General features: G+C 36.7%; 1 protein-coding gene and 1 long non-coding RNA gene across 2 annotated transcripts; one reads left to right on the top strand and one right to left on the bottom strand.

Annotated features, from left to right (window-relative positions):
* Window positions 1-37,619: 37,619 nt before the first annotated feature.
* Window positions 37,620-42,681, top strand: LOC145806538 (pantothenate kinase 2-like). The gene is made up of 11 exons (XM_082903837.1): window positions 37,620-38,158; window positions 38,585-38,701; window positions 38,868-38,931; window positions 39,245-39,391; window positions 39,506-39,664; window positions 40,328-40,411; window positions 40,900-40,971; window positions 41,080-41,196; window positions 42,210-42,321; window positions 42,481-42,506; window positions 42,634-42,681. Exons 2-11 carry the CDS (start codon window positions 38,589-38,591, stop codon window positions 42,658-42,660), a joined length of 921 nt encoding a protein of 306 aa, XP_082759963.1. The 5' UTR covers window positions 37,620-38,158; window positions 38,585-38,588; the 3' UTR covers window positions 42,661-42,681.
* Window positions 42,682-46,777: 4,096 nt separating this feature from the next.
* LOC114309026 (uncharacterized) lies at window positions 46,778-48,255 on the bottom strand. The gene is made up of 2 exons (XR_014349857.1): window positions 47,860-48,255; window positions 46,778-47,090 (listed from the first exon to the last, which is right to left on the bottom strand). It is a non-coding gene; the product is annotated as an uncharacterized LOC114309026 (long non-coding RNA).
* Between the last annotated feature and the right edge of the window lie 23,834 nt (window positions 48,256-72,089).

Below are 72,089 nucleotides of genomic sequence, written 5' to 3'. Positions count from 1 at the left end.
CATGCATTGCTAGTTTCAAATATTGTCGGTTATTGTTGTTTCTTGATGGAACATTTTTGAAAGGACGATATAAAGGAGTTATGCTTGCTACGACGGGAAAATATGTGAATGAAAGTAATTGTAAATATATCTAATTTTTTCTTAGTATGTGAATTTTCTATACATGTGAAAATTGAGTGAATTTTCTATTTTTGTGGTTATGTTTTTTGATTTTTCTCTGACACTTTGAATTTTCTCTAGAGGTGGCCATTGTGTGAATTTTCTCTAGATGTTGGCACTGTGTGAATTTTCTCTGTAGTTGGTCACTAAGTGAATTTTCTCTAGATGTTGCCACTATGTGAATTTTCTCTGGATGTTGCCACTATGTGAATTTTCTCTAGATTTGGTCACTATGTGAATTTTCTCTGGATGTTGCCACTATGTGAATTTTCTCTAGATTTGGTCACTAAGTGAATTTTCTCTAGATGTTGCCACTGTGTGAATTTTCTCTGAATTTGACCATTGTGTGACGTTTCTTTGGATGTTAGCAGTGTCAAATTTCTCTGGTTGTTTATTATTCTAAATTTCTCTTGATGTGTATATCTAATATGCTTGTTCCTATTTGTTTTGTTGGTTTTTTTCCTATATCTTTTGTCGTTGTTGATGTTAAGAATAAAGACAATTGGTGTTGGTTCCTTGAACATATATGTGAAGTAGTGAGATCGGAGAGGGTGATAAGTTTCATATCAGATCGACATTGTGGTATTGTGGAAGGAATTGCTAGGTTTTTCCCTAATTGCTATCATGGGTTTTGTCTTGAACATCTAAAAAAAATTTTGAGGGATAGGTTATCATGTGGAAACACAAATTTAGTTAGGGAGACGATTGTGTCCAAGTTTTTAGAATGTGCATATGCGCCAACAAAGGCATCATTCCATTTCAAGTTAAATAAATTAAAAAGTGAGGGAGGAGACATTGTGAGTGTTTTCTTGAGAAGTTTACCATATGAAAATTGGAGTGATGCATATTTTGAGGGGAAATGTTATGGTGAAAATGTATTCAAATGTTGCTGAGTCATTTAATTTATGGATACGAGAAGCTTGACACTTGCCAATAACAAATTTGGTGGACATGATATGGTTGCAAATAATGAATATGAGGCTGCTTTCTAGTAAATGGAATAAAGTTCTATGTCCTCGTATAGATAGTGTGTTGGAGAAGGCTTTCATGGATGAAAAGACATGGAATGTGAGTTTATCATTTGATAATGTGTTTGAAGTGCATTGTTTTCCTTCGGTTATGGTTGATCTTGGGTTGAGAACTTGTTCATGTCAAAAATGGGAAATAAATGGGTATCCATGTCAACATGTTGTTGCTGCAATTTTTAGGACTGAAAAAAATTTGAATTCATTTGTTGAACCATTTTTTCATACTGATATGTATCGTCAAGAAAATTCGTTTTTTATTGGCCCAGTTCCAGTTGTTGAAAAACCTATGTGTAGCATTGATGATGCTATGATTTTACCTCTATTGAGTAAGAGACCAACTGGGAGGCTAAAGAAGAACAAAATTACTTCTACTGGAGAGTTTAAAAGGGTGATAAAGTGTAGTCGATGTGAGAGTATTGTTCACCATAATAAGAGGACATGGAAGGAACATTTGTTAAATAGTTGAGAATAATACATTTTATTGATTGAATAATTCATTTGAGGATGTTAGAGGATCTTATTACAAAAATAACGTGTCTGTTGTGCGTTGTGTTTAGTATTTTCTCTGATTTTTTTTTGTAATTTCTGGATCAATGCTCTTGTGTTTTTGAAACATACTTTGGGCAGTGTGTTTATAATACCAGTCAAATTAATCTAGAGAAATTTGCCAGTAGCAGAGAAAATTACTGTGTATTTTATTTTTTGAAATGTACTTTTTGGACAGTGTGTATATAATATCAATCAAATTCATCAAGATAAATTTTCCAATAGAAGAGAAAATTACTTTTTATACTGTGTTTCTAAAAACATACTTTGGGAGTGCCTTTATAATACCAATCAAATTCATCCAGAGAAATTTGTCAATAGCAGAGAAATTTACTATGTGCATTGTGTTTGTTGAAACATACTATAGGCAATATGTTTATACTACCAGTCAAATTCATCCACAGCAATTTGCCACTAGCAGAGAAAATTATTTTGTGCATTGTGTTTTGTGTGGTCAAATTCATCCAGAGAAATTTGTCAATAACAGAGAAATTTACTGTGTGCATTGTGTTTGTTGAAACATACTATAAGAAGTGTGTTTATAATACCAGTCAAATTTATCCAGAGAAATTGTCACTAGCAGAGAAAATTACTTTGTGCATTGTGTTTTGTGAGACCAAATTCATCTAGAAAAATTTGCCAATAGCAGAGAAAATTACAGTATGCATTGTGTTTTTTTGAATTTGATGATTGTTTTTTACCAACACAGTGCATTACAAATTACAGGATGATATAGACACCCTCTTGGCACGATACGAGTTAAATTTCTCTGTTAAATTCTGGTAACTTCATAGCAGAGAAATTTCTTTAGACAATTTTCTCTGTGTGGATTGTGTTGATAATCACTACTTAGCATACATTATAAAAAAAATATATTTAACCATTGATAGCTATGAAATTTACATTAGTCAAAAAAAGATATATACATATATGTCAAACATTATTATTCCTTCAATGTATGAAAAAAAAATTGAAAGGTTATTCCTAATTACATTGTGTGCATTGTCTTCTTTTCACTAGTGTGCTTTCATTATTATACTTTTGGTTCTTCTTCTGGTGGTATTTGAATTGGTTCTGTCCTTGACCGGCCAACTTCGGTCGCAAATCTCCCTATGATTTCTGCCCTCATCAACCTTATGTCTTGCGTCGACAATGTCGAGCTGATAGGTTTATGGTTGATATATTGTTTCATTATGTAGCATACAAAGAGGCCACAATCGACACTGCATACAAATTATAAGTATAGTTAGTGTTAAGAAACATTCAAATTAGATTATCTTATTTATAGATGTTGTATGAAACTTACAAATCGCTGTCTTGTTGTCGAGTATTGTTAACATATTGCAAGTCATAATTTGTGTTTTGTAAGTCTATTAATTTGAAAGAGGGTTGTAATTGTGCCTCTCTTTCAAGGCAAGCTTTCAAAAAATTCTTCACATAATCTTGCTGTAAAAAAAATAATTTTTAAATAATAGAGAAGTTTACACACAAATTAATGGGATTCTATGCAAATTATCATCAGATAAACACTATCATGGATCAGAGAAATTTACATTCGTTACCAATTGTTTTGCATATTTAAGATATTTGTCTTGTACATCATCCCTTCTTGGCCTTAGTGAGTTGTAGTACCTCCATAAATTGTCTTGTTTGTCCAAGACAAGCAAGGTCCAGTGATTTTCATCTGTTGACTTCTCATTGCCCCCGGTATTTATTGGGAAATGAAAGAACCTGTAGTTCCTCCATGCGGTTTCAAGATGCTTGTCAAATAATGAGACTCAGAAAGTTTGATTTTCTATCATCTTGATGAAGTTTTGTGGTCAGAGAAAATCAACAAATGGTTATGAGAAAGTTGAAATAATAGAAATGTACACACAGAGAAATTTTAAATGCACACAACTAGTATAACGACCCCGGTCTTTTCCCATTTGATTATTGTATCCGGACTTAGGTTCCGTAGCTCCTGCCATTGTATTATGATCGTTACCGTCCTTTAATTTCCTATTTCTGAGTTGGGAGTTGCAATGGGCAGGTTTATAGCAGGTTGGTTGAGCTTGGGAGCAAAGGGTTGCTGCCCAGAATTTTGACCCTTCGCTCGAGCGAGCAGTTCTTCGCTCGAGCGAACTCTTTGTTTTGGTCCGTCGCTCGAGCCAGGGTTTCTTCGATCGAGCGAGGATTGCATTTTGTAGTAAGACCTGAGAGCAGAGGTTTTTGGCTCGAGCGAGCTTTTCTTCGCTCGAGCGAGTTAGTTCGTTCTTCGCTCGAGTGGGAGTTCCTTCGCTCGAGCGTGTGTCTGGTTTCAGACCTGAGGGTTTGAGTTGTTGGCTCGAGCAAGGCCTCCTTGGCTCGAGCGTAGATTTTTGTGTCTAGTCGCTCGAACGACCAAGTCTTCGCTCGAGCGAGCCTGTCCAGTTTATATACGCAGCAGCGGGTTTTGATCAGTCTTTTTTTATCTTCTTTTGATTCCAAACCCTAGGTCCGACTTCTCTCTCCCTCTACACACCTTCTCTCTTAGGATTGATCTACTTAGAATGAGTTTCTACCTTAGATCCTTTATTAAAAAGATAGAGTGGGTCGAGGGCTTCCATTTAATCTGAATTGTTGGTAGTTTGGAACATTTTGGAGTTTGGGTCTTCATCTCCATCTTCTCTTTTGGGGCTATTTCTTCGAGGTAGGGATTTCCTACTCCATTCTATAAGTTTTGTTCTAAGTTTTGGCATTTTGATAAGTTGGGGTTACTTTGATAATTTTGGGAAAAACCCTAGTTGTTTAAATTAATTAATTTGTATAATTAATTTAAGGGAATTGGGGAATTTGGTTAAATTCATGAAATTGGGAAATTTATTGCTTAAATGGTGTAGTTGGATAATGTAAATCACTCGCCCATTGAATTGTTGATATATTTATTTCCAGTCTAGAAATAACTGTGTTGGGCTATCGGTGGAGGATAGTCGTGATTGTTGTAGATATTGCATGTGGATTAGGAATAACTGAAACTAATCACATTGGTTAAGTCATTAATTTTGAGTATTGCATTGATACAGAAAATACGTGTATTGATTGAGCATTGCATTTGCATACATTGTTTTGTGTGGGAGGAGATAGGGGATGTACTCCACGGTTTAGGGGAAGATAGGGGATGGACCTCTAAACCGGATTTTGTTTGGGAGGAGATAGGGGATGGACTCCATTAGCATCACTTTTATGTGTGCTTATTTATATAGAAGTGTTTTATTGATACAGCACTAAAATGTGTATCAATCTGGGAGTATGAAGTGCTTTGATTTGAGCTTGAGTCTCATTTGTTTGTTGATATTGGAAGGATGTGAATATGATATATGTAATTCACTGTTGTAAGTTTGGCCAGGTTCTGAGCCATGTTGATAAAATTGGAAAGTAAAACGTGTCTTAGACAATAATGTCATGAGACTGTAAAATGAAGTAATTGATTATCTTGGTTAACCATCTGTTGAATGCTATTGCTTTATTCATTGCTTATATGTGGTTTAGTATATTTCTACTGGGCTGTGGCTCACCCTTTATGGGAACATCATTTTCAGGTTCAGGTGATAAGCTACCTCCAAGAACTTAGCTTGGAAGGACTTGGATTTTGAAGACTATTTTTAGTTATTTGTTTTTCATTGTTAGTACATGTAAACACTCAAGCCTAGGGCTTTATTTATATTTGAGTTAGAATTCATACTTTGTGTCCAAGTGTTGGCTTGGAAAGATGTAAGCCGGTAGGGCATTTACTTTGATGTTACATGTAATGCTTTTGTTTAGTAAGACTCTGATGGATATTATAATGAACTATTAAAGTGTTTTCTTTAAATAATGCATGTCAATGATATATATAATGGGTATATTTTTTGAGGGCGTTACAACTTGGTATCAGAGCGTACCGGGTTTGAATACTTTGGGTATGTGGGAAGTGATTAGTATCACAATGGGTTCGTCTCGTTTGATAGAGACTTAGTGTAACGTTATATGCTTATGTGATAACATGTTTATGTGATTATGTGGGTATGGAATGCAGTTTCTGGGATGATGATTGGACCCTTGAGTTTCTAGTAGTCTTGTTGGAAAGGCACTTGATCACTGCTGCTTCCAATCGGAACTATAGTAACGCATTGGGACTATCATTATCCGGGAATGAAATTCGTAGGTGCTTATGTAATTATGTGCTTACGTGGAATGAATTATTGTTGTCCAATGCATTAGGACATGAGTGTTTAGCTTCAGCACATTTATTAATGTGCTAATGTCTTTGTTTCCTTTATTAGGATGTCAGGACGAGGACGAGGACGCGGTAGGCGTGGTAGGCCGGGTAGGCAGGAGGTGCCTGTGCCAGAGGAGATTCCGGCGGTTCAGGAGGGAATTGGCCAGGCCAATGTGGCCGAGCCAGTAGGCCAGCAGGTTATGGGCGCTCTAGCCCGAGAGATAGCAGGGGCATTCAGGGAGTCAGTAGGCATTCTCAGAGCTGAGAATCAAGCTCAGGTCGTTGTTGCGGATGCAGGACCTTCCTTTCTGAAGAGGGAGTTCTTCCGGTCTAACCCGGATGAATTTGTGGGTGATCCTAAAGAGCCGCTTAAGGCAGATGAATGGCTCGAACAGATAACGAAGACGTTTGAGATGCTTGGCATCGAAGATGAGGGGTTGAAAGTGACCTTGGCATCTTTCCAGTTGAAGGGGGATGCGGGTCAGTGGTGGAAGTTTACTAAGGGTCGTATAGGAGGTACGTGGGAGGCTTTTGTGAATGCTTTCCAGGAGAAGTTCTTATCTCCAGCAGTTAGGGAGAAGCTGAGAGACCAGTTCTGCCAGCTTAAGCAGTCGAGTTCTTCAGTGGCTGAGTTTGAGGCTGCGTTTACTAGCTTGTCCAGGTTTGCACCTGAGTTGGTGGCATCTGAGGAACGCCGTTGTATTGAGTTCGAGAAGAAGTTGAGGCGTGGCCTCAAGCTGAGAGTTGGGGGAACTATGATTCGGGATTATGGGCGTATGGTTGATGCTGCAGCCCATATGGAGATCATGATGCAGGAGGAGGAGGAAGGACAGAAGGGCTCCAAGAGGAGTCAGGATGGTCAGAGTGATGGTAGGAGACAGAAGGGTTTTAATCCCCAGCAGTCTCAGGGTAGCTTTTCTAGATCGACTTTTCCTGTGCCGAGTGCTAGTTTGGGGAAAGGCAGTCAGGGAGACATTACCTGTTTCAAGTGTGGCCAGCTGGGCCACAAGTCTCCAGTTTGTCCTCAGAGGGGAAGAGTGCAGAGAGCAGCATCATCTTCGGCTCGATCTCAGAGCCAGAGTCAGGGTAGAGGCCAGCCACTCTCGTGTTATCAGTGTGGTTAGCCAGGGCATATGAAGAGGTATTGCCCTCAGTTGGGTGGCACACCTGGTGCATCTGGTTTGAGGCAGATTCAGGGTCAGCAGCCAGCTCAGTCGGGTCAAGCCTCGAGGGCCAATCAGGGGGCTTCATCGTCCCAGTCAGTGCAGCAATCTTATGCTCCTAGGGGTGAGCAAGTTGATCAGAGGTCGTCTGGGCGCGTGTACGCTGTTACCGCGCAGGATCTTGTACCGGCACCATCAGTTGTGAGAGGTACCTTCTTGTTTTGCAACTCGGTTGCTAATGTTTTGATTGATACGGGTGCATCCCATTCCTTTGTGTCTGCTGTATTTGCATCTGTTTTGGAGTTGGAGTTACCACAGTTAGCATCTCCTATTTGTGTAGTGTCACCTCTTGGTGGTGAATTGATTTTGAAACAAGGTGTTAGGGGTTGTGATATAGAGGTTGATTACCATAGAATCCCATTTTCATTTGTAGTTATGCCTATGAGGGGTTTCGATGTTATTTTGGGTATGGACTGGTTATCGTCATACCGGGCAGTTATTGATTGCTACCGCCAGAGGGTCACTTGTTGTACTGTGAGCGGAGAGTATTTTCATTTTCTGGGGGACCAGGTTGGTAATGTGTTGCCACCGGGGTATGTTCCGCCAGGACGGAGTGAGCTTAGTGGTCTACTTGCTAACCTTTCGATTAGTGAGGATGATGAGACTCAGATTGTGTTGCCAAGGGTGGTTTGTGAGTACTCGGACGTCTTTCCCGAGGATCTTATTGGTTTGCCACCGCATCGGGAGATTGAGTTCTCTATTGACCTAGTGCCCGGCACGGCGCCGATTTCTATGACACCTTATCGTTTTGCCCCAGCCGAGTTAGTTGAGTTGAAGATTCAGCTCCAGGAGTTGCTAGATAAGGGTTTTATACGTCCTAGTGTTTCGCCGTGGGGAGCACCGGCCCTCTTTGTTAAAAAGAAATGTGGTGCTTTGAGACTTTGCATAGATTATCGGAAATTGAATCGGGCTACGATTAAGAATAAGTACCCTATGCCTCGTATAGATGATCTGTTTGACCAGTTGAAGGGTTCCCGTTGTTTCTCTAAGATAGACTTGAGATCGGGTTACCATCAGTTGAGGGTCAGGGAGGAGGATATTCCGAAGACGGCATTCCGTACACGGTATGGCCACTATCAGTTTCTGGTGATGCCATTTGGGCTCACCAATGCACCGGCAGTTTTTATGGATTTGATGAACCGGATCTTCCGGAAATTCTTGGATCGGTCTGTAGTCGTTTTTGTGGACGATATCCTTATCTATTCGCCTTCTGAGGAGGAGCACGAGGAACACTTGAGAGTGGTGCTTGAGTTACTTAGAGCCCATAGGCTGTATGCCAAGTTTGGGAAGTGTGAGTTCTAGCTGAGGGAAGTCAAATTCTTAGGTCACGTGGTATCCGGGGAAGGGGTGTTTGTTGATGCATCCAAGGTTGAGGCAGTGCAGGATTGGGCACAGCCTAAGAGTGTGTTTGAGATCCGCAGTTTTCTGGGATTAGCTGGGTATTACCGTCGGTTTGTGAAAGATTTCTCCAGGTTAGCGTCACCGTTGACTAGACTGACTCGGAAGGGAGTCAAATTTGTATGGGGTGAGACTTGTGAAAAGTCATTCCAGGAGTTAAAAGTTAGACTGACCACCGCTCCAGTATTGATTATTCTAGAGAGAGGGTTGGGTTATGCAGTCTATTGTGATGCCTCACGAGAGGGTCTGGGTTGTGTGTTAATGCAAGAAGGGAAAGTAGTTGCCTATGGCTCACGTCAGTTGAAAATTCACGAGCAGAATTACCCTACGCATGATCTAGAGTTAGCAGCTGTGATATTTGCCTTGAAGATTTGGAGGCATTATCTTTATGGTGAGAGGTTCGAGGTGTTCTCGGATCACAAGAGTCTGAAATATTTGTTTACACAGAAAGACTTGAACTTGAGGCAGAGGAGATGGATGGAGTTCATAGAGGATTATGACTTTGAGTTGCATTATCATCCGGGAAAGGCCAATGTGGTGGCCGATGCCCTTAGCAGAAAACCTGTTGGTGACATAGCTAGTATAGCCATTCGAGAATGGGAGATGTTGGGTACACTTGGGGAGTTTGACTTACTTCTGGGCGAGTCCGTTGAGGCTGCGGCCTTGTTTTCTGTTGTTGCACAGCCTACACTTGTGACTCGAGTGTTAGAGGCTCAGAGGGGTGACCTTGAGGTAGAATCTCTTCGTGAGAAGATTTCTGGTGGGAAGGTTGAGAAGGGTTTGACGGTGTATTCCGACCTGAGTGTGAGATACCATGACCGTCTATTTGTGCCGGAGTCTTGCCGAGAGGAGGTACTCCGAGAGTTCCATCATTCACGCCTTGCGGTGCATCCGGGAGGCACTAAGATGTATCAGGATTTGGGTCGCCAGTTCTGGTGGCGGGGTATGAAGAGAGATGTGGCAGCTTTCGTATCTAAGTGCCTTACTTGTCAGCAAGTGAAGGCCGAACATCAGAGGCCGGCGGGTTTGTTGCAACCCTTGCCTATTGCCGAGTGGAAGTGGGAACACGTCACTATAGACTTCGTTGTGGGTCTTCCGAGGACTCAGCGGGGTAGTGATGCTATTTGGGTGGTTGTAGACCGGTTGACTAAGTCGGCGCACTTCATTCCTATGCGCGTGAGAGATTCGGTAGATCATCTTGCCGACTTGTACATTCGGGACATAGTGAGGTTACACGGGGTTCCAGTGACGATCGTCTCAGATAGAGATCCTCGTTTTACTGCCAGGTTGTGGCAGAGTTTGCAGAGTGCCTTAGGCACTAAGTTGACCTTTAGCACGGCTTACCATCCTCAGACTGACGGGCAGTCCGAGCGTACTATTCAGATCCTTGAGGATATGCTTCGGGGTTGTGTTCTAGACTTTAGTGGGTCATGGGAGAGGCACTTTCCGTTGGTGGAGTTTGCCTACAACAACAGTTTCCAGTCTAGTATCGGTATGGCACCGTTTGAGGCCTTGTATGGCCGACCGTGTAGATCTCCTGTTTGTTGGGCCGAGGTGGGTGATGCACCTCTGTTGGGTCCGGAGTTGGTGAGGGAAACGACGGAGAAAGTTGAGCTTGTCCGTAAGAGGCTTGTTACAGCACAGAGTCGTCAGAAATCTTATGCCGACCGTAGGAGGAGATCTTTGGTGTTTGAGGTGGGTGATCATGTCTTTCTGAAGATATCACCTAGACGGGGTTTGATGAGATTTGGGAAGAGCGGGAAGTTGTCCCCTCGGTTCATTGGTCCCTTTGAGATCCTTGAAAGGATTGGCGAGGCTGCTTATCGTTTAGCTTTACCACCGCAGCTGTCCGGAGTACATGACGTGTTTCATGTGAGTATGCTTCGGAAGTATGAGCCGGATCCATCACATGTGTTGGATTGGACTGATTTAGTGGTTGATGAGGATGTCTCGTATGAGGAGAGACCGGTTCGGGTATTGGATAGGCGGGATCAAGTTTTGCGAGGCAAAACCATCCCTTTGGTGAAAGTTTTGTGGAAACATCACGGAGTAGAGGAAGCCACTTGGGAACGTGAATTGGAAGTTCGCCAGAAATATCCGGACATGTTTATTGATTTGTAATCTTATAATTAGATTCTGTTATATTGTTGAACTTAAGAGCTTTATATATGTCTTAAGTTGTAAAACATTGAGTTTGTTTTGGTAAATGGGTGTATCTTGAAACTTGCTTCATTATAGAAGTTTAGTGTAACATTGCATCTGTTGAGTACATTGTTGAATGGGTGGTAAATATCATGCGAGTGAATATGATATGAAATTGTTAACAATGAAAGGAATAATGCATAATAATGATACATGTTGAAATATATGTTGTTTTATATACACATTATGAGATGCTTCTTGATAAGAGATGAAATGACCAGTTTTGGTCAAGATGTTTATTAATGAATTGTCATATTAAAAAAAATATATATATCTGTTTTCAAAAACTTATGATTAATTTCGGGGACGAAATTCTTTGAAGGGGGGGAGGTTATAGCGACCCCGGTCTTTTCCCATTTGATTATTGTATCCGGACTTAGGTTACGTAGCTCCTGCCATTGTATTATGATCGTTACCGTCCTTTAATTTCCTATTTCTGAGTTGGGAGTTGCAATGGGCAGGTTTATAGCAGGTTGGTTGAGCTTGGGAGCAAAGGGTTGCTGCCCAGAATTTTGACCCTTCGCTCGAGCGAACTCTTTGTTTTGGTCCGTCGCTCGAGCCAGGGTTTCTTCGATCGAGCGAGGATTGCATTTTGTAGTAAGACCTGAGAGCAGAGGTTTTTGGCTCGAGCGAGCTTTTCTTCGCTCGAGCGAGTTAGTTCGTTCTTCGCTCGAGCGGGAGTTCCTTCGCTCGAGCGTGTGTCTGGTTTCAGACCTGAGGGTTTTTGAGTTATTCGCTCGAGCGAGATTTCTTTCGCTCGAGCGAGCTTTTGGGTTGTTGGCTCGAGCAAGGCCTCCTTGGCTCGAGCGTAGATTTTTGTGTCTGGTCGCTCGAGCGACCAAGTCTTCGCTCGAGCGAGCCTGCCCAGTTTATATACGCAGCAGCGGGTTTTGATCAGTCTTTTTTTATCTTCTTTTGATTCCAAACCCTAGGTCCGACTTCTCTCTCCCTCTACACACCTTCTCTCTTAGGATTGATCTACTTAGAGTGAGTTTCTACCTTAGATCCTTTATTAAAAAGATAGAGTGGGTCGAGGGCTTCCATTTAATCTGAATTGTTGGTAGTTTGGAGCATTTTGGAGTTTGGGTCTTCATCTCCATCTTCTCTTTTGGGGCTATTTCTTCGAGGTAGGGATTTCCTACTCCATTCTATAAGTTTTGTTCTAAGTTTTGGTATTTTGATAAGTTGGGGTTACTTTGATAATTTTGGGAAAAACCCTAGTTGTTTAAATTAATTAATTTGTATAATTAATTTAAGGGAATTGGGGAATTTGGTTAAATTCATGAAATTGGGAAATTTATTGCTTAAATGGTGTAGTTGGATAATGTAAATCACTCGCCCATTGAATTGTTGATATATTTATTTCCAGTCTAGAAATAACTGTGTTGGGCTATCGGTGGAGAATAGTCGTGATTGTTGTAGATATTGCATGTGGATTAGGAATAACTGAAACTAATCACATTGGTTAAGTCATTAATTTTGAGTATTGCATTGATACAGAAAATACGTGTATTGATTGAGCATTGCATTTGCATACATTGTTTTGTGTGGGAGGAGATAGGGGATGTACTCCACGGTTTAGGGGAAGATAGGGGATGGACCTCTAAACCGGATTTTGTTTGGGAGGAGATAGGGGATGGACTCCATTAGCATCACTTTTATGTGTGCTTATTTATATAGAAGTGTTTTATTGATACAGCACTAAAATGTGTATCAATCTGGGAGTATGAAGTGCTTTGATTTGAGCTTGAGTCTCATTTGTTTGTTGATATTGGAAGGATGTGAATATGATATATGTAATTCACTGTTGTAAGTTTGGCCAGGTTCTGAGCCATGTTGATAAAATTGGAAAGTAAAACGTGTCTTAGACAATAGTGTCATGAGACTGTAAAATGAAGTAATTGATTATCTTGGTTAACCATCTGTTGAATGCTATTGCTTTATTCATTGCTTATATGTGGTTTAGTATATTTCTACTGGGCTGTGGCTCACCCTTTATGGGAACATCATTTTCAGGTTCAGGTGATAAGCTACCTCCAAGAACTTAGCTTGGAAGGACTTGGATTTTGAAGACTATTTTTAGTTATTTGTTTTTCATTGTTAGTACATGTAAACACTCAAGCCTAGGGCTTTATTTATATTTGAGTTAGAACTCATACTTTGTGTCCAAGTGTTGGCTTGGAAAGATGTAAGCCGGTAGGGCATTTACTTTGATGTTACATGTAATGCTTTTGTTTAGTAAGACTCTGATGGATATTATAATGAACTATTAAAGTGTTTTCTTTAAATAATGCATGTCAATGATATATATAATGGGTATATTTTTTGAGGGCGTTACAACTAGCTAGAGAAAATTAGACTAGTGACACAACTGGCTTCAAAAAGTATCTTAACAAAATAAAGTAATAAGTAAATTCTAGAGAAAATCAAATAAAAGAGTAGTAACGTACCAAGCTCATGCATGTGAAAAAAAATGAAATTGGTTGTTGTCCTTTTTTCCTTTCGTTAGCAAATAATATCTCTCCATAATCATCAATGACTTGAAAAATATCATTTATAATTGTAACATTGGTTTATAAAGGCTGATGGAATATTGCAGAGAAATTTGATAAAAGACTTATATTGTTGGCAATTTCTTTTTCCTTTATTAGGTTTCCAATATCTTCAAAAATAATTAGATTCAACTCACTTGTCCAGATTAAAGCCCTATAAGATGACAAAGAAATGATTTAATAGTTGTTAATGCAATATAAGTTAGTAAATTGTTGTTTGTCATCTTCTATTTTATTTGTTATACTTACTCTAGTCTAGACACATTTGATATGTGCTGCAATACATCTTTGACATGTTCTTTTACCAATTTTGCAATCGGTAGACTTTGTGGAAAAACCCAGGATTTCCTGACACTTGTTGGTTGAGGCAAGAGATAGTCATCGGCATCAAGTACTTCTTTGTCTTTGATGGTTTGCTCTATTGGCTTTGCAGCTTGCTTTGAACCTCTAGTCATCTTCACAACTTTGGGATATTAAAAGTCTGCATCTTGCTTTTCTTTCCTTTTTTTTGTCTTTAAATTTTTTATCATTGATGTAGGATCTTTTTTCACTATAGATAGTGAAAATATCAATAAAAGTTAAATTTCTCTGAAGTAATAGATCATATTTCAATATGTAAATTTATTTGATTCAATATTTTCTAGTTACCATAGACTTTTTTCTTTTGTTTTGGTTGTTGTTTGTGTATCACTTGTTCTTGCTGGGTTATTGGCTATTGTTCAACTTCTATTCCAACTATGCATAGTGAAAAATCAAACAAGCCCCAAAAGTCAACGTGGTCAGAGGAGTTACAAAATCTAGAGAAAATTACACACATATGGAATCAAATAGATAGAGAAAATCAAATAAACAACATAAATCAAACTGGCTAAACTAATGTGGTTAGAGAAATTTAACTTCCAGAGAAAATTCTCATTGACAGAGAAAATTGAAATAAATAGAAATTTCTCTGAGTTATGTGGTTCAAGATTTTCATTGACATTGAGGTTGAACTTGTATTGGTGTTCGGTAAGGTTGTGTTGCTAGTTGGACGGATAGTTCTTAAATTTATTCATACAATCTAGCATTTTCAGTTTCAAGCTCTGAAATTGAATATCTCAACTGTTGAATTGCTTTTTTTATCATCTTTTTTTTTTTGAATCTCTAACATCCTTAGTTTCATTTGGTTTGTGCTGTCTCTTTCTTGATGTTCCGAGTTATTTGATGTCAAGGTTCTTATTGCAATGTCCTTTTCTTGAAGTAATTCATTCCAATTTTTCTTTTCTTCTATTTTGGATTTAGAAAGTGCCTTTAGTCTTTGATGTAGATTAGCAATTTGGGCATCCTTTGATTCCTCATATTCTTGAGGCTGATACATTGTTGAGCCACAAATGCAATTATGATGTTGGTCCATCGGCTCATTATGTTTTTCTTCATCTCTTTCTTCATTATTTTCTTCTTCCTCTTTTGATTTAGTGTCTTCATCTTCTTTATTGTCTTCTTTTTCTTTCTATTCATTTTCTTCTTTGTCTTCTACTTCTTCATTTTCTTCTCTAGTTTCCTCTTGTAGCTTGACTTTTCGTGCTCCTATCGGATACAACTAGCCCTACAGTATCGGATTCCCGCTATTTTGAATCTGATCTCACAAGGACAATGTGAAATAGATAAATACCAAAGAGCCCAAATCCAACAAATCTTTTGAAAAATTGATTTTGAATCAAAATGCCAAAAATAGACTGCTTTGCCAGATACAGAGTCGCCAGCTAAATATTTTTGAGAAATTTAGGAAACCCATAACTTGTGCCGAAGGCCACGTGTCCATCATCACCAAGATTGTCTCGGCTCAGGAACTTAGGTACGAGAAGGGAAGGTTATGAATTAAGCACCCCTGCCCGCCCGATCAAAGATCGGCCTCTACTAATCATGATGTGAATCTTATTTACATTATATGCTCTTGTTCTGATTATTAGCTATATTACTATGTGACTCACACAAGTATAGACTAATTTTTGCAAGAATTGGAACATTTATGGTCTATTTGGTAACGTTTACGTTTTCAGTTTATATTTACAAAAATTTTATAAACTGGTTTTTGTTTATTTTTTGTTTATTTTTAGAAAAACATAAACTACAAACGCGTTTGGTAATTGACAAAATGTTTAAAAAAATTTAAAAATGTAAAAAAGAGTGAGAAATGGCAAGTGGTGGCAAGTGGCGGCGGAAAACGGTGGTGGAAAGTGGTGACGGTGGGTGGTGGGTAGCGGGTGGTGGCGGGTGGGTGGTGGTGGTGGTAGTGGGTGGGTGGGTGACAGTGGCAGGTGGTGGGTGGTAGCGAGTGGGTGGTGGTGGGTGACAGTGGCAAGTGGGCGACAGTGGCAGGTGGGCGGCGGATGACGGGTGGTGGCGGGTAGGTGGCTGGTGGCTAGTGGTGGTGGATGGGTGGGTGACGGTGGCTGGTGGTGATTGGTAGCGAGTGGGTGGTGGTAGCAAGTGGGTGGCAGATGGCGGGTGGCGGCGGGTGGGTGGTGGTGGTGGTGGCAAGTGGTGGTGGCAAGTGGGTGGCGGATGGCGGGTGGTGGTGGGTAAGTGACGGTGGCGGGTGGTAGCGAGTGGGTGGTGATGGTGGTGGTGGTGGTGGCAAGTGGGTGACGGATGGCGGGTGGTGGTTGTGGTGGTGGTGGTGGTGAGTGGGTAGGTGACGGTGACGAGTGATGGGTGGTAGTGAGTGGGTGGTGGGTAGTGGTGGTAGGTGGGTGGCAGGTGGTGGTGGTGGTGTTAATGGGTGGCAAGTGGCTGGTCTGGTGGTGGGTGGTGGTGGCGAGTGGGTGGCAGGTGGCTGGTCTGGTGGTGGATAGTAGTCGCAGGTGGGTAGTGAGTGGTGGTGGCGGGTGGTAGTGGCTGGCGGATGGCAGGTGGGTGGTGGGTGGTGGGTGGTGGCGGGTGGATGACAGGTGGGTGGTGGGTGGTGGTGGCGAATGGGTGGCAGGTGGGTGGTGGTGGCAGGTGGGTGGCGAGTGGTGGTGGCAGGTGGGTGGTGGTGGTGGCGGAAGACGGTGATGGAAAATGGTGGCGGGTGGTGGCTAGTGTTGGGTGGTAAAAAAAAAAAAAACTCAAAACTCAAAATGGAAACACATTTTTTGAGTTTACATTTTTTGGCCAAATTTATAAACTGAGACCACTGATTTATAAATCAAAAATTTACCAAACAAGTTTTTATTTGAGTTTTTAAAATTTTTGTAAATATAAACAGAAAACTGAAAACGTAAGTGTTACCAAACGGCACCTTAATTTCATGGTTGTGTTTGAAAAGAGTTTTGTTAATGTGCCACTTGAAAAAGTGGGCTTAAATGTACATTAATCAAATTATGCCATTTTAAGCAACTAGCCTTCATCCACAAGCATTCAAACAGTTTATATCATTTAAGCAATTAGTTTCATGGTGAACATGCTAGATATGGCAATAATCACACATATGCGATATGCTAAAGCGAGTAAAGGCTTACCTAGTACTCCAAGCCAAAATAAACATAAGAGTTAGAAAAAATGCATGATCCTAACTTATGCAACATGACTAATGCAACGCATGCAACTACTAGACTCGGTTACTAATATGGCATATGAATCAATTTGATAGCATGCGGTCTAAACACGTATTCAAAGAGGCATTTAACTAACGATGCAAGTTAGAATGATGCGCCGAGCCTCAATGCATGTAATACAAGTGGATGCAATCATGAGAGATGCTAAATGAAACATGATGCTTCTAAACTAACCATCATAAGCAAGTAAATAAAAGGGAGAAAGACGTGGGGTTGGAAGACATACACGTTATTACAACATTTGCACCCTTACGCAGAGGATCCGAATAAATTAACTAGCTAAGCTAATTACTACGAATTACAAACCGAATGAAATAATCAACTAAACTAGCTAATTAATTATTACAACAAATTAACTAACTAATTGAACTAAATAATTAATTAATTACAAATCAAAACGAACTAATTAGTTACATGAATACAACATGAAAGAAGTGATAAGCTAACTATTCTAATTACTCCACCTCAGGAAAAAATGAATGCTCATGCATGTACGGATTTCCACCCAAAAAAGGCCACAGTTCTGCTGCTAGATGCCTCTGTTGCACAGTAGAACATTTTCAATGTTTTTCATCTCAGAATCAGCTCTGTTTTGCTAGAAAAGTACACTGCTTGGTTTTGCAAAGGTGGCCGGCAGGCTAAAAGTGGTGGCCGGCTGGCCACAAAGGTAGCCTGCGTCTACAAAAAGATGGCCTGCCGGCCAGAAAAGGTGGCTGGCCCGACCATTGGAGTCTAGCCTTTCCTGCTACAACAGAGGACAAACAGAGCAAAAGCATGGTATTCTTAAGGAATGTTTGTACGCTTTATCCCTCCTTATCATCAGACAGCTTAAAGGAGTAGTAAACTTGTAACACAAGTCATCAATCCAAGCAATTTCATTGTGTGATGGCCTATGAACCAAAGGGTACATTTTCAATAAATGCTCAAATAAGGACTCTCAAACCTCCTCCCTATCATGAATGATCAAGGGAAATGGTTGACAATGACACTTGAACTGTTTTCATCACTAATGAGTATGAAACGACTCAAGACTCAAGGGTTCAATTAACGTTTGATTGAACCCAAACCAAGTTATTATCTTACATCATTTTAGTCCAAGTTTTGTTATTCCATTTTGATTACCTTTCCATTCTTTAATTCATTAAGTCCAAAGGTGAAGATTAAGTCCTCTAAAGGAGGGAAGTGTCAAACCAAGGGTTAGTTTAAGGCATGAGAGAGATGTCATGCTGTTGATAATGAACCCCTAAAAGGGATTAACCCATTAAGCACGACAACCTCTATCTCAAGCTTACAAGAACAATCGGTTTGAAACAACTCTCAAAGAAAATAAAAAGGCATGAAATGAGGGAGGTTGCAGAGATGATTAGAGGTGATCACAAGTAAGAAAAGTAAGAAATAAATGCTATCAACTCAAATATGTTGGTGGCTAAGGCCTAAAACACCAAACCTATGAGGATAACTAAACTACAAGCATGCAAAACAAAGCATAAATGCAATGAACACCTAAAATAGTCCTAAAACAATCTTAAAACATGCAAAAGAAGTGCTAGAATTAAGACAAAAAAAGCTAAAATAGTAAGCTACAACATGGAACTATGTAAGCTAGTGAACAAGACACAAGGAGGGGAGGCTAACCCTCTAATTTTGGACTTCAAAATATGTTTTTAGCCACTGAAATAACTCTGAAATTTAGTATTTAAAGGCTAAAAAAAAAGATATTGTAAAGATGGGAAACACAAGGGTAAAGGCTAGAGAAGCAAGGTGGAAAGAAAGGCAAAGCACCCCTCCTCCCTTTAAGGCCTTCCACCACAAGTTTCACCCAAAAAATATAGAGTTTATACAGTCCAAAAACAGTAGGAAAACAGTAAGAAAAGAAACAACCAAAGCAATGAAACAAACTAAGCCTTATACCTCTTGAAGAGAAGAACACTTTTAAGCAACAATTCAATACATACACACCCTCAAGAGCTCAAAGTAGGCTCAAAAGTACCTCAGCTCAAAGATAGAAAGGTTTGGTTAAAAGTGTATAGGCAAAATCTCAAGAAATTTCAAGTGAGAGAGAGAATTGTAGAGAGAGAAAATTAATTTTGCTTTAATTTTTCTAACCCTCAAAAATGAAAGAAGAGGTCCTCTATTTATTGAAAAACATCACACTCCCTCAGAAACATCCATCCATACATGTGTAGATAGATGCAAACATCTGTGCAAACAGTTGGCACAGTTGGCAAAAAATATCTGCAAAACACACTTGTGGCCGGCAAGCCACACACTTGGCTAGCAAGGCAAAAGGGATGGTCGGCAGCCCACAAAAATGGGTCTGTAGGTCCTAGGTTTTTTTTTTTCAAGTTTGAAAGGCTAGGGTTTTGGTGCAAAAACAAGGCACAAGGTTTGCAGGGTTTTGAGGCTCAGAGCTGTGGCATTCTGCTGAGGACTTTCAAGCACATGACAAGAATATACATTCATCATTGGGTGTGAAAGTGATAATTCATTACAAGGGTAGAAATAAACCAATGGTAATCAAAGAAGCAACATAAATTAAAATTTAAGAGAAAATTGATCTCAATCAGTCAAGGCACATAAGTTTTTCTATATAAGATATTGCATCATAGAGAAAATTGATCAAATCAAGCAAGGCACAAGGAGGGAAACAAACTAGTGGTCAGAGAAATTTTGAAATTTCATTGAGATTTCAGTGGCGATAGAAATCTAACCTGTCGAGGTGCAAGAGAGTGGACTGGTGTCTTCTGCAGTTGTTTGGTCAAGTTTTGCAGGTTCCACTTGGCACATCTTAGAATTCAGTTGTGTTATTGTCTTTCCAGTCAATGATATTCGCATGTTCACATAGCCAATACTGTGATGGAAATTGAAGTAATTAAATTTTGCCAAACACACAAATTTGTAAGTATCATAACTGTAAATATGAATGGAAATTCTACTTACCAGCAATGCAATGACACACCCCGTAATTTTTTCTAGAGTTTTGTGCAATGTTGTGATAGAATCGATCAATGTTGTTGTGATTGCTTCTGGCCAATCATACTGCTTCATCGATTCAAGAGGTTCTATGTACTTGATAAAAACCCACCCTATTGAATTCTCACTTGTTGCAAAAAATAAAGTGAGACACAAGTACAAGGTAACAATGATTGCTACATCTTTGAAATCAGTTGGTTGCTTGCCTTTCATTGCTTTGACCAAGACATTCTTAAGAACAAGATCAGTGAGCCTTGTGTCCTTTGGGAATCTTTGCCTTAGGAATGCAGTGTTTGGCTTTTTTGAGTATCTTAATAACATGGCTCCTTTACCACCTTGCAAACCAAAAAATTAAGGTCATGTCATTGGTTATAAAGGTCAAGTTCTTTTTACCAACTGTGAATGCTTTCGTTTTTTCATTGTAACGTTAGATTATTGCAACTACATTATCATCAGATTTCCTAGACTTCCTTGGATCCATCCTTCCAGTGGTTAGAGCTTGGATCAAATACCAGAATGGAGTCTTTTGAAGCTCTTCAAGTTGGTTTGAATTGAATTTAAGTGTTTGAAAAAAAGAGACAACAGATGAGAGGTTAGATCGGTATTGAATGCTGTAATGAGCTCTCTTTCTTTGGAGTTTAACAGTTTTTTTCCCCATTGAGTTTGAGTCTTTTGAAGTTGGGGTATTCATCTTGATGCTTGATGCTTGTTGCTTCATCACCTTAGACTCGTGTTTTTTATCGAGGAGTTTCTGGTGTTTTGCTACTTTTGTGTTTTGCCATTTCTAGACAATGAAAACATAAAGATGTGAATATTAAATCCTAGAGAAAATTAAACATGCTACAAAAAATTGAACATGTCAGAGAAAATTACACATAAGGGAGAAAACTAAGGTGGCCAGAGAAAATTATACACCGAAAATTAAATGTCAGAGTACTAATTGTTTTCCTGTGGAATACATCTAGCCACAGAAAATTTTCATTCCCAGAGAAAATCAACAAAGCAACATAAACATGCCAAAGAAATCAACAAGGGAGAAAACTAATGTGATCAGAGAAAATTATAAAGTCTAAAGAAATTTAGACATAGACAAGAGAATACTAAGGGTGTAATTGGTTTAGCTTCGAGAGAAAAGTTTTGGAAAAAAAATTTCAAAAAATTGTTTGGTTTGAGATTTTCTCAAAAAAATTTCAAAATCACTTTTTCTTTCTTACACATCAATCAATCACTTTTTCTTTCTCCTCTCTCATTCTCAATCACTTTTTCTCTCACACATATCTACTCAATTACAACAAAATATCAAATCATCCCAAACTCCTAAACTCCAAAACTACTTTCAAAATATACAACCAAACAAATTAAAAAAATTTCTAAACTCTCTTCCTAATTTTTTTTTTTTTTAAAATCACTCTCTCAAAAACAAAACCAAACACACCCTAAGTGTTTTCGTATGGAATACATTTTGCCACAGCTAATTTCCATTCCCAGAGAAAATAAACACAGCAACATAAACGTGCATGGAAATTTTCAAAAATTGCTAAAAATTACATATAGATGTAAAATATAGTCAGAGAAAATTCAAGAAAGAAACATAACTCTAGCAACCACAGAAAATGAAATTGCTAGAGAAAATTACACATTTTAGAGAAAATTTCCATTCCATAATATTAAAATGCCAGAGAAATTTACATACACAACTAGAGAAATTTAAACATAACAGAGACACATGAGGGAGAAAAGTGATGTGGCCAGAGAAAATTATAAATGCCAGAGAAACTTAGATACAGACAAGAGAGTAATATTACATATAGATGTAAAATATAACCAGAGAAAATTCAAAAAAGAAATATAAATTTAGCAAGCACATAAAATGAAAATGCCTGAAAAAATTTCATATTCCAAAGAAAATGAAAATGCCAAAGAAATTTATAGAGCAGAGAAATTTGAATGAAATTAACCATGCCAGAGAAAATGGGGGAATAAATAGAAACAAATAGGGAATAAACATGCCAGAGAAAATTCAAAAAATAAACATATATCAAGTAAATATTAGAGAAATTCAAATACTAGAGAAATTTAAAGACAAAATCACATAAACATATTTAAGAATAAGTTCAAAACTCAAAAAAATAACATTTTTCAAATTCATGTAGCTTTTTATTATGAAATTCAAACTCTAATTAATGGAAGGCTAATATAATATGCAATTAACTGTGTTTCCAGATAAAAACACGTTGGATTGTAGAAAGCTTACCAGAGTGAGGTTGAAACCCTAATTACGAACTGATATGCCCTGAGATGAAGATGAACTGAGATGACGATGAATAGTGAAAACGGGGTTAGAGAAATTTGTGAGGAAGGAATGGAAAAGATTTTCCTAGAAGATAATGAAACCCTAATGTCAATAGTGAAGATGATTGTGAAACTCTAATTCTCCTGTCCTCTTGCTCGTGAAGATGGTTAGATGTTTGGAATGGAACTCAGTCGTCAGAATCCAGTTGAGTGTTCTCAGTTGATTTGTGAAGGGTATTTTGGTCCAAGAAAGAATTAAAAATGTACGGGTTCTAGTTGAGAGACCTGATGCATCATCCCTTTTTTTGGTGTCCTCTATCCTCTAAATTACTATTATTAGGGACCTTAAAAAGAATTTCTCTAAAAAATATTATATTTAAATTATAATTATTTATTTTTATTTTTTTTATAAAAGTTAAAAAGGCTTATTCCAAATGAAACTTTTTAAAATTAAAATAGTCAAAAAGTTAAAAAGCCAACCTACATCCCAAACGAAGCCTTATGTATAAGGTGGTGAAATCACAAAAAATCCAAAATAAAATATAAAAAAATAAAGAAAAAGAAAAAAGAAACTGTGTTAATTTCAATTTTCTCGATTTAATTTTTTAAAAATTGAGTTTTTTATTTTTTTATGTTTTTATTTTTTTTGTTTTTAGTAAATATTTTTAAAATTTTAAGCAATTTTTTACTTTCTTAGATACACCTTAGTTAGATGTATCTAAAAAGTAAAATATTTATAAATAAATATTTTAAAATTTTAATAAATATACAACAATATGAAAATGTATTGAATTCTCTTATTTTTTTTATTTTAGTTTTTTTGATATTTGGTGAATTTTTTAAAGATTTTTTTTCATAAATATTATACTTTTTAAGTGTATTTTTATTAGGTATATTTAAAAATTAAAAAAATTATTTAGAATATTAAAAAAAATTCAATGATAACAAAAAAATACAGAAAACAAAAAAATTTAATTTTCTGAAAATAAATTTTAAAAATCCAAACCAAACAAGTAATGGAAGTGATTTTTAAAAATTGTGTTCTTTCTAAAATTTTAAAAATTAATTAATTAAACACAACTAAAGGATGAACGAAAGGAAGTGATTTATTTATTTATTTTTATTTTTGTAGTTAAAATATGAGGTGAAAAAATAATATATTTAAATTTTTTAAAAAAAATTTACAAAAAAAAGTGTAAAAAGTAGAGTAAAAGAAAAAAAATGATTTTTTATATGAGTTAAATTTTTTTGACTAAAATATCATCTTCCCAAACGGAGCCTAAAAAAGTTTTAAAATTTGATGAATTTTTCTTATACAAGTTGGTACCTATAGACAAATCTTGAGTCAGATTTGCACTATATAATTAGAGGATATATGTCATTCGAAACTCGACTTGGCCTAACATTCGGCCTAATCTAGTCATCTCAAATCTCATCTTAAAAAAATTTCAAATTCCAAATCCGAATATTAAATGAGTACAAAATCTTAGCCTAGCCTAACTCTATAGGCAAAATAATTTTCTTAAACATTAAAAATATTATGTTGGACTAGGCAGGCCATCAAGCTAATGACCACCCCGTGACCATCAAATTAACTCTTAGTGTAATTTTTATTTGGTAAATTACACTCCAATTTTGCTACAATAATACTTGTTTATATTTCCAAACAAACATGGATAGAGAGAGTGAATGTGTAGACCTCACAAACTCATCCATTCTCTTTATGAATGTGTATTTATTTTTCTGTTTTTACTTTTTTTTTTCCTGCTCTCCTATCCAATGCCATGGACGAATGGCTGAGAAATTCTCAAAGCAGCTTCACTAATATCCCAATGCTTTGGCTTTTTGATTGGCTATTCCTAGAGAAGACATCTATAGCTTTCACCAGCGGAGATGAAAATGATTGGACTTCAAATTTATATGTGGGATCTCAGTATATTGCTAAACTCTCATTTTTGTTATGCTTGGAGTTTTCGTTCATATACTTGATAAAGATGTGTGTGAACAAAATTATCTTGTCATAGGTTTAAGTAATACGACAAAGTGCATTTAAAATGAAGAATTGTATTATTTTAATCTATCACATAAAGAGTGTTTTATTGGCATATTTTATAAGTATGTGAATAAAATTAGATTTTATTTTAAGATGTTACCATCAGGGCCGGCCTGGCCTAAGGCCACTAAGGCCTGTACTTTAGGTCTCAAAATTTTGACTTAAAAATAGGGTTCTCAAATTTAGTAAAATGTTATAGGTCTAATGTTTGTTTTTTTTTTTTAAGGATCAATTTAAAGGGCCCTAAAATATTTTATTAGGTCCATGTATAGTTTAGCTCATATTTATTTATAAGTGTAGTTTGACCCATATTTATTAAAATGAAAATATATATTTAAAAAAAAAAGTGTTTGGGTCCAAGAAGAATAATACACACAATATATGGGCCCTAATTTTATTTTTTTTACCTTCTTTATCTGTTAGATTTTAGTGGAATAAATAATTTTGCCTTAATTTTTTTTTCTAGGTCTTTATCAATTTTAATTGAATAATTCTTTTCTAATTTTTTTTTCCTAATTTTATTTTATTAAATTATTTTGTTTATAATTTTAATGATTATATGTACAAGTAATTTTTTTTGTAATTACAAATAAATAAAAAAGTTATAACTTATCGTTTTATCGATGAACTTTTTTTTTTTTTTTTTTTTTTTTTTTTCAATTAAGAGGAACCCCATTTCTAAAATTCTTCTTGAGCGCCCTAAATTTCGGAGCCGGCCCTGTGAGTCCATGACCACATATTTAGCATACTCTGAAAATTATGTTTTTAGCTTTTTCTTTCAACAATTGCCATGAAAGAAAAAGGACAAGACTACTTTAATATTAAATAGTTTCATTTGAATTACTCATACTAGGATTTTGTGCATAGAAGTTGTCTTGTTTTGTTTTATTATTATTACTTTTATCACTATAAACCTTTTGAGATGGGGTTTCATTATTTTCATCTCTACTGAATGAATTTTAAATACCTACAATTATTTTTAAATTACTTATATCAATTAAGACGGGACAAATATCAAAATGTTGCATGGGAGGTTTGATTGAGGATGAGTCATTTTTTGGATGAGCGAGATTTAATTTTATCAAAGTTGAAGATACAAAATCATTTCACCGTTCAACTCTGAAAGTCTAACATTATCATTCTATGATTATTACTCTAGAGAATCCTAACTAAGGGAGTTTAATTCATAAAAATAAAAAATTATGTAAGTTGTAAGTCCATTCAATCTATATTAAGACCCACTCATTTAATTATTTATTCGATATGAGACTCAATCTTCGCATATGTTCCAACAAACTTGACTTACAATTGTTAGATTATTAAGCTATATTTATTTGAACAGACTGAATTATATTAAATCAAAATACTAGGACATTTCATGGGGTTATCTTTTGAATTGTGTATTGTATATGACACATTTGATTGATCCAGAATTATAGAGAATAATTGAAAAAATTCTATCAATTTTAATCAATTAATCTGAATCTATTCTTAATTCCTTATTTTGTATCCCACTACTCTGTCTTAAGATTCAATAATCCCCGTAGAGGGAATCCCATGTCTGGATAAGCCATTAGTTTAAATCTTGATTTTCTTAGCTAAGGCTAGGATTATGTATTTTGTTGGATAGTTAATCCAATATTAAAATTGTGTCCACCCAAACAAACATATCCATATATTTTAAGAATGGATATCACTCTTATTTTCCATTTCTCTCACTCACACACACATTGAACCAACCAAAGATGAACCAAAATGAAACCAATGAAGAAGAAAGGAAGATGAAAGAAATGAAAACAACAATAGAGAAGCAAGAGGATAGAATACAGAAGCTCCAATCAACAGCCTTCCAACTAGCAAACTTTTACTTCATCTTCCAAGGAGTCATCTTCACAGTAATCTCCAATGGCAATTCCTCTCTCAGATGCAAAGACTGGTGGTTCCCCTTAATCCTCTCCCTCATCGCCGCCTCTCTCAACCTTTGTGCCCTCCTCATGATAGGAGTCAAGTACAAAAGGACCCTTGAACAACAAGATCTGTTAGTAATGGGCGCCCATGGGGCATGACCATTTGAACTACCAATTGAACCTTATCCAAATAGGTTTTGAAATTGAATTCAAACCTATTTAGGATAACCACTCAGGATACAGATATTATCTCCATTAACTGATATGGATAGATAATATTAACATATTATATATCTGGTATATGGGTTATGGGTGATCAAGAGAGAAACAATGTATGATCTGAGTTTTACCCATATACTGATTCTCTCCTAAAAACAACGATCAAGTCATTTACACTGTGATTTGTGTGGGTAATATTCATTCTGTAATATCACTTCACTGCTGGGTTGGTTTATCAGACTCTGGAAGCACGTGATTTATCCACGAGGTTCTATCATCTAAAGGTATGATCTAAACATTTTATCCGCTGCATGTTTTAGCGCTTAGTGGCTGCAAAATCTATTAGCATTGCCAACTTGTCTAAGTCTGGACACTTACTGTTTCCACACTTGAGTGTGAGACATGAGGAGGGGCTTCTTTGTATAATTCCTTAGCTAGGCTAACGTTTTTTTTTTTAATAACGTTTAACACTAAGCGCAAACGTTGCGGCATAGTGATGAAAAGGTCAAGGCCGACAAGGTTGTTATGACTCTAAGAATTTGACGCATCACTTGTGAGAGCATTGTGTTGAATTAGACTCTTTAGCCTAATTCGCACTTAAGTTACTTTGGAGCTGTCATAGTTGATAGCTTATTCTCTCCTTCCTGTGGATAGTAGAATTAATTGCAAGTAACTATGAAGCGAGAAATAGATATGGCAAGATGAGTATCGTCATCTTTCAACTAGATGCAGTAAAGTGTATGGAGAATAAAATTGACTTGAAGGTGCAGGGGATTAGCACTTACTAGTTAAATTTGCGACTTAGCCGCACTTGATATCTCCATGACATCCCTTTTATGATCTAGTGAATATGACTTTGTCGTGAGTCATTACCTAGTTGGGCCTAAACCTTTAAAACTTGTCTTTGAGAACTCACACATTAAGATGATTGGAATTAGTTTATGACATCGGTCATGAACCAGTGGCTTATTATACTTAATCACATTAATGAGGTGATGACACGATGGTTTGAGTAGGCCTTCTCGAGCCCACTCGCTTATGACATCCTGCTCTCATGTGAATGTGTAACTTTGTTCGCAATGGGTGCGCACAAGTAAGTAGGAAAGCTGTAGAAGGTCATTTGTATTGGCGCATTTAGTCCACTATGATATTTGTGACTAGATATGTGTGAGGGTATGATAGCTAAGCCTCAATCTCGACACATTTATAGATTACGATACGCATCTGAGTCAAGACTATTTGATCTCCCATAAGTCAAAAGTTTTGAGATGATTTTTGACATTGCACATATGAGGTCGAGATCAATTAGATAAGAGCTTTTGTGCTTTTAGTTTTTGACTAAGGTGGCGAGTATCTATTTGAGTTATTTTTTTTTAGAAAACTCTATGAAGAGAAATGGATGTTTAGAAAATTGATTATTCCTAGTACTCAACAACACACTGGTGTAGTAGAGATAAGGAATTAAATATTGTTAATGTTAGGTGGATAATGGCGCAAAATGTTTCCCAATTGGGAATTGCACTAGTTTGTTGCCTATATCCCTAACTAAGTGCCCTCCATATCAGATTTTACACTCCATTTTTGAGTAATGGGTTAGCAGAGAGCCATCTATGGGCGATCTGTAACCATTAAGCAGCTTATCTTTATTTTACTTCTCATAAGATTGCGAAGTTAAGACCTAGGCTTCTATAGCGCATTATTGTATGCTGTCTTGTAAACACAAAGGGTCGTGTAGCGCATTATTGTATGCGGTCATGCAAATCCTCCGGGTCATGTACATATAGGTAAGCAGCTTTGTGGTAATGTAACTAAGTCACATAAAATTTTATTAGTAAAGGTGACGTGAATAAAGTTTTTGAAACTCTATAAGATGGAGAATTCCAAGCATAGCGCTCTATGTAGCCTAGTTGAGAATGGAAAGAAATTTTCATATCCTAGGGACAGTGGGAGCGATGTGCCTACTAATGGATTACTCCATTAGAGAAGAATACTCTACATTCTTAGTTGCGTGGTAGCGAATGTGAAAATTTTCCACGTCATCACTGGGTGATTGAGAGGGAAACATTCATGATTGCTCCGCAAGATGATAAAGAGCCTAGGATAATGCCAAAGGCTCTAGTCTCCTGTTTTTAGAAAGTGGATCAATGTTGCGCAGTTTAAGACAAAGTCTTTGAGGATTAACCATTTTTATAATTTGGTTGACTTTCCATTATGACGCAAAACTGTTATAAAGTTATGCGTAATTTGGATAGTCATTGTTGAGGCATAAGGCTCGCTAGATACCGAAAAGTCGCACCATTGAGGAAAGTGTAGACCATGAGAAGACTTCCTCCTGGGGAGTGAGGTTATTTTGACTTAGGCTATGATTGACATAAGTTCGGAACATTGATTTGTGGACATTGTGACCCAACTTCTCGTTGGAGAATTGGATAAGTAGATCCGTAGGGATTTACCTTCTGTTTTTATGGTGAAAAGTTAGGAGCGCAAAAAGGTTGCTAGTTCCAATAAATCTTTTACAGCCTAAAACAGTTATCCAAATAGTGGTTCTTAGATTACGTCAAGCCATGATAGGCAAACGATGATCGATGAAGACCACTGAGGCATGATCAATGGTCCAAAAGAAGTTTTTCCTTACTTAGTCATTATGAGTCAGGAATTTATAGGGTTGTCGCCACCTAAGGTGGCCAGTCCTCTGTTTTAGATATGATGGACATGGGTGATGTAATTTATATGCTCGGATATACGATCCTTAGGGATTGTTTTGGGAGAATTCCTGTTTTGTCTTCGATGACTTACATAAGGAATATCCTAAAACGATTCTAGATGCAAAATTGCAAACCCATTGACTTACCTATCGGTAAAAGCCAGAGCCTTAGCTATTGAGTGAATCCTCGGATTGTCTTTGAGAGAAACAGATGACTTATATTCCTTGATCTTTTCTTTGTTGTGGGAGCCTAAAGTACGCTATGTGGGCGTATTCGGCATGATAAGTGTTATCTTTGGTGAATGGTCAACTGAGTTGTTTAGACATTGACCATGCTCATTAGACTATGGATAAAATACTTTACTAGTAGTATATTAATTTGCTCCTTGTAAGATTCAATGCGCTAGTTGGGCGCATCCAGAATGAACGCAAATTGGTCACCAAAATATCTTTAGAGAGGTAATTGCGCAAGAGGTAGTGATCTTAAATCACTTCATGTGAGGCGCACATGGAGGATTCCGTTGTATATGCTTATCGCAAGAGGTGCTGATAAGGCTTATGTTTGGAATCTAGAATTGTGATCTTGAATCACTTCATGTGAGGCGCACATGGTGGATTCCGTTGTATATACTTATCGCAAGAGGTGCTGATAAGGCTTATGTTTGGAATCTAGAATTGCGCAAGCTGTGGTCAATTTTTTTTTAAAAATCGATCACTTATTTTGAGATGATGGGATGTTGATACTATTATGGTTTGTGTCATAATGATTAGCAAATGATGATGTCAGCAGGCAAGATTGGCTCACTCACACGAGCAATCGCCCTTGGCGTTTGGGAGCGAGCAAGGTTGAGACTAGTGGTTTATTTTTATTTGGAGCCAAGAGAGGCTTAAATAATCCACTATGCATGTCGCCTTGGTTACAACCAAGATGAGGTCGTGTTAAGGACCAAACATGGATGTTAGTACCCACTTTCCATGTTGTGCCTGTTATGATTAGCCAGATGCGGATCTCATTTGGCGCCTGGAAGGCGAGCAAATAGAGAATTCGGGTTAGGCGCTAGAAAGCGACTAGACTAATATCTGTACGGTGTATCTAGTATGACATCACTCTTTATGGAAGAGTTACTCCACCGTAACATGTATTCATGCTACATGTGCTTGGCGATCGAGTAATGAGGTGAGAGAATGGATCCCTGTTTCCTCACCGTGTGAGTCTTACATGTCATTATTGATATGACTTTCATTTATGTACCCTTTTGTGACTTTTGACTATGTCATAAGGTAAGGGGTTGATGTTCTGCTACTTTGGTATGTTGCCTGCGGTCATGTATGATTCGGCCTTAAGGGACATCACTGGGAAAGCGATCAATCCTAAACTAAATGGCATGAGGGCAAAGGGAAGATCATCTAGTATTACACCACTGTTGTATATTCACTGCCGGCAACTCACATCGCTTTATATGAGAAGCGGATTGAGTGTGAATATATTGCAAGAATTGAGAGGGTCAAACATGCTCTTTTGAGGAATTAGAGATGTTTTTTGGACCGGTGTAATTAGATGGGTCTGGGGTATATGAGACACTATTTCTGTTCTTTTTGGGTTGATGTCTCTATACTGGCTCATATTGAGTTTCTAGTATAGAGCTCCCACATGCAGGTGTTCTCAGCGGTCGCACGGTGCATTGGCTGGTATGAGATTGTTCATTTTTTGGGAGATTGAGATAGAGATGTGACAGTGTCATGCCAACTCATGTGCGAGTGGGAGATGTTAGTAATGGGCGCCCATGGGGCATGACCATTTGAACTACCAATTGAACCTTATCCAAATAGGTTTTGAAATTGAATTCAAACCTATTTAGGATAACCACTCAGGATACAGATATTATCTCCATTAACTGATATGGATAGATAATAATAACATATTATATATTTGGTATATGGGTTATGGGTGATCAAGAGAAAAACAACGTATGATCTGAGTTTTACCCATATACTGACTCTCTCCCAAAAACAACGATCAAGTCATTTGCACTGTGATTTGTGTGGGTAATATTCATTCTGTAATATCACTTCACTGTTGGGTTGGTTTATCAGACTCTGGAAGCACGTGATTTATCCACGAGGTTCTATCATCTAAAGCAATGTTTTAAAAACCGGACCGGTGAATGAACCGGAAAAATGATTGGGTGGACGGGTCACCGATTCAACCGTCGGGTTGAACCGGAATCGAACCGTGACGTCATAAATATATTAAAATTATATTTAAATAAAAATATAAGTAATAAAATTAAAAATTAAAAATTTTAATAATCTTAAATATTTCTCTTAATACTTTTTTTATTAAAAAATATAAAAATATATTTAAAAATATTATTAATTTTCATTTTGGAAGAAGAATTTAAATATTTAATATTCCTTCCATATGATTTTAATTCAAACACTTTGATTGAAAGAAGAGCAAAATTTTTGGAGGGATATCAAATTTTAAGTTTCCCTCCAATGAATTTGATTGAATCCCACATAGATTTCTTGAGTTTTTTGGAAGAATTTTTTTCTTATAAATAGATAGAAGCTTTCACAATAATTTCAAACTCTCAATGGGATTCCTCACAAGAGGAGACCCTTAAAAGAGAGTTTCCAATTAAATTTTTATTATATATATAATATATAATATATATATATATATATATATATATAAATAAAATAAGAAAGAAAGGAAGAAAAGAAAGAAAGAAAATAAAAAAACGGGGGAAAAAAAAAAAAAAAAAGAGGCCGGACCGGTTCAATCAACCCGTGACCGGGTCGACCGGTTCACCGGTTTAACCGGTGGGTTCACCGGTTTTTAAAAATAGGCCGGTTTTTTCAAATGGCCGGTTTAAGAGGGTCGACCGGACCGGAACCCCATCTGGTCACCGATTCAACCGGTTGAACCGGCCGGTCCGGTCCGATTTTTAAAACCATGATCTAAAGGTATGATCTAAACATTTTATCCGCTGCATGTTTTATACTTTGATTTACAAGATCTTAACTGGTGTGATTACGAACAACACGAGAAGATCAGACTAGAACAGCACAGCAGTCATCCACAGACTTCTTCTTCCAACAACAACAACAATGGTAACACTAGAATTCAACTGAATCGAGACCCGTTTACAAAGCATCAACGCGATGCTTATTTGTTCTTGTGCATGAGTCTGTTCATTGGCTTTTCTCTCATGACTTTCGTTGGTTGTTGGATGATTCTTTGCAAAGGAGGAAATGAGTTTAAGAAGCTAAAAGGTGCTGCTGCTGTTGATGATGATGATGGATGTGTTACGCTTTGTGACAGAGGAAAGTGCATTAGAGTATGCCCCCTATATTGAATGCGTTAATAATGCTAGAGATTAAGAATTCAAACTCAAAAAAATACTCAAAATAAATAAAAAAAATGAGCGGTCTGAATATATTTGAAGCATGGATCTCATCATAAAAAATTAAATTTAGACTAAATATAGTGTTTTCTTAGTACTTTTTTCGTCTCTAACATTACTCTTGAAACTTAACATTTGTTGGAGGAATTCGGGCGCAATAACATGGCTCCATCTCAATCTGCTCTAGACACATTTGCAACAGTAAGGTAACTATATATTGTTTTGATATTTATTTATATCTACTTAAAAGTTTTAAGTCTAATAAATGAGCTGGTGTAACATGTGTTTTTTCTTTGACACATTTGCATCAATAAGGTTAATGTATATATATATATATATATATTGTTTTTGATATTTGTTTATATCTACTTAAAAGTTTAAGTCTATAGTGAATGAGTTGGTGCAACATGTGTTTTTTCTTTATATGTTTGCGAGTTTGTGTTCTATGTTTGAAGTGGTCCATTTTTCAGGAATGATTTTGTTGTTTGTTGTGTTGACTTGCTCTGCTCAATCCTTCTTGTCTCAAAAGAAACTAATGATTGGATAAGTTCTCGGTTGATAATTATATATTTTAACGGAAAAAAAAATTAAAAAATTATTATAAATTATCACATCATTTTTTTTTATTTTTATATATATATTTTCATAAAAAGTTAAAAAATTACTAAAATAACTTATTATCAAACGAGACTTTATACGATAAATCTATAAATTTTAAAAAATTATTTAATAGATGTTTGGCATATATTAAAAAAAAATATATTTTTTTTACATATATACACTTATTTGAGTCACATTAATCAATATATTCTATCTACTTTTCAATCAATTTTCTTTACTTTTCTACACATTTTTTTTAATATAAAAAGTCAAAAAGTATACTTATTTAGAATATCCCAAACCACCCCTTAATAATATCAATATGTGATTTAAGTTTATTCTACACATAAACTTTATATTGTATCTTTTCAATCTCCACCACACACTTCAATTCTTAGCACAAAAATTGGGGAATAAATTTTGGATTCCTAAACTTAGGTCTCGTTTAGCAACATTACTTTTTAGTCTACAAGTCAAAAAATCACTAAAAAAATTGAAAAGCCAACAACCTATATTAAAAAGTAAAAGGTAGCGTTTGGTAGAGTTTTTTAAATATGATTTGAGAATAGAGTTGTATTTTGAGTTTGTGAGTTTTGGAATTATGATTTGAGTATGGAAAATTTGTTTGGTTATGAGTTTTGGAGAGAGTTTTAAGTTTCTGACATTAGAAAAGTTATTTGATTAAAAAACTTAGAACTCATAACTAAGCACACAACCTAAAATTCTATTCAAAACTCATATAAAAATTAAAAAAATTCCAAAAATATTTTTTATTTACAATATAAAAATAACAAGTGCCAAAAAAAAAAAAACACATTGTTCTGGTCAACCGGTCGGATGCCCGAGGGACGTTCGGGAGGACGACCGGGTTAGCCAAATTTTCTCGCCTGGAAAGGAGTTTTCAAATGTGGGTGTGGAATTACAATTTGAAACTTAAAACAAACACCACACTCATGAAAGTGGGTGAAAATGTGTTTGACAAACATAACCAAACACAGCCAAAGATTCCCCTTTCTCTCTATTTTTTGCACATCTTTTTGTAAAAAACTAAAAAGTAATTTTAAACATACTTGTTTTTTTTACCTTATATTTTAGGTCTCGTTTGGGAACAAACTATTTTAGTAACTTTTTGACTTTTTTGCTAAAATATGAGGTAAAAAAAATTAGTACATTTGGGATAACTTTTAAATTTTTTACGAAAAGATGTGTAAAAAGTAGAGAAATTTTTTTTTTTTAACTTTTTGATATAGGTTATAGATTTTTTTTTTTAATTTTTTTAATAACTTTTTAACTTTTAAGTTAAAATTATTATATGCCCAATGAAGCCTTAATCATAATTGATTCGTGTTGGAATTTTTTAAAATGGTATTCTCTCAGTAAGTTTGTGGACTGAAGATAGATAATGGGGTGTGAGGTCAATTATGATTCTAGTCTAATGATTTATTTTTAAATTTATATTTACTGTTTATTTTTTAAATATAAATATGATAAAATTATGTAAGGGTGGTGGTGGTGATGTGATTGTGATTGTGTAGATGGTGGTGCCGTTCATGGTTTCATGCTAAATAGATACCATATCCAATTCATGTAAACATATTTTAAATGGACCGAAGAGATATAACCTATTTAAAAATTGATTTAAATGAATTTCAAATGGATGGAATTGGAGGAGTTCACAATTTCGTCTCAAGTTTATAATACTGAAGGGGCTAAATTTTGGAGTCTTTTGATGCTAATAATTGGGCCACCGAACTTAGTTCGTATTTGGGCCACGTGGTTCGTATGAACTATATATTCCGAGTGATTTTATTTGCAACCAAATAATAATTTAATATACTCAATAAAATTTTTAAAATTTTAGTTCTTATTATATTTTAATGAATATTTACTAATAAGAACAATGCACATTAAATCTTAAAATAAAATAATTTCTTTTTTTTCATTGTACACCTAAATCACTTATATATATATTTTTTATATTCAACTCTCTTATTTTCTTTCCAAAGTTTTAATTATTTCTCTTCATTTTCTTCCTCACTCTGAAATTTCAATTTATCTCACCAAAACTTACCATTATCATCAACATTATTATGCCTTATTAAAAAAAAATTAAAAATTTTAAATCATAAAAAATGACTGATTTGTGACAAAGACTAAGATTGTTATTGTGAGGTTTATTAATTCTACCCTTGGTATATCTCTTTTTCTTTATTGTAAAACTTTGTTTCGTTAAATTCCAAAGCACCAAAAAAACAAAAAAATGATGAGGCTCTACATTTGTTGAGGCACTAGTAGCATTCGATCTCCATTAATTTTGCAACTCCTTAGTCTAGGTTTGGCAACAGTCGTGATTTCACTATGAAACCAAAGAAATAAAATGTAACTAAAAACTATGCATAAATTAAAGCCCCGAATCAAAAATCTTATATGTGAATAAAAGAAATAGCTGTAATAAGAAATATATTTAAGAATTTTTTAAAAAGTATTGAAAGTGTTGTAATTTGAGATTTTTGATTTGTTTATTATTTGGGTGTACTTTGAAGAGTAATGTAGAAAAAAATATAAAATATATTGAGAGTAAATTATAATCCTAAATAATTTCATAGAATGTACTACAAAATTGAGTATACTCAATGATTTTTTATATGTTCCTCATAATAAGGCTAAAGACTTTTTAAAAGGCCTCTTGAAAGTTCTTTATGGGCTGTCTATTTTCAGCCATTGAGGCCCAATAAATTTCAGGGCTCTAATATTAAGGCCTTTATAGGCAAAAGTTTGGGGGCCATTTACTCCACATAGTGCTTTTAATGCGGGCTGTGGACTTTTTGGGACTTTAGAATATGTGCATTTATTTATTTTAGAAGAAATTACAATTCATAATCTTTCTAAAAAATAATTACAGATTCGTAAAAAATTTTATAATTTTAATTATTATTATTTGTAAAGTATTGATCTAAAATTGTTCTTTCAAACTTACATTAAATTGTAATTTTTCATTCATTTTAAGGTATCAGAGATTAATCATAGGACAAACTTTTATCGAACTTCTTATTACTTGTACTTGTCCCTACTCCTGCCCTCGCCACCCCTCTTTCATCCCTCACCTCCACACATCGAGCATCCGAACCCACCCTGTTCACATGAACCAAACTTGATTACATGACTAAGTAAACCAAACTTGATTCACATGACTAAGTAAACCAAACTTGTTGCTTCATCCTAATAGAATAAGTTAATAAAGTCAAAAATAGTGATTTAAGTGGAGAATAAGAGTAAAACTAATAGTGAGAAAATGGGTTTCTTTCTAGTGAGGTAGAGAGATAAATAAGTGAAAGTGAGTGAGAGTCATAGATAGAGAGAGTTGCATGCTTTCATTGACAAAAAGAAAAGTTTGATTCTACGAAACTGTTACAGATTATTATTAGGAGACTTCTAGACCTCTATGAAAAGTCCTTAAATCTTTTCTAGACTTTTGAGTCAAGGAAAAGTTTGATTCAACTGCTTACTTTTACAGGTTATTATTAGGATACTTCTAAACCTCGATGAAAAGTCCTTAATCTTTTTTAAACTTCTGAGTTGATTAATAGTTCTTGACTTGTACTGGTCGAGTTCAGATCGGATGGGGCATCCTCCGCTACTACTTCAGGTGGAGAAAAAAAAAAACTTGTTCCTAGTCAATCTTTCAAACAGATCAGGTGGAGAAAAAAAAAAAATTGTTCCTAGTCAATCTTTCAAACAGATCGGATAAACTCTACCCCATTTATATTGGGTAGAGGTGAGTCTCCATACGACCGGTTAAAATGACCATCCCTAGGTGTGCCTCTAAACATAGGTGTTTTTTTATAATTTTTTTTAATGCTAGAATAATTTTATTCAGAAAAGCAAGAAAATCAATTGATGCTTGCATAGTTCAAGCGGTTATTACTTTATTTTTTGGAAGGAGATTTAGAGTTCGATTTTCTGAATTAGTATCAACATTCAATTGTGGTAACGAATAATGCTTGGGACCCCCTTTTGGGGGTCACCCCTCACCCCCTTTTGCCACGTGACGGGTGGTGATTGGAGGAGTAGGAAAAAAAAGAAAAAGAAAAAAAAAAAGTAACCAATGAGAGAGAGATGGGGTCAAAGGGGGTGGAGAAAAGGGGGGATGAATCATTGTTGTTGTGGTAACCAACCGTACCCACTCGTAACATACGGAGGTCTCAAAAAAAAAAAAAAAAAAAAAAAATTAGATAGCAGTTGGTCTTCTTGGACTATTTGAAGAATGCCTTACGTGTAAGTTATAATAGATGGATTTATTGTTTAATAAGTCTTATAATAATCACTACAGGGAAAACGGGTTATGGTGGCGTTTTTTTAACGACGTTTTTTTAAACGTCACTGTTATTAACATTTAACGGCGTTTTATAAACGCCGCATATTCTTTTAACCAAAACGGCACCGTTTTATAATAAGAGGCGTTGAAAAACGCCTCCGAATGCGGTATACCACACGCGCCTTTTCATTCCTTATTTTGTATCTGGTCCTCCCTTAACCCATACGCATACATCATTTTGAATCTGAGCCCTCTCTCTCTCTCTCTTTCTCTCAACCCTCTCATTAAAGCAATTTCGATGGAAGCAATTTCTCCAGATCGAACCGATTTCGTCTGTCTCGTCTGTTGCGGTATACACTTGTTTCTCCATCGAAGCAATTTCGATGCTCCATCGAAGCTCTAGATCGAACCGATTTTGAAGCTCCGTTGAAGATTCAGTGATTTCCAGTGAAGATTCAGATATTCGAAGCTCCATCGAAGCTCAGATCGACCCGATTTCGAAGCTCCGTTGAAGATTCAGTGATTTCCAGTGAAGATTCAGATATTCGAAGCTCCATCGAAGCTCCAGATCGACCCGATTTCGAAGCTCCGTTGAAGATTCAGTGATTTCCAGTGAAGATTCAGATATTCGAAGCTCCATCGAAGCTCCAGATCGAACCGATTTCGAAGCTGCGTTGAAGATTCAGTGATTTCCATCGAAGATTCAGATATTCGAAGCTCCATCGAAGCTCCAGATCTGAACTCTGACCCCTCGATTACTCGCATTTCAAGCTTAAATCGGTAATTTTTTCTTCTGTACTTTGGGCAATATTCATGTTCTTGAATGCATTTCTATGTGTGTGTTTATGTCTATCAATGTGTCTGTCTATCCCTGTGGATTCATGAAGAGAATACTAGTATATTTAGCCTTGTCCATGTAGTACATCTATATAATTATTTGGGCAATATTATTCTTTTGCTCGTGCATTTTCTGCTCACTTGGCAAGGTATCTACAAACTGATAGACAATTGCATTATTTGATCATTTAAAAGGATGTCATAGATCATAGTTGTAGAACAAAAGCCATGAAAGTATAAGAAACTTGAAAAGCTTTTGGCAGTTGTTACCGTGTGACATTCTTTCTGGAAAAGTAGTTTTTGAACTACTCCACAAATGAGTTCCAGTTATTAAAATTTTCAATTTCAAGCTCCTATTTTGTGAAACAGGTTGATGGAGGATCCTGCTGCATATGGAAAGTTGGGGCTGGCCAACCTTTTGGAACTAAGGGAAGACTGCTTGAGGGAGTTCTATTTTGCTGATGCCTATAGGAGCATAAAACAAAGGTATCCATCCATATTTGGAGAGTTAATTTTTATTTGAATATGGTTTCTTCCTGTTTGTGATGTCATTCTTAACCACATACAATTTGTTTCTGGCCACAAAATGACGTGCCTCTTATATTTTCGTTGGTAATTTAACCTGTATTTTCCTCTTCTTGGCATGTGATAGGGAAAATGAGGCATCACTTGCTGTTCTGCCTGACCTGCTAATGGAGATTGATAGCATGAATGAGGTATGTGTAAATTTTAAACTTGTTCTTTCCTTCCCCCTCCTCACCTCCCCCCTGAATTGGAAGAAGAAAAGCGAAAGCTGCATTATTATGGAAACTAATGCATACTGTGATCTTTCTTTAATCTAATCAAATTCTTATATCACTACGCATCTTTGTGTAACTACTGGAACTGTTAAGTGTGAAGATTTGAATCTTGCAAAAGTTTTGTTGAGATTGGAGTGGACCCATCACTGAAATAAATGGAAATATGTTGCATTGTTTTTCACCCCTTACCATTATTCTACTGATTGTCTGAAGCATTCCTTCATTGCAGGAAACAAGACTGCTTACCCTAATTGAAGGTGTTCTTGCTGCAAACATTTTTGATTGGGGATCCCGTGCCTGTGTTGATCTCTATCATAAAGGAACAATTATTGAAATATATAGAATGAGTCGCAAAAAGATGCAAAGACCATGGCGAGTAGGTGAACTGAAAATAAAATTCTTTTGGGAAAAATTATTGGAAAAATAGAATATCTTTCCTTCAAAGTAATTGTTGGATAATCATTAGAAGGTTTTTGTTTGTGTATTTTAGGTGGATGATTTTGATCTTTTTAAGGAGAGAATGTTAGGGTCTGGAGACAAGAAACCTCCACCACATAAAAGAGCACTACTCTTTATGGACAACTCAGGTGTTGATGTGATCCTGGGAATGCTTCCACTAGCACGGGAACTCCTCCGACGGGGAACTGAAGTAAGTGTTTTCTCAGTAGTGTTAATGAAATGGTTCTGAATATTTTTAATTGAAGTTAATATTAATAGTAACCCCAATCTAGGAATGCTTCTCTCCACTTTGTGAAGTCTGATTTAATAAAGGTTTATTGGTAATTGCGAGAATGGGGTCATGAAGATGTGATTCACCAATCTCTCCCCTGCCCCCCACCCCCTTCAGGAGGAGACAGAGAAGGAGGATATGGAGACATATAGATGCATTATGATTGATGAAAGTTGATACGATTGTTACTTACCCAAAAAAAAGTTGATACGATTGTTTTGCAATGGATTGCATATCTAGCTGTTCAAATGATCGATGTTACCGCATTACTGTTGTCAAAATCATATGATATGCAATTAGGATCTTAGGATTGCATTACACTATTGTACAACATATTTGACATTTTTTACTTTATCGTATGAAATGACTAGTAAATGTATGATAAATGGCTATTATGTGATATACATCGTATTGGATTTTCAGGTTGTGCCTAGTTGATTAGGGTGTGAGCCTGAAACAAAGAAACTTCTTAGGACTAAACTTTATAGCTTCCATGGATGTTACTTTGTACTTTGTAGGCTTAACATTTTCTTTAACAGTGTTATCTCCGTGCTTGCCATGAGTAACAAGGATATTTTACAGGTTGTTCTGGTTGCAAACTCACTCCCTGTACTAAATGATGTTACTGCTATGGAGCTTCCTGATATTGTGGCTGAGGCTGCCAAGGTTTGTGATGGACTATATGCATAAACGCTAACCATTTATTTTCTTCCATTTATTGTCTTGAATTGCCTATGTTAAATTGCTATATAGAAATTCAGTTTTATGATTATTATTGTGGTAGACTTGAATGGCTGTGCCTTTTTCTTTTCATATATGAGGTCAGGTTTGGTTAGTAAGCCAATACAGCTTCCTAACCAAACTTGACCAAGGTTTAATTGAGGGAGTTGCTAGCTATCCAAATTGGAGCAAACTTCTCATCTGTTTGCATAGCTCAAGCTTTTATATTTTCAGAGTATACAGACTACTAGATTTGTAGGAATTCAGTGTAAGATATTAACAGGGGATATTTGGCTAGGTTCTAGGTTCTAGTTTGATTGTGTTCAAACCTGAAGGCAGACACTATGTGCATCTGATGTTTATGTATATTTACATTGTGGTTTCTTTCAAACAAACTTTTTACGTGCTTAACATGCTTATATTCTTTTCTTCAGAGTATCTCCACAGAACAGACAAAAAGATTTACAAAATTTAGGGAGAGGAAAGGCCTTATTGATGAAGATGTGGTATGCTGGAAAATGCCTCATTTTTTTCCTTTTGAATTAATTTTCTTTAGATGAATTGAAAAAGTTGTTTACATTCAAACTTTTAATTGTTCACTTTTTGTTTTCAAGGTAAGAACTGATAGATCACTTTCATTCTATGATGGGGATGACAATCCAAATGTGAATCTTTTACGAGACATACTGCTGACATACTCGTTTTACAACTTTGACCTTGGTTACAGTCAGGTACTTATTGTTGTCAATAATTATTATTTCAGATGGCAGTTATTTATTGATTTTAGATGATTAATAGCAGAATGGTTTTCCATGTACGAAATGTATCAAATATCCTTCTGCTTGCCATTTTTTTAAAGCCAGAATTACCAATGCTTGGAAACAATTGGATCAAAAAACAACACCAAAATTTCCAGGACTGCACATTATTGCTTAAAGCAAAACCCATCTGAATTGTGGCTTCTTTTTTTTGTTTTTTTAAAACTGCAATGAAGATGTAAATGGTAACATATATTTCCCTTTATTTTTCCTTGCAGAATTAAATATGACCTAGTTGCCAGTTACCAAATTTCTGCAAGAATATAGCACAAAGTAGTGTGCAACCCTATAATTCAACATAGTTTGGGATGTAACATTAAGTCACACTGCAGTAGATTTAGATGCATTGATAAAAAAAAGTAGATATGACTTCAGAAGTTTAGTAAAAAAGACTTGCCTAAGTTGGAATACCTTCTAGGATTAGATGTGCACAGTTGATAATAACAGAAGAATTTTTTCTTCAATTGAACACTCAGCATAATGCATGAAATTTTCTTCCGAAAAGGCAATGTTGAACTGCATTGTTCAAGGGCAACGACATGGTTTTGAAATTTCCTTTTTAAGTTTTTCTCGAGTGCTATATGTTCTGGATTACCTATCATCTTCTTGAATAATGCAGATGTTTGGCTTATGGTGCTAATATGGTAGAATAATAAAATATTTCGTTTCTCATTGCATGTGGCTTGATGTCTTGTCCATCATTTGATCTGTCCTAGTGGATTTAACTGATAATATCAAATAAATAATATGGATTGGTGCTATATGGACAGGGATAGTAGTTCTCATTGTGCTTGTTTTTATGTATAGTGCATATTGCAAAGAATTCGCTGGATGCGTTTTTGTGTTCTGTTCTAAACTAATATGGAATGCTATTTGATCTTTTTTCTTCTTTGAAAGGTACTGAGTCTTCTATAATTTGCCTACAGATTGTGGGACAGTTGAAATCCTTGCAGCTTGTTGCAAGCCTAACAGCAGAACGAGATGGTGAAATTCAGAAGGCTGCTTTAAATACTCTAGCTACATGTTATAAGACCTTTGGTGAGTTCTGCTCTTATCAAGCTGTAGACTTTATTTGGTGTTTGGTTTCTTGCATTGTACTTGTATAATTTGAAGATATTGATCATGGTGGTTGTTCATTTTGAAGTGATGGGCTCTCATTTCTGTATGATGTTGAGTGTTTTATTTTGATTTGAACAGGGATTGTGGGAAACAAGTGTAACTGGGTAAGGAACTTTGATCTCTGAATTTGATTGGACTTGCATATCAATCTGGTTAGAAACTTCGTATTGTTATGACTAATGTGTTGCTAAATGTGCTTCTTCCTTTAAATATGAACGATTAATTGCGTAGGGGGATTCGACACTGCACATGCCGTAGCCAGGTAATAATGGTATTGGGCTGGAAGTTTAAACAATTTTATCCTCTGAAGTTTTTCTGTGATATGGGTTCGGAAAATTATTTTCAATTATCTTTGTGATATGGGTTCGGAAAATTATTTTCAATTATCTTTGTGATATGGGTTCGGAAAATTATCTTTGTGATTCAATTATTTTCAATTATGCATGAGAACAGAAGGGTAATTTTAAAAGCCGTATATTAAGATTTTAGTCTGTCCGGTTTTGCTCTATGATTGGATTAGTCAAACCAGTGATCATTCTGTATACATGCTATGTTCGAATTTTGGAAGGTCTTACGTGAGTTTATGTAGCAGATTTATCTTTTCCTCTTACAGGCTGAGAACTCCGTTACAACAATAGGAATTCAACTACCTCATGGCCAAATAATGGTTTCTGAGCACCCTCCTCTCTGGAAAGGTGTAAATTCCCATGCCTTTACATTGATTTATTTATTATCTTTGTTTTCAATGTATTGTGGCTCTAAATCAGGATAACAAAGTTGGGAAAACTCTTAAAAGAATAAAGACCCTTCAAAAAGTTTTCTGTTTACAACCTAGCAACAAAGCCGTAATCGCAAGTCCTAGGGTTTAAAGGATAATTTTTCCCCTTATGGAGTAAATAAAGTTTTAAGATTTTTTTTGTCCATTATTAATCCTAGTACCCTTGAAACTAAAATTGAAACTGACAGTTAATCACTTGTTTCTCTTGTGCAATTTGATTGGCGATTTTGGACAGGAGGGATTGTGGTTGGTGCAAGATTCAAATGTACTTTGCTTAGGCTATGATTACATTGATGTTAATGAATTTGGATTTCCTGATGTTTTACTTGTGGAACTAATTCAACTTGGAGAATGATGTTTGTTAGAAGGGGAACTTATAATTTCTATGAATTAATTCATGCAAATTCTATGCTTATGAAGTTTTGATGCTTCAATTAGACAAGAATTCTCAGAAATTTTTCATGCCCCCTCTCTCGCTTTGTCTACCTGTGTGTGTGTGTTTTGAATTGGGGTAATTTTGTTATCATTTATTTCTGTCAAGAGTCAAGACCACCTTAATTATTGACATTTTGTGATATCATGCAGAGTTTTGAAGCTTTGAATCAACGTGCTGTGGCAGTTGTGGTGGATCCCATACAAAGTGTTAAGGGGAAGGTGGTCATTGATGCCTTCCGCTTAATTAACCCACAAACCATGATGCTTGGCCAAGAGCCAAGGCAAACAACGTCCAACCTTGGACATTTGAACAAGCCATCCATTCAAGTGAGTGCTGAATGAGTGGTGCCTTTGTGTTTCTGATAGCTGAGGTGTCACCCCTGAGTTTTATCCTCTAATGGCAATTTGTTTTGCAGGCATTGATCCATGGGCTGAATAGGCATTATTACCTCAGGTGTGCTGATAATATGCTTCTTTGACACACGCTGCAGCGTGATTTCTAACTCGCTAGCAATGGTAAACATTTACTGATTGTGGCATGCCATGTATCTGTGTTTTGTAGGTCCTAGCTCAAGTCAAGCCACACAAAAGCAGACAAGAGGTGAGCAATCATTTAATCAAAAGCTTTTTTGACAAATAACATATCTTATTAATTACAATACTTGCTCTTATTAAATATAGGTTCACCTTTCAAAGAAAGAGAAGAAGAATAAGAAGAAAAAAAACTAACAAGGTAAAAATGTAGATTTATACTTATTAATCTATCCTCTAAACTTTAAAAATTAGTGCTATGTTTTATTTTTATTATTTTTTATTAAGTATTCATATGTATAACATAATAAATATATTAAACTATATACTTTGCGCCGCCCCATGTGTCATGAAAATTGTTGCGGATCTTCAATTTGGTGGGGGGTTTGTGGAGGGGGAAAAAAGAAAAGGGAAACAAAATGTGAATAATATTTAGCTTACATGTTATTTACATTTCCCTTCAATTTTCTAGTGTCATGTTTCTTATTGGTTATATTATACATGATATTGGTGGCTAGTCCGAATTGTTTACACCTGTTGGTTATATCCTCTGTTAATGGTGCTCAGTGCAGTTTATGGCTGTAGAAAATTCTTTATCTTCAGTCAAAATGCTGCTTATCAAATCCCAGCAGTATTACAAAGTGTTCCTAGTTAAGTACCATAATTAGTACCATATGATTTAGCTCAGTAGTTTAGAAGTGCATACTGAGACTATATTTGTGTACGTGTATTTCTGATCACTTTGCTGTAATAATATTCAGTTCTGTCAATCATTCAGTGCATAGAAACTGATATGTAGACAATTGGCCTCATTTGGATCCTTTTTTCTAAATGAATAATTTTGACCTTTTCATCATTAACAGGAATAGGCTACCAAAAGCAAGTCTGCAGGAAAGGCATAGTACCAGACTATGATCTCCGACAGCGATTACACCGAGTTTGAAAACTTCTCAAAGTGGTTGGGAGTCTCCCAGTGAGATTTTTCTGTCTTTGAGTTTTGTCTTGGTATAATATCTTTATCTAATTGTTTTGTTTCAAGAGGAGTTAATTTACTTTTTGTGGCAGTTTTGAGACAAGATTTGAGTTTGGTGGGTTATGTTTTATGACAAGATGGATGGATTTTTCATTTTAGCAGATCTGGAATCAAAATTTTACAAATTGTAGTCTCTTACTTAAACACGATTTGTTAGTTTTTTTTTTAATGAGAAATTGAATTAATGCTTCATTTGTTATTTGAATGAGAGTTATTATTTTAAATGTTAGTTTTTTTTTAATGTGAAATTGAATTAATGCTTCATTTGTTATTTGAATGGGAGTTATTATTTTAAATGTTAGTTTTATTACAGATATTTGAATGGGAGTTAATATTTTGTATGTTAGTTTTATTATAGGTATTTTTTTATTAATTGAATGAGAAACTAAATTTAATATTTTTTACAGGTATTTTTTTTTAATTTAATCAAATAAAATTAGCATAATATCCCCAAAAAAAAAAAAAAAAAAAAAGGAAGATATGACGGCGTTTCTACAAACGCCTCCTAATCCCTCAACAGTAACGGTAATATTTTTAAAACAGATACGACGGCGTTTCAAAAACGTCGCTAAATATTGTTGGTGACGTCAGCGTGTGTGGTGGGACATTTGGCGGCGTTTTAAAAAACGCCGCCTGTACTAATATCACGACGTTTTTAAAACGTCGCAAAGCTACAGCGACGGCCGCAGCTTCGACGTTTGGTACTAAACGCCACAAAAGGAATTAGGGGCGTTTTTGATACATATGGCGGCGTTTTTTAAACGCCGCTAAAAGTGCGATTTCCAGCAGTGAATTAATGATTTTTTTTATTAAATATTATTTAAAAAGTCACCAATTGTTAATTTTTAATGACAGTTTAAAAATTTTGTCACAAAAATGTCATTAATTATAAGTTTTTAGTAACAATTTAAAAAAAAACAACAAATTTTTTTTACTAATTTTCAGCTTTCAACTTTCAACGATATTTTAAAAAATTCGTCATAGAAATACGTTACTAATTGTAGGTTTTAGCGATAATTTATAAAAATCGTGTCAAAAAGAGTCACTAATTGTTAATTTTTAGTGACGTATACAAAAATTGTCATAAAAAATTATTTTTAGCCACGATTTTAGTATAAATTATTTTCAATAGGACTTAATGGAAATTAAGCTCAATTATTAAGATCTATTGATAGTTTACCCTTTACAAATCATTTGATTTTGGGTTTAATCTATGTGGGTTGCACCCAAATCCATTTTGAAAATTTGATTTATTTGGTTAAAACTTAGATTTGAAGATAAAATTTCTTTGAAAGAAAGAGACTAGAAGAAAAAGAAGCAGAATTATAATTGCAATATTTTTTGTTTTCGAGGATGGCGGATGTTCAAAGCTTTTATTTGTAAATAATTTTTCTTTTTTGTTCTCCTTTTCGAAAGCTCTCAAGTGTTCTCAACCAATTGCAACTATATGAACAATTAATTAAGGATCAAAGTAAAAAAGAAATTAAAATTTCCATTTAATATATTTTTTATACATGCATCAAATTCAAACAAGTTCATGTATATGTACAAATATATACATATAGTTTTTTTTTTTTTTTTGTCAACTGATATGAAAGTAATTACAAATATGATTTTACATTATCAAATAAACTATTAATCCACAATAGATCCAACAACTACTATCAATTACATACAACTTCGTAACGAGAGAGAAATAAATCTATACAAAGGTAACTCCTCTCTATACGAATTGAATCCAATACCTTACACCATAAAAATATTACACAATCATCACACCAAATGCTATATATACACATAAAGGAAAAGTAAAAAAATGGGTGCCAGATGGTGATGATATTCAGGACTCAATCGATCTCTTCTTCTGGCATGCCCTCGCAGTTGTTCCTTCCCATAAGAAAACGCAAGCCCCTGAAAATAACCAGAACAACAATTAAAAAAAAGAAAAGAAAAAAGAAAAGAGTTGAATACATTTTTTGATCTAGTTTCCCTAACCCTCCATTTGTTTAGGTAAAAAAAATATTTTAATTTAGGACAAATTATGCTAATAATTTTTTATATTTTAGTCTTTGTGTTATTCTGGTCCATGTAGTTCTAATTAGCTTGATTTTGACTCTGAAATTATGATTTTGTCTCAAATTAGTGCAGTTGCTTACAATTATTAGTATTTTGACATATACCATGTTTTTAACAGCAAAATAAACTTGCTTAAGCTAGTGAATTAATCTCAACTAATTTAGTGATCATTTTGTATTAAAAACATTAACTGTTTTATCAATTGAATCAAATTCACAGAAAATCTAAAATTAAGAGTCAAAATTGAAATAATTAAAAATGTAGGGACCAAAATAATACATGAGGCAAAATGTAAGAACAATTGAGTCCAGTAATTTGGCCATTATGTTAATTTAGTCCTTATAATTTTAATTGAATCGATTTTGACCGTAATTTTTTTTTTATTTTATCTCAAATTAATTCAATTGATTTCAATTATTAACATATATATATATAATTTATTTATAGAAAATGCTCATATAAACGACACGTGTCACACTTCTACGAACAAAATTATAAACTCGATTAAGTCAGTAACTTAACCTTAACCTTAACCTTAACCAACTCAATAATATTTTTCTGTTAGAAATTTTAACGGTGAACGAGAGAGAGAGAGAGACTATACTTGAGTCTATACAGGAAAAAGGAGGCGTCTCTAACGGCTGTGATGATGAGTTCTTCATTGCCATCAAGCTGGAACACGATCTTTGAATAGCAAATGAAATGATGAGGCGTCAATACACGACCTGTGTCTCGGCCGCCAACGAAAATTTTGAGAACCGAAGGCCCGAAGGAATCGGCTTCGCGCTGGTAAAACTTTCTGGAACTGGCTTCCTTGCGTTGGTTTGGACCCAGCTTGATGATCTCGCCGTAACAGCCCTCCGGGGCGTGGCTTCGGAACTGTCTAATCTTCGTCTCCTCATCCACCATGTTTACTAGCTCTGTAACAAGTGTGAATGGACTTGGCATTTTGATGAGATGAGCCTATTTCTAAACTCACTCATCAAGATTTCTGAAATGAATTTGGATCCTCGGCTGCCCTTTTGGGCGGCAGTTCCCAGCAGCCCCCCCAAAACGACGTCGTTTTGGGGGTTTTTTCGTTTTTTTTTTTTTTTCGCAGAACCAGAGCAGCAGAGGGGAGGGGAGGGGAGGGGAGCTCGCCGGAGGGGAGGGGTCCGGATTCGCCGTCGCAGGTCGTCGAGCTCGCCAGCCGTCCGATCGTCGCCCGATCTGCCGTCGCCTCTGCGTCCGGCCCGCCTCCGCCTCCTCCTCCTCCTCCCCCTCCTCTCCCGGAGATTTAGGCCCCCTCCAGTCCGGTGCTCCCTCTTCTTCTCCCTTCCTCTCTCTCCTTCCCCTCCCCTCCCTCTCTCTCTCTCCCTCCCCTCCCCTCCCCTCCCTCTGGTTCTGTCAAAAAAATGAAGAAGAAGAAAGAAAAAAAAAAAAAAATCAAAAAAACCCCCAAAACGACGTCGTTTTGGGGGGCTGATGGAACGGCCGCCGGAAAGGGCGGCCGAGAATCCGGACTCTTCTGAAATGATACATGTCTATATATACACACGCAATGCGTTTAATAATATTATATATTTATTTTAATTAATAATTTAAATAATTTTATTATTATATAAGTGGATAATTATAAATTTTTTTTTTAATTAATTACGTTAAATGGTTGACAATTGTGTGAATGCCGACACTCTAGAATAGAATTTGAACTTGAATTTTGGGATTAGTTGTGGTGGGATTATTTCCACATCACTCTAGTAGCTGCTTGTGTAATTTTGCATATTGTTTTATTGAGTGGTCAATGGTCATAGCTAAACAAATTCTATCACGCGGAAATGACGACAGTTCGGGTGTGCCGTGAATCACACAACTTGTATTCATAAAGAAACATATTAATCACCGATATATATATATATATATATATATATATATATATATATAAAATAAAATAGAACGATTTTTGAAAATATGTCAAAATGTATTAGAGATATATTTTATTTTAATGACTCAGATCAATCTTCTGTATATATCAACGGCTCTGAATTATTTATTTCCCGCCCAAACACTTCTCTTCCTTAACCTTCTCACCTACCCACGTCTCCTCCTCATTTCCTCTTTATCTCTCTCTCCCTCTCTGCTCTCACCCACGTCTCTTCCTTCCTTCTTTATCTCTCTCTCCCTCTCTCCGTCTTTGTTTATTCTTCAACAGAACCCTCTCGACCACCGCCATCGCGACCACCTCTCTTCTCCTTTGAAGGACCCTCTCTGTTTCTCCTTTTTCAACAAATCCCTCGACCACCGCCATCACGACAGCCTCTCCCTCATCCCCCTTTATCACTTCAGTCCTCTCCTCCTTGCCACAAATCTCGCCGAAACCCTCTTTGCCTCTTTGCTACCAATGCTTGGCAAGGTACGGTTTTTGTTTGTTTTGATTTCGATTGTTATTTTTGCCTGTTTTGATTTTGATTTTTCTGAATTTGGAGTTTATTTGGGTTACTAATAAATTGGTGTATTGTATCAGTTCCTTATTTTCCTCCACCGTTGTTGTTTGTTGAGTTGAGGTCTGGAGTGAAAGACAGACCCATTGCCATTCTGAAAAGGGGGGGGGGGGGAGAGAGAGAGAGAGAGAGAGAGAGAGTTTGAGACAAAGTTGGAAGAGGCCCAGAACAAGTTACACAGATTTGCTTTTCTCTTATCCCCACACCCCAATTCGCTTCTTTCCTCCCTCAGGTAAATTCCCCTCTGTGTGTGTATAAATATCTATGCATGCATTTTCTTTTGCATCCGTGTTGCTAGAATGAAGATAAACATTGCCCATTCTGAAAAATCTAGGTGGTTATTTATGGGACTCAACATTTTTGAATTCTCCATTGCATGTGAGGCATGTGTGCATTTAGAATTGAATCCAATTAAAGTCAGTCAAGTGGATTTTATTTTCCATAATTACCCTCCTGAAATGAATCCAATGAAAAAGCTTCCTTGTAAGGGAGAGAGGGCCTTCAATGGAGGGGGACGTGCGTCCTTTGGGGGCAAACGATTTTTGAAAATATGTCAAAATGTATCAGAGATATATTTTATTTTAATGACTCAGATCAATCTTCAGTATATATCAATGGCTCTGAATTATTTATTTCCCGCCCAAACACTTCTCTTCCTTAACCTTGTCATCTACCCACGTCTCCTCCTCATTCCCTCTTTATCTATCTCTCCCTCTCTGCTCTTTACGTCTCTTCCTTCCTTCTTTATCTCTCTTTCCCTCTCTGTTTATTCTTCAACAGAACCCTCTCGACCACCGCCATCGCGACCACCTCTCTTCTCCCTCGCAGGACCCTCTCTGTTTCTCCTTCTTCAACAGATCCCTCGACCACCGCCATCATGACAGCCTCTCCCTCATCCCCCTTTATCACTTCAGTCCTCTCCTCCTCGCAACAGATCTCGCCGAAACCCTCTTTGCCTCTTTGCTACCGATGCTTGGCAAGGTATGGTTTTTGTTTGTTTTGAATTCGGTTGTTATTTTTTTCTGTTTTGATTTAAATTTTTCTGAATTTGGAGTTTATTTGGGTTACTAATAAATTGGTGTATTGTATCAGTCCCTTATTTTCCTCCACCGTTGTTGTTTGTTGAGTTGAGGTCTGGAGTGAAGGACAAACCCACCGCCATTTTGAGAATGGAGAGAGAGAGAGAGAGAGAGAGAGAGAGAGAGTTTGAGACAAAGTTGGGAGAGACCCAGAACAAGTTACATAGATTTACTTTTCTCTTATCCCCACACCCCAATTCGCTTCTTTCCTCCGTTAGGTAAATTCCCCTCTGTGTGTGTGTATATATCTATGCATGCATTTTCTTTTGCATCCATGTTGTTAGAATGAAGATAAACGTTGCCCGTTCTGAAAAATCTAGGTGGTTATTTATGGGACTCAACATTTTTGAATTCTCCATTGCATGTGAGGCATGTGTGCATTTAGAATTGAATCCAATTAAAGTCAGTCAAGTGGATTTTAATTTCCATAATTACCCTCCTAAAATGAATCCAATGAAAAAGTTTCCTTGTGAGGGAGGGAGGGCCTTCAATGGAGGGGGACGTGCGTCCTTTGGGGGCAAAGGCACATATATATATATATATATATATATATATATATATATATATATATATATATATATGGATACTTAATGGTTTTGGTGAATCGAAAGTAGATGCTATCAAAACACTTTTGGTCGGACTCAAAAAGTGGACTGTTCTTAACTTGTGAAATATTAATATGTTATAAGATACCAATGCTTTAATATGTTATGAACATGTTTAAATTTCTAAGAAAAATCTCAGAAGAATATCAAGGAAACGTAGAAAGCTATAGATCTGAGGAAGGCAAGAGTGGATTGTCAGATTTATTCAATTTAGAAATGATGTAATGGGTAGAGCTGGTTGGATTTGAGGTTTGGTGAAAGTAAGGTTTTGAAATTGAAGGGGGCAGAACAAGCAACAATGGCTGAGATTTATATTCAAGCAAAATGTGAATATAAATTCTGGATATTCTTCTGAGATTTTTAATTAGGGCATTAGTGGCCTTTTGTCCTTCAAATAAATAAATACATAAATACGGCTTTGTTTATGGTAAATTATACAAGTATACTTTTTATTTTTTTATTTTTTTTATCATATCACTTTCTACTTTTCTGCATATTTTTTTTATATAAAAAGTTAAATAGTATACTTATTTAGATCATCTAAAATAACTTTTTAATTTCAATTAATTAAGATTATTAGTCTAAAAAAAACTTTATCAAAATTAGTCTAGAATTTCATTATGATGGTATACTTATTTTTATAACATAGATACATAGGTAAATTCCCCTCTGTGCTATTTCCTCTGTGTGTGTATACACAGGTAAATTCCCTTATGTGTGTGTATGTATCTATGTTATGATTCTTCGAGACTGAATTCTCTTTTGTTCTGATTCTCTTCATTTGTACCGCTAGAAGTGGCCACCACCGTTCAATCAACACGACCACAAGGTAGTTTGATTTCTCTTTCTCTCCCTTTCTCTCTATCTCTATTTGTTTTTGGCTCTCTTTTCCCAGATTTCTAAAGCCTAGCTGTGTTCACATTTTCTGGAGAGAGAAAGAAAGTAAAAAAAGAAGAGTAATTGAGTAATAGAGTGACGATTTTGGTATGAAGTTCACTGACTTCTTTGTTCAATTTCATGATATTTTATTTATATGTGTATGATTTTCTTTGTTCAATCTCATGATTTTTTTTTTCTTTTTTTTTAGAAATGTTTGAATGTTGGTGCTGTGAAATGCTCTATTTTTGGTTTGGAATTGGATTGTTTTACTATGAAGTTTTTGAGTGGGGCTGTTGGCAAAATTGAGGGTTTAGTTAAAGTGCTGATAAAGTTGGTTTTTTCGCATCCATTTTGGGTTTGTTTTGTTTGTGTTGACAGTCACTGCAGTGGATAGTGGAAGGAGAGTTCTGCAATTTCTAGGATTGGATGATGAGGAAAAGAGCTCTGTTGGGTTTGATGTAAGTGTGATTAATTTATTGTTATACAAGTTAAATTTAAGTTGATTGATTTACAATAAATTGATCTTTAGCTTTGTTGGGTTGGGTTTTTTTTTTCCAGGGTTTGAAGGTGGATTTGATAATCACTTAACTTTTTTTAACGGTTAATAAATTTTCTGAATTTGGAGTTTATTTGGGTTACTAATAAATTGGTGTATTGTATTCATTTTGAATTTCATGTCTTTATTTAGGAATTTTTTTCCTTCCTGTGAATTCACTCCCTACTCTTTGAAAAGAAAAAATAAAAAGGCAAAAAAAATTTCATCGATTTTAATTCATTTTGGACCATAATGCATCTTGAGATAGTCTGTAGTTCATGGAAAATTTTACTTTTCCGTATGATCCAAAGGTTTAGTCATGGAATTCTTGGGGTTTGTTTAGAATTTCATTAGAGGAAGCAGAGCCAATTCAAGATGATACTGTCAACCCTACTTACTATAGCAAATAACTTATAAAAACATACACTGTTCACCATTTTCCTAAGGTAGAGAGACAAAGAGGCTATTTCCGTGGTTGTAATGCGAGTGTTAAAAAGTTTGATAATTTGTTTGGTAGTTGATCTATTTGCTATTAATCTCGATTGTTTATTAAAGTCGAAACTGGATCTGTATTTATAGTTTGATCGCAAAATTTTTAGCAACACATTTAATAAATTACATTTTATTTTAATTTCATCATTAATTCTACCGTGCCTTCAGGCACAGGTATACACTATCTATATAATAAGGCAGAAAGATTTTTGAAAATGTATCAAAATGTCTAAAAGATACATTTGCTTTTAATGGTCTACATCAATTTTAAATATATATCAATGATTCAGATCAATCCTCTTAAATATACCAAACACATAGTTCTTGCCCAAACACTCATCTCTCTCTCTCGCACCCCAAGATCAATCCTCTGAATGTCTTAATGCCCCCTCGGTTCTCTTCAACTCCCTCTACAAGTTCTCTCTCACGTTCTCTGTTCCTTCTACTGCCCAAAATGTATTATTGATCTCTCTCATCACCCATAATCTTCTTGAAATGGTGTTGTAGTATAGAGAAAGAGAGATAGTGGGTGTTGTGCTCTCCCAATATCTAGGTCATTTTTTTTTATGGGTTTTTCACTCATCTCAGGGTTCATGTATGTATGTATAGATCTGTGTTTTTATTTTTGTTGATTGATTGTTTAATTGATAGGAAGCTTCCAACTGACTTTCTTGCCTAAATCTGTGTTTTTATTTTTATTGATTGATTGTTTAATTGATAGGAAGCTTCTAGGAAAATTCTTTTTTTTTGGGTTTTTGTTTTCACTCATATCAGGGTTCATGCATCTAGATATGTGTTTAATTGATTGGTTACTTGATCAATGCTTGGTGTTGAGTTGAAAAGTTGAATAAATTTGTTTAAAGATGAATTGGGTTGTTTACTTTATCTCTTGATTTGTCCCCTTTTCCTTGCTCTGTTTTCTAGGTGTATTTTTGGGTTTACCCACATTGGTGTGATGTATGTTGGATTTTGTATTTTATTTTGTATTCAAAGTTTGATTTTTTTTTTTTTTTTTTAGTATTGAAAATGAGTATTCTCTCATTTTTCCATTCTTTTATTATAACTAAATTTTGGGTGTTTGGGTTGTTTTCCTTGCATTTTCCCTTTCTTTTGGGATTTGGGTTTTTGGATCGTACAAAGTCATCATTCTTTTTTGTTTATTTTCTACATATTAATTGGTCATTCTTGAGGAGTGCCTATTTTTTCATCAGATTTTTCCTAGATTTTATTTTTACTTTGCTAATCAAACAGCAAATGGTAAAACTGGTTGATTTGAAAAGGTTTATGAAGATAAAAGAGTTGGCCTTGATATGAGAAAAGAGTTGGTCTTCATAAAAGAGTTGAGTTGGTTGATTAGTGGTTAATTATACCCACAAACGGGGCATTCTTGAGGAGTGCCCTTTTTTTTAAAAAAAAATTTTTGGTAACTAATGGATTACTTTGCTAATCAAACAGCTAATGGTAATTTTTGAAAAGGTTTGTGAAGAGAAAAGAGTTGGTCTTCATAAAAGAGTTGGTTGATTAGTGGTTAATTATACCCACAAACAAGGCATGTATCTTTCCTTGGTGTGATGTCTTCCTTTATATCTTTAGTCATGTTATGTTTTACTAGGATTGTGTTATGCATGGGTTTTTGAATGGTGAAGTCTGAGCACATTCTTTCATGTCTTTTATTCTTTTTCTCTGGATATTTATTTGCATTTTTCCTTTTCTTTCTTGGTGTATGTTTTCATATGACTGTTGCTTTGGACCAATATTTATTTTCATTTGACTGTTGTAAGTCAATTTATCAGTTGCAAACATATAAAAAACTTCCGTCCTGTTTGGGTTGCTATCATAAACTTCTGACATGGCAATAAGCTTTGGAATCTAAAAGCATGATATATAAAATTTAGCAAAAAAAATCAATCAATAAATAAAAGGATTGTAGACTGAGGTCAGTGATGAAAAAAATGTGTCCATTCATATTTTTAGTCTGTAATTTTATAGATAGATTGTTTTAATTGTTCTGGTCTAATTCTGTAATTATGGACATTCATGTTGAAAAGTTTTGGTTTCTATTAATTTGTATTTCCTTTCTTCTTCACTTATGTTGGTTGTTAATTTTGATAGCTTTGGGTTTTTATTAGTTGGTGCGCTCTTTTTGGATTACATTAGCTCATTTTTTAAATGATAGCTCCTCATATTGTGAAACTGAAGATATGCATGTTATAGCCAATTCAAAGGTTATCAAAGAGAGCTTTTTTCTTGGTCAGTAAATCTTTCTCTTGCTCTTTATGTCAGTTGATCTTCTACTATGTGATATATCATAGTTTCTTGAGTGGAAGCCACATTGATGAACTTTGATAACTCTTTTTGGCCCTAAATATAAATTGACATTGTAACTGTGTATTGAAATGTGTATATTGAAATTTCTGACTGTAGGGGCGAAGTTTCAAGATAAAAAAAATGTACCCATGTGTGCTCCCTACCACAGTAGGGACTGTGTGTACTGAAATTTCTTTCCTGAGTTGGCATATCTAAGTTTATACTTCAAAGAAATGTACCCATGTGTGCTCCCTCCCTCTAAAACCCATTGTAAATCATAAAGCATTATAAATTAACGCAGCGGATAAAAATAATTCGTATCATACCTTAATGACACAACCTCGTGGGTAAATCACGTGCTTCCAAAATCTGATCAGTCAACGAACACAAGTCATAGTGCAAAATGGCTTGATCGTTGTTTTCTGGGAGAGAGTTAGAGAGAGAGTATGAGAAAAATGGTTATGGGTAAAAACCACATAACGTATATCTGATATACGTATATCTTTAGATTAACCATATAATCTGATATATAACCAATATCTATCTATCCATCTATCCATATCTATTGATATGATAGATATAGATATCCTGAATGGTTATCCAAATAAGTTTGAATTCAAACTCAAACTTACATGGATAAGGTTCAAAAGGTTCTAAGGGTCATGCCACATGGGCGCCCAATTTCTAACATCTCCTACTCGGACATGAGTTGGCATGACATTGCCACATCTCTATCTCAATCTCCCCAAAAAATAAACAATCTCATACTAGCCATTACACCGTGCGACTGCTGAGAACACCTGCATGTGGGAGCGCTATACTAGAAACTCAAAATGAGCCAGCATAGAGATATTAACCCAAAAAGAACAGAAATAGTGTCTCATATACCCCAGACCCATCTAATTACACTGGTCCAAAAAACATCTCTAATCCCTCAAAAGAGCATGTTTGACCCTCTCAATTCTTGCAATATATTCACACTCAATCCGCTTCTCATACAAAGTGATGTGAGTTGCCGACAGTGAATATACAACAGTGGTGTAATACTAGATGATCTTCCCTTTGCCCTCATGCCATTTAGTTTAGGATTGACCGCTTTCCCAGTGATGTCCCTTAAGGCCGAATCATACATGACCGCAGGCAACATACCAAATTAGCAAAACATCAACCCCTTACCTTATGACATAGTCAAAAGTCACAAAAGGGTACATAAATGAAAGTCATATCAATAATGACACGTAAGACTCACACGATGAGGAAACAGGGATCCATTCTCTCACCTCATTACTCAGTCGCCAAACACATATAGTATGAATACATGTTATGGTGGAGTAACTCTTCCAAAAGAGTGACGTCATCCTCGATACACCGTACAGATATAAGTCTAGTCGCTTTCTAGCGTCTAACCCGAATTCTCTAATTGCTCGCCTTCTAGGCGCCAAATGAGATCTCGCATCTGGCTAATCATAACAGGCACAACATGGAAAGTGGGTACTAATATCCATGTTTGATCCTTAACACGACCTCATCTTGGTTGTAACCAAGGCGACATATATAGTGGATTATTTAAGCCTCTCTTGGCTCCAAATAAAAATAAACCACTAGTATCATCCTTGCTCGCTCCCAAACGCCAAGGGCGATTGCTCATGTGAGTGAGCCAATCTTGCCTGCTGACATCATCATCTGCTAATCATTATGACACAAACCATAATAGTGTCAACATCCCATCATCTCAAACTAAGTGATCGATTAAAAAAAAAAAATTTGACCACAGCTTACGCAATTCTAGATTCCAAATATAAGCCTTATCAGCACCTCTTGCGATAAGTATATACAACGGAATCCACTATGTGCGCCTCACATGAAGTGATTCAAGATCACAAATCTAGATTCCAAACATAGACCTTATCAGCACCTCTTGCGATAAGTATATACAACGGAATCCACCATGTGCGCCTCACATGAAGTGATTTAAGATCACTACCTCTTGCGCAATAACTTCTCTAAAGATATTTTGGTGATCAATTTGCGTTCATTCTTGATGCGCCCAACTAGCGCATATGCACCCAACTAGTGCATTGAATCTTACAAGGAGCAAATTAATATACTACTAGTAAAGCATTTTATCCACAGTCTAATGAGCAAGGTCAATGTCTAAACAACTCAGTTGACCATTTACCAAAGATAACACTTATCATGCTGAATACGCCCACATAGCGTACTTTAGGCTCCCACAACAAAGAAAAGATCAAGGAATATAGGTCATCTGTTTCTCCCAAAGACAATCTGAGGATTCACTCAATAGCTAAGGCTCTGGCTTTTACCGATAGGTAAGTCCATGGGTTTGCAATTTTGCATCTAGAATCGTTCTAGGATATTCCTTATGTAAGTCATCGAAGACAAAACATGAATTCTCCCAAAGCAATCCCTAAGGATCGTACATCCGAGCATATAAATTACATCACCCATGTCCATCATATCTAAAATAGAGGACTGCCTACCCTAGGTGGCGACAACCTTATAAATTCCTAGCTCATAATGACTAAGTAAGGAAAAACTTCTTTTGGATCATTGATCATGCCTCAGTGGTCTTCATCGATCATCGTTGGCCTATCATGGCTTGATGAAATCTAAGAACCACTATTTGGATAACTGTTTTAGGCTGTAAAATATTTATTGGCACTAGCAACCTTTTTGCGCTCCTAACTTTTCACCATAAAAGCAGAAGGTAAATCCCTACGGATCTACTTATCCAATTCTCTAACGAGAAAGTTGGGTCACAATGTCCACAAACCAATGTTCCGAACTTATGTCAATCATAGCCTAAGTCAAAATAACCTCACTCCCCAGGAGGAAGTCTTCTCATGGTCTACACTTTCCTCAATGGTGCAACTTTTCGGTATCTAGCGAGCCTTATGCCTCAACAATGACTATCCAAATTACGCATAACTTTATAACAGTTTTGCGTCATAATGGAAAGTCAACCAAATTATAAAAATGGTTAATCCTCAAAGACTTTGTCTTAAACTGCGCAACATTGATCCACTTTCTAAAAATAGGGGACTAGAGCCTTAGGCATTATCCTAGGCTCTTTATCATCTTGCAAAGCAATCATGAATGTTTCCCTCTCAATTACCCAGTGATGACGTGGAAAATTTCACATTTGCTACCACGCAACTAAGAATGTAGAGTATTATTCTCTAATAGAGTAATCCATTAGTAGGCACATCGCTCCCACTGTCCCTAGGGTATTGGAAATTTCTTTCCATTCTCAACTAGGCTACATAGAGCGCTATGCTTAGAATTCTCTATCTTATAGAGTTCCAAAAACTCTATTCACGTCACCTTTACTAATAAAACTTTATGTGACTTAGTTACACTACCACAAAGCTGCTTACCTATATGCACATGACCCGGAGGGTTTGCATGACCGCATACAATAATGCGCCACACGACCCTTTGTGTTTACAAGACAGCATACAATAATGCGCTATCGAACCCTAGGTCTTAACTTCGCAGTCTTATGAGAAGTAAAATAAAGATAAGCTGCTTAACGGTTACAGATCGCCTATAGATGGCTCTCTGCTAACCTATTACTCAAAATGGAGTGTAAAATCTGATATGGAGGGCACTTAGTTAGGGATATAGGCAACAAACTAGTGCAATTTCCAATTGGTAAACATTTTGCGCCATTATCCACCTAACATTTACAATATTTAATTCCTTATCTCTACTACACCATTGTGTTGTTAAGTACTAGGAATAATCAATTTTCTAAGCATCCATCTCTCTTCACAGAGTTTTCTAAAAATAACTCAAATAGATACTCGCCACCTTGGTCAAAACTAAAAGCACGAAAGCTGTTATCTAATTGATCTCAACCTCATATGTGCAATGTCAAAAATCATCTCAAAACTTTTAACTTATGGGAGATCAAATAGTCTTGACTCAGATGTGTATCGTAATCTATAAATGTGTCGAGATTGAGGCTTAGCTATCATACCCTTACACATATCTAGTCACAAATATCATAATGGACTAAATGCGCCAAAACAAATGACCTTCTACGGCTTTCCTACTTACTTGTGCGCACCCATTGCGAACAAAGTTACACATTCACATGAGAGCAGGATGTCATAAGTGAGTGGGCCCGAGAAGGCCTACTCAAACCATCGTGTCATCATCTCATTAATGTGATTAAGTATAATAAACCACTGGTTCATGACCAATGTCATAAACTAATTCCAATCATCTTAATGTGTGAGTTCTCGAAGACAAGTTTTAAAGGTTTAGGCCCAACTAGGTAATGACTCACGACTAATTCATATTCACTAGATCATAAAAGGATGTCATGGAGATATCAAGTGCGCCTAAGTTGCAAATTTAACTAGTAAGTGCTAATCCCCTGCACCTTCAAGTCAATTTTATTCTCCATACACTTTACTGCATCTAGTTGAAAGATGACGATAATCCTCTTGCCATATCTATTTCTCGCTTCATAGTTACTTGCAATTAATTCTACTATCCACAAAAAGGAGAGAATAAGCTATCAACTATGACAGCTCCAAAGTAACTTAAGCACGATTTAGGCTAAAGAGTCTAATTCAACGCAATGCTCTCACAAGCGATGCGTCAAATTCTTAGAGTCATAACAACCTTGTCAGCCTTGACCTTTTCATCACTATGCCGCAACGTTTGCGCCTAGTGCTAAACGTTATTCAAAAACGTTAGCCTAGCTAAGGAATCATACAAAGAAGCCCCTCCTCATGTCTCACACTCAAGTGTGGAAACAGTAAGTGTCCAGACTTAGACAAGTTAGCAATGCTAATAGATTTTGCAGTTCTAAGCGCTAATCTTTTCACTTAGTGTTAATAGATTTTGCAGCTTCTAATCGCTAATCTTTTAACTTCACGTGATATTTCAACGCACACTATTATAGTGCATGAAATTTTGCTCCATCCACTCCCAATAATTGGGTAGAGAGCAAAACATTGCTCATACTAGTTACTTGTCTTACACTTAATGACTAATTTATTTAAGCTCGCATTTCTTGGATGATGTGACTCTTGAATGTTACTTCATCTAATGATGTAACATTATTTACAAGTCAAATTACAAAGTCAATCTGCGTAGCTCAATAGTCAAGATCATATACAGATCTATTGAGGACTTACTAATTTCATAACTCCAAAACTCGCCAACCAAAACTACGTAGCGTGCCGCTAACCATAGCGCACACATTAGTTTTTATTATGCCAAACAAGGCAACAAAACCACGGCGACTTTGAGTCATGTTTCCTTATTTTGGCTCAATTAAGACTTGACCTAAAGTCTCTAAGACTTTTGCTCATCTACAGAATGGGATTACATTGTTCACATTTGAACATCTTTACTAAGTCTAGGTCAACCAATTAACTTCCATAAGCTAAGTCAATTTAGAGAGAAATTCGCATTGGGATTAATTTGATTAGCATAATATAATTTTGCCACAAAAATCTAAATTAAATAGTGACAATATTACACAAATCGCAAGATCGAAAATTCACTATGCTCGCAATCATCTCTTGTGCCACAAGTAACAATTATCCAAAATTTAATTTAATTTATGCGCAAAATATTGGTTTTCGAGAGTTAATCTACAAAGATTTCTCTCAACTGAATAACCTCCCACTGACTATGGCATGTCTAAAAGCATCATAAAAAATTCTAATTCCATACAATAGCATCATAATGTAGATTCACAATCAATACATGCTATGTTACATTTAATAACGGAATTAAAATAAAAAATAATTAATCATGCTATTCTAATCACAACATATTACAAACCCTAAAAAAAATAATATGCTTTATTTAATATTCAAATTATGCCATAACAGAAACTATATCACTTCTGAAATTTTTCTGAAATTTTCTGGAATTCTAAATGACTAATAAACACACATTAAATTAGAAATAAAAAATTTCAGAATCTGATAAATTGAAAAAATTATTCCAGTAAATAGTAAAACATTTCAGAAGTCTACAATAAAAAATTCAACCCGAGAAAATAATTTATGCAATACAAGAAGCATTTTAAAGCATAAATAATGAATTATAATCACAGGAAAAATACTTTTTATTTTCATAAATTTTCAAAATTTTACAAAAGATAGAAAATATAATTCTGAGTCTAACGGTACTAACCACGCTTAAAACAAAGCTATAACGAATTAATTATGACCATTTAACGTAATTCTGAATATAAAAACAAAACAAACAAACCCTTATATCAGCAGCCAAGCCGGCAGAGGAAAAACGATGCGGCTTAGCGCGCGCGGCTTAGCGCGCGTGGCTCAGCACGTGGCGCGCGTGTGTGGCGCTGAAGGCGCGCGTGGGAAGCGCGGAACAGCGCGCGCGTGGAGGCGCGTGACAGCGCGCGGGGGCGCGTGACAGCGCGTGGAGGCGTATGGAAGCCTCCCACGGCGTCAGGTGGCGCGTGAGGCCCACGCTCCGCCTTCCAGGGTGTTTTCTGGTTTGATTTTTGTACTGCCGGACTCCATTTTTCACAATAAAAACATTTATGGCATTAAAAATAACATTTAATGAACATTAAAATGAGATGTATTACATTCTTAATTTAATTTTCATGCATATAATGTGTATATATTTATATAAAAAAAAATACACATATTTTAATGTATAAAAAATAAGCACGAAAAAACCCATATAGGCTCTGATACCAATGTAAATCATAAAGCATTATAAATTAATGCAGTGGATAAAAATAATTCGTATCATACCTTAATGACACAACCTCGTGGGTAAATCACATGCTTCCAAAATCTGATCAGTCAACGAACCCAGCAGTGGACTGATACTACAAAATGAGTATCACCCACACAAGTCATAGTGCAAAATGGCTTGATCGTTGTTTTCTGGGAGAGAGTCAGAGAGAGAGTATGAGAAAAATGGTTATGGGTAAAAACCACATAACGTATATCTGATATACGTATATCTTTAGATTAACCATATAATCTGATATATAACCAATATCTATCTATCTATCTATCCATATCTATTGATATGATAGATATAGATATCCTGAATGGTTATCCAAATAAGTTTGAATTCAAATTCAAACTTACATGGATAAGGTTCAAAAGGTTCGGGTTCAAAAGGTTCTAAGGGTCATGCCACATGGGCGCCCAATTTCTAACACCCATTAATGTTCCCATGGTTGCTGATTTTGTTTTCAAGTGCTAGTCTTTTTCTGTGTTTTCATTCTCTTCTCATTCTTATTTTATTATTATTATTTTTTTGTATAACTTTGTTTTCAACTCCATGAGGAGTTATCTTTGTTTGCTGCAACGTTGTCATCTAATTGTGATGATATAATAGATTTTACTTCCAAGAGTGATTGTGTTTTTCATGTTGAAAAATTGTCGCTCACTATGGAGGGTTGAAACAGTGATTGTATTTTATTTTATCTTTTGGTCAGAGTGATTGTTATTAATTGCTATTTATTGCCTGTTGATGGGAATCATAGATGAATGGAAAGATATGTATCAGATTAGATAATGGGAAAGACCAAGAAAATTTGAGATAGTTGAGATAATTGAAATTTTTTTAGACTAAGACTTTGAAAATTTGTTTTTGCATTGCCTCTTTCTAGCATGCTTATTAGTAGCTGATTGGTGTACTTGGTTTAGTGTGTAGTATTTTGTTTTTATTTATTTATTTATTTATTTTTAGGGAGGGGGGAGGGGGTTGTTAATGCCGTAACCCTAGCAAGAGTGCTTGGTTTGTTTTTCTATACGCTCATAGAAATTATTTTGGTGATTTTTTGGCACTCATAGTTGTGGGTTGTGATGTCACATTTGTTTCGTTACTTATTGGTAATTCACTACTACAAAAATAATTAAAGATCACACCTTGAAAAAAAAAAATATCTCACTTTTATTGGAAGTGTGATAAAAAAAATTAGATTGATATTTTGATTACACTTAATTTGATTGAGTGTGATAATATTCATTTTTTATGTCACTTTTCAATTAAGTGTGATTATATATATATATATATATATTTTTAATCACACATTCTAATTAAAGTGTGATTATATATACACTACTACTTTTTAATAACACTTTTTAAATAAGTGTGATTAGATATATATTTTTTAATCACACATTCTAATTAAAGTGTGATTATTTATATATTTTTTAATCACACCTTCTAATTAAAGTGTGATTATATATACATTACTACTTTTTAATCACACTTTTTAAATAAGTGTGATTATATACATATATTTTTTAATCACACATTATAATTAAAGTGTGATTATTTATATATTTTTTAATCACACCTTCTAATTAAAGTGTGATTATATATACATTACCACTTTTTAATCACACTTTTTAAATAAGTGTAATTTTATATATATATATATATATATATATATATTTAATCACATTCCACTACAAGAATAAGCATCTTTGGCGACTAAAAAAGCACATTTGGTCGCTGAAAGTATAGGTTTTGGCGACTAAAAAAGCATTAGTAGCCAAAAGTATAGGCTTTGGCGACTAAAAATCTATTTGGTTGCCCATATATGGCTTTTACCGACTAAAAAACTTTTAGTAGCCAAAAGTAAGGCTTTTTGGCTACTAAAAAAAATTAGTAGCCAAAAGTGAGCTATTGGGTGACTAAAAAGATGTTTGGTCGCCAAAAGTGAGGCTTTTACCGACTAAAAAAATTTTAGTAGCCAAAAGTGAGATTTTTTAGCGACTAAAAAAAATTTAGTAGCCAAAACTGAGGCATTGGGAGACTAAAAAGATGTTTAGTAGCCAAAAGTGAGGCTTTTAAAGTAGTAATTTTAGCCTGAGAATTAAATTTTTTAACGACTAAAAAATAATTAGCAGCCAAAAGTATAGCGATCCCGGGTTTACCCTTGTCATACAGTGATCCGGACATGTGTCCGTGGATGTTAGTAGTTGATCATTACCTTGTGTACATCCTTTCTTACTTTGTATTTGAGTTATAGGATGTGTAGGGCAGGTTTGTTACAGGTTGGTTGAGATTAGAAACTAAAACTAGTTGCCCAGATTTTGACCTGTCCGCTCGAGCGGGGGTTTTGGCGCTCGAGCAGGAGTTTCACCCATCCAGTATTTCCTGTGCAGTGTTCAACGCTCGAGCGTGGGATTGGCCGCTCGAGCGGGTTTGTATAGCGATCCCGGGTTTACCCTTGTTGTACAGTGATCCGGACATGTGTCCGTGGATGTTGGTTGTTGTTTATTATCGTGTTTGCATCCTTTGTACTTTGTATTTGAGTTATGGGATGTGTTGGGCAGGTTTGTTACAGGTTGGTTGTGTTTGGGAGCCTAGTGTTGTTGCCCAGAATTTTGGACCTTCGCTCGAGCGAGGAGTTGGTCGCTCGAGCGAGCGGTTGCACCTGGTTCTGGACCTGAGAGCTGTCTTTCTTGGCTCGAGCGAGCTTTCTTCGCTCGAGCGGTCTGGGTTTTTCTTCGCTCGATCGAGAACTTCTTGGCTCGAGCGAGAGTTTTCTGTGTCTGGTCGCTCGAGCGACCAATCCTTCGCTCGAGCGAGAGTGTTTTATATCAGCGGACAGCAGCGTCTAAAACATCACTTTTTCACTCTCTTTTTGATCCAAAACCCTTAATCCGAGCCTCTCTCTCTCTAAACTTGCACTCTCTCTAAGGTTTGATCTCCCTAGGGTGTGAATCTAGCCTAGGGCCTTTGTTAAAAAGGTAGAGGGTGTTAAGAGCTTCGATTTAATCTGAAAAAGTTTGGATTTGGAGCAAGTTGATCTTGGAGTCTTCATCTCTTTTTGGCTGAAACTTCAAGGTAGGGATATCCTACTCCTCTCTATGGGTTTTGTCTTTAAATTTTGGTATTTTGAGATGTTGGTATTGGTTTGGTAATTTTCGTGAAAATTTGGGGCTTTTGTGTAATTTTACAAAAGTTGGGGTTTAATTCATAATAAACCTAGATGCATGTTTGGCATAGAAAAATGGAATGATTGTTGAATCATTGATGAAAATGGGACCTAAGGGTTGAAATGGTAATTATGGAAAATGGCCTAATTACATTGTTTAATTAATTGAGATAATTAATTGAGAAGAATGAAGAAATGAAATGTTGATTGAATATCCATTTGTGCATTTATTTTCTGTTTTAGAAATAACTGCTTTGGGCTATCGGTGGAGGATAGTCGAGATTGTTGTAGACAATGCATGATGATTAGGTAAACGGAAACTAATCAATGGAATGTGTCATGGAACTTGACGGTTGATAGAATACATTAATTGTGTGTATTGTGTGATTGTATATAGAACCAATGTGTTTATATACGTTATGTGTAGAGGAGGAGATAGGGGATGTACTCCGCGGTTTAGGGGAAGATAGGGGATGTACCTCTAAACCGGATAGGTATTGGGAGGAGATAGGGGATGAACTCCGTAGACACAGCTCATATGCTTGTCTAGAGAAGTGAAGATAGAGCTCATATGCTTATCTTTGTGAAGTGTGGATACAGCTTGTATGCTTATCTGTGGATATTGTTGATATACATATCTGTTGTAGAGTGTGGATACAGCTTGTATGCCTATCTGTGGATATTGTTGATATACATATCTGTTGTAGAATGTGGATACAGCTTATATGCTTATCTGAGGATATTGTTGTTATACATATCTGTTGAGAATGTGGATATAGTTTTTATGCTTATCTGAATGTGAGATATAGTTTTTATACATATCTGTGGAAATGATGATAGAGCTAGTATGCTTATCTGTTGTTAAAGGGAAAATGAAAAGTAATTGGGACTTGTAAGTCGTTGACATAAATATGTTATTTATGTGATTGTATCAGTGTTGACCAACTATCAATTGCTAATGTTTTAGTCATTGTCCATGGTTGGTTTAGTGCATTTCTACTGGGCTGTGGCTCACCCTATATGGGAATATCATTTTCAGGTACAGGAAGCATGCCACCTCCAAGGACATAGCTTGGGAGGCTAGAGGCGGACATAGTGTAGTTGTTTTACTTTTGATGTATTACATGTAACTTCAAGCCAAGGGCTTAATGTGTAAATGAGTTAGCACCCTTTGTTGAAACCAAGTGTTAACTTGGAAAGCTGTAAGCCTGTAGGGCATTTTGTTTTGATGTTAACATGTAATACTTATGTAATGAAACTCAATGAAATAAAGGAATATGGTTGGTTTATATGTAAATGCATGTCTTATCTGATGGGTTTAATGTTACTATTTTGAGGGCGTTACAACTTGGTATCAGAGCGTACCGGGTTCGAATATTTTGGGTACGTGGGAAGTGATTAGGATCACAATGGGTTTGTCTCGCTTGATAGAGACTTAGATGTAGTATCATATGCTATGTGCTTAATTGATACCATGCTTATGTGACTATGTGGGTATGGGATTTAATTTCTAGGATGTTGATTGGATCCTTGAGTTTCTGGGAGTCTTGTTGGAAAAGCACTTGATCAATGCTATTTCTAACCGGAACTCTAGTAACGCCTTGGGACTATCATTATCCGGAAATGAAATTCGTAAGTGCTTATGTGTTTATGTGCTTATGTGGAGTGAATTATTGTTGTCCATTGCATTAGGACACGAGTGTTTAGCTTCGACACATTTATTAATGTGCTAATGGCTTTGTTTCCTTTATTAGGATGTCAGGACGAGGACGAGGACGCGGTAGGCGTGGTAGGCCGGGTAGGCAGGAGGTACCTGTGCCAGAAGAGATTCCGGTAGTTCAGGAGGGAGTTGGGCAGGCCAATGTGGCCGAGCCAGTGGGTCAGCAGGCTATGGGTGCCTTGGCCAGAGAGATAGCGGGAGCTTTGGGTATTCTTAGAGCTGGGAATCAGGCAGCTGAGATAGGGCCTTCCTTCTTGAAGAGGGAGTTCTTTCGGTGTAATCCGGATGAGTTTATCGGGGATCCTAAAGAGCCGCTTAAGGCAGATGAATGGCTCGAACAGACAACGAAGACGTTTGAGATGCTTGGCATCGAGGACGGAGCACTGAAAGTGACCTTGGCATCCTTCCAACTGAAGGGAGATGCGGGTCAATGGTGGAAGTACGAGAAAGCTCGTGTTGGTGGTACTTGGGAGGCGTTTGTGAATGCTTTTCAGGAGAGGTTTTTGTCTGCAGCAGCTAGGGAGAAGCTGAGGGATCAGTTTAGCCGGCTTAATCAGCAGGGCTTGTCAGTGGCCGAGTTTGAGGCTACTTTTACCAGTCTGTCTAGGTTTGCACCTGAACTGGTGGCGTCTGAGGAACGCCGTTGCTATGAGTTTGAGCGGAAGTTGAGGCGGGGCCTCAAGTTGAGAATTGGTGGGTCTTATATTCGAGAGTATAGACACCTAGTGGACGCTGCAGCTCATATGGAGCTTATGATGCAGGAGGAGGATGAGGGTCAGAGAGGCTCCAAGAGGAGCCAGGATAGTCAGGGTGATGGCAGGAGACAGAAGGGTTATAACCCTCAGCAGTCTCAGGGTGCAGTCTCTAGATCGACCTTTCCAGTGCCGAGTGTAGGCTCGGGGAGAGGCAGTCAGGGGGAATTCACTTGTTACAAGTGTGGCCAGCTGGGTCACAAGGTTTCTGTTTGCCCGCAGAAGGGTGGGGGTCAGAAAGCTGCTTCTTCTTCAGCTAGACCGCAGAGTCAGAGTTTGGGCAGGGGGCAGCTCTTGACTTGTTATCAGTGTGGACAACCTGGGCACATGAAGAGGTTTTGCCCACAGTTGAGTGCCACTTTGGGAGCGTCTGGTTCTAGGCAGACGCAGGGTTTTCAGCCAGCTCAGTCTGTGCAGGCCTCGAGGGCCAATCCGGGAGTTTCGTCATCCCAGTCTGTGCAGCAGTCTTTTGCTCCGAGAGGTGAGCAGGTAGACCAGGGGCCTACGGGGCGCGTGTAGGCTGTTACCGCGCAGGATTTAGTACCAGCTCCATCAGTAGTGAGAGGTACTTTTCTGTTTTGCAACTCGGTTGCTAATGTGTTGATAGACACGGGTGCATCTCATTCTTTTGTATCTGCTGCATTTGCATCTGTTTTGGAATTGGAATTAGCACAGTTAGCATCTCCTATTTGTGTGGTATCGCCTTTGGGTGGTGAGTTGATCCTGAAACAGGGTGTTAGAGGATGTGATATAGAGGTCGCCGATTATAGGCTTCCTTTTCCGTTTGTTGTCATGCCCATGAAGGGTTTTGATGTTATTTTGGGTATGGACTGGTTATCGTCATACCGGGCTGTTATTGATTGCTACCGCCAGAGGGTCACGTTATGTACCTTGAGCGGGGAGTGGTTCCATTTCTTGGGAGACCGGGTTGGTAGTGTTTTGCCACCGGGGTATGATTCGCGAGGGCGAAGTGAGCTTAGTAGTCTACTTGCTAGCTTTGAGAGTGGTGAGAGTGGTGAGACCCAGCTTGTGTTGCCGAGGGTGGTTTGTGAGTATTCGGATGTCTTTCCCGAAGATCTTGTTAGTTTGCCACCTCACCGAGAGATAGAATTCTCTATTGATTTAATGCCCGGCACGGCGCCGATTTCTATGGCACCTTACCGTTTTGCTCCAGCAGAGTTGGTTGAATTGAAAGTTCAGCTCCAGGAATTGCTAGATAAGGGCTTTGTACGCCCTAGTGTTTCACCGTGGGGAGCACCGGCACTCTTTGTTAAAAAGAAAGATGGTGCCTTGAGATTGTGTATTGACTACCGGAAGTTGAATCGGGCTACGGTTAAGAATAAGTATCCTATGCCCCGTATAGATGATTTGTTTGACCAGTTGAAGGGTTCCCGTTGTTTCTCTAAGATAGACTTGAGATCGGGTTACCATCAGTTGAGGGTCAGGGAGGAAGATATTCCTAAGACGGCATTCCGTACGCGGTATGGCCATTACGAGTTTCTGGTGATGCCATTTGGGCTTACCAATGCACCGGCAGTCTTTATGGACTTGATGAACCGGATTTTTCGGGAGTTCTTAGACCGATTCGTGGTCGTCTTCGTGGACGACATTCTTATCTATTCGCCTTCAGAGGAGGAGCACGAGGAACACTTGAGAGTGGTGCTTGAGTTACTTAGAGCCCATAGGCTGTATGCCAAGTTTGGGAAGTGCGAGTTCTGGCTGGGGGAAGTCAAATTCTTAGGCCACGTGGTATCCGGTGAAGGGGTGTCAGTGGATACATCCAAGGTTGAGGCAGTGCAAGATTGGGCACAGCCTAAGAGTGTATTTGAGATCCGCAGTTTTCTGGGATTAGCTGGGTATTACCGTCGGTTTGTGAAAGATTTCTCCAGGTTAGCGTCACCGTTGACTAGACTGACTCAGAAGGGAGTCAAGTTTGTGTGGAGTGAGACTTGTGAAAAGTCGTTTCAAGAGTTGAAAGTTAGATTGACCACCGCTCCGGTGTTGATTATTCCGGAGAGAGGGCTGAATTATGCGGTTTATTGTGATGCCTCACGAGAGGGTTTGGGTTGTGTGTTGATGCAAGAGGGGAAAGTGGTAGCTTATGGCTCACGTCAGTTGAAAATACACGAGAAGAATTACCCCACACACGACCTAGAGTTAGCAGCAGTGATTTTTGCCTTGAAAATCTGGAGGCACTACCTTTATGGTGAGAGGTTCGAGGTATTCTCGGATCATAAGAGTTTGAAGTATCTGTTTACACAGAGAGACTTGAATTTGAGGCAGAGAAGATGGATGGAGTTCATCGAGGATTATGATTTTGAGTTGCATTATCATCCGGGAAAGGCCAATGTTGTGGCCGATGCCCTTAGTAGGAAGACCATTAGTGATGTAGCTTGTATAGCCATCCGGGAATGGGAGATGTTGGGGGCACTTGGCGAGTTTGATTTGCTACTGGGCGAATCTGTTGAGGCTGCGGCCTTGTTTTCTGTTGTTGCGCAACCTACACTTATGATTAGAGTGTTAGAGGCACAGAGAGGTGACCTTGAGGTAGAATCCCTCCGAGAGAAGATCTCCAGTGGGAAGGTTGAGAAGGGTTTGACGGTGTATCCCGACCTGAGTGTGAGATACCGAGACCGTTTGTTTGTACCGGAGTCTTGCCGAGAGGAAGTACTCCGAGAGTTTCATCATTCGCGCCTTGCGGTGCATCCGGGAGGTACTAAGATGTATCAGGATTTGGGTCGCCAGTTTTGGTGGCGGGGTATGAAGAGAGATGTGGCTGTTTTCGTATCGAAGTGCCTTACTTGCCAGCAAGTGAAGGCTGAGCATCAGAGGCCAGCGGGTTTGTTGCAACCCTTGCCTATTGCCGAGTGGAAGTGGGAGCATGTCACTATGGACTTCGTTGTAGGTCTTCCGAGGACTCAACGGGGTAGTGATGCTATTTGGGTGGTTGTAGACCGGTTGACTAAGTCGGCGCACTTTATTCCTATGCGCGTGAGAGATTCGGTAGATCATCTTGCCGATTTGTATATTCGGGACGTAGTGAGATTGCACGGGGTCCCAGTGACGATCGTCTCAGATAGAGATCCTCGTTTTACTGCTAGGTTGTGGCAGAGTTTGCAGAGTGCCTTGGGCACTAAGTTGACCTTTAGTACGGCTTATCATCCTCAGACTGACGGGCAGTCCGAGCGTACTATTCAGATCCTCGAGGATATGCTTCGGGGTTGTGTCCTAGATTTCAGTGGGACGTGGGAGAGGCACTTGCCATTGGTAGAGTTTTCCTACAACAATAGTTTTCAGTCTAGCATCGGTATGGCACCGTTTGAGGCCTTGTATGGCCGACCGTGTAGGTCTCCAGTTTGTTGGGCCGAGGTGGGTGATGCACCTTTGTTGGGTCCGGAGTTGGTTAGGGAGACGACGGAGAAAGTTGAGCTTATCCGTAGGAGGCTTGTTACAGCCCAGAGTCGGCAGAAATCTTATGCTGACCGTAGGAGGAGGCCTTTGGCATTTGAGGTAGGTGATCATGTCTTTCTGAAGATATCACCTAGGCGAGGTCTGATGAGGTTTGGGAAGAGTGGGAAGTTATCCCCTCGGTTTATTGGTCCTTTTGAGATCCTTGAGAGGATTGGTGAGGTTGCTTATCAGTTAGCCTTACCGCCGCAGTTGTCCGGAGTGCATGACGTGTTTCATGTGAGTATGCTTCGGAAGTATGAGCCAGATCCATCACATGTATTGGATTGGACTGATTTAGAGGTAGATGAGGATGCCTCGTATGAGGAGAGACCGGTTCAGGTCTTGGATAGGCGGGATCAGGTCTTGCGTGGCAAGACCATTCCTTTGGTAAAAGTCTTGTGGAAACATCACGAAGTGGAGGAAGCCACTTGGGAACGTGAGTTGGAAGTCCGAGAGAAATATCCGGACTTGTTTGTTGATATGTAATCTTGTATTTAAATTTTACATTTTGTTGAACTTAAGAGCTTTTATATATGTCTTAAGTTGTGAAACATTGAAAATGTTTTGATTATTGGAAATATGTTTTGGAACTTGCCTC

Source organism: Camellia sinensis, chromosome 13 (assembly GCF_055761805.1).
Source record: "Camellia sinensis isolate YWXY chromosome 13, ASM5576180v1, whole genome shotgun sequence".
Taxonomy (NCBI): domain Eukaryota; kingdom Viridiplantae; phylum Streptophyta; class Magnoliopsida; order Ericales; family Theaceae; genus Camellia; species Camellia sinensis.
Note: the sequence above shows the minus strand (reverse complement) of the source record. Positions and strands in the feature narration are given on the sequence as shown.

Excerpts from the sequence above, each read along its gene's own strand:
- LOC145806538 (XM_082903837.1), top strand. The coding sequence starts at position 38,589 with ATGGAGGATCCTGCTGCATATGGAAAGTTGGGGCTGGCCAACCTTTTG. Across the intron at positions 40,412-40,899 it reads TTGTGGCTGAGGCTGCCAAG|AGTATCTCCACAGAACAGAC; the intron begins GTTTGTGATGGA and ends TCTTTTCTTCAG. Across the intron at positions 40,972-41,079 it reads GCCTTATTGATGAAGATGTG|GTAAGAACTGATAGATCACT; the intron begins GTATGCTGGAAA and ends TTTGTTTTCAAG.